The sequence below is a fragment of the Triticum urartu genome, chromosome 7A (assembly GCF_056163025.1).
Source record: "Triticum urartu cultivar PI428250 chromosome 7A, HENAU_Tu73, whole genome shotgun sequence".
Classification (NCBI taxonomy): Eukaryota; Viridiplantae; Streptophyta; class Magnoliopsida; order Poales; family Poaceae; genus Triticum; species Triticum urartu.
The window spans coordinates 340,425,950-340,498,038 of NC_141879.1; the positions used below are offsets into that span (position 1 = coordinate 340,425,950).

At 46.2% G+C, this 72,089-nt stretch overlaps 1 protein-coding gene and 1 long non-coding RNA gene across 8 annotated transcripts; both read left to right on the plus strand.

Moving 5' to 3' along the window:
- Positions 1-24,129: 24,129 nt before the first annotated feature.
- On the plus strand, positions 24,130-31,451 carry LOC125519698 (pre-mRNA-processing factor 39-1-like). 5 transcript variants are annotated; one of them, XR_015609805.1, is made up of 11 exons: positions 24,272-25,112; positions 25,196-25,290; positions 25,735-25,986; positions 26,330-26,413; positions 26,814-26,981; positions 28,085-29,206; positions 29,306-29,652; positions 29,732-29,775; positions 29,854-29,954; positions 30,456-30,529; positions 31,107-31,451. XR_015609805.1 is itself a non-coding variant. In XM_087532299.1 (10 exons), the coding sequence occupies exons 2-5, from the start codon at positions 25,247-25,249 to the stop codon at positions 28,086-28,088; spliced, it is 468 nt and encodes a 155-aa protein (XP_087388425.1). In that variant the 5' UTR covers positions 24,130-25,112; positions 25,196-25,246; the 3' UTR covers positions 28,089-29,206; positions 29,306-29,652; positions 29,732-29,775; positions 29,854-29,954; positions 30,456-30,529; positions 31,107-31,451. The 5 variants fall into 5 exon arrangements, 1 of the variants encoding a protein (XP_087388425.1); XR_015609804.1 differs by having other exon boundaries at positions 26,333-26,413; XR_015609803.1 differs by having other exon boundaries at positions 26,367-26,413.
- A 1,783-nt stretch (positions 31,452-33,234) lies between these two features.
- LOC125520228 (uncharacterized) lies at positions 33,235-35,310 on the plus strand. 3 transcript variants are annotated; one of them, XR_015611913.1, is made up of 4 exons: positions 33,235-33,491; positions 33,733-34,301; positions 34,626-34,684; positions 34,942-35,310. It is a non-coding gene; the product is annotated as an uncharacterized LOC125520228 (long non-coding RNA). The 3 variants fall into 3 exon arrangements; XR_015611912.1 differs by having other exon boundaries at positions 34,201-34,301; XR_015611911.1 differs by having other exon boundaries at positions 33,239-34,301.
- Positions 35,311-72,089: the final 36,779 nt, after the last annotated feature.

The following is a 72,089-nucleotide window of genomic DNA, read 5'->3' on the forward strand; positions in this document are numbered from 1 at the left end:
CGTCCAATATATCGATCTTTATGTCTCGACCATTTCGAGACTCCTCATCAAGTCTGTGATCACATCCGGGACTCCGAACAACCTTCGGTACATCAAAATATATAAACTCATAATGAAACTGTCATCATAACGTTAAGCGTGCGGACCCTACGGCTTTGAGAACAATGTAGACATGACCGAGACACGTCTCCGGTCAGTAACCAATAGCGGAACCTGGATGCTCATATTGACTCCTACATATTCTACGAAGATCTTTATCGGTCATACCGCATAACAACATACGTTTGTTCCCTTTGTCATCGGTATGTTACTTGCCCGAGATTCGATCGTCGGTATCTTAATACCTAGTTCAATCTCGTTACCGGCAAGTCTCTTTACTCGTTCTATAATACATCATCTTGCAACTAACTTATTAGTTGCATTGCTTGCAAGGCTTAAGTAATGTGTATTACCGAGAGGGCCCAGAGATACCTCTCCGACAATCGGAGTGACAAATCCTAATCTCGAAATACGCCAACCCAACATGTACCTTTGGAGACACCTGTAGAGCACCTTTATAATCACCCAGTTACGTTGTGATGTTTGGTAGCACACAAAGTGTTCCTTCGGTAAACGGGAGTTGCATAATCTCATAGTCATAGGAACATGTATAAGTCATGAAGAAAGCAATAGCAACATACTAAACGATCGGGTGCTAAGCTAATGGAATGGGTCATGTCAATCACATCATTCTCCTAATGATGTGATCTCGTTAATCAAATGACAACTCATGTCTATGGTTACGAAACATAACCATCTTCGATTAACAAGCTAGTCAAGTAGAGGCATACTAGTGACACTTTGTTTGTCTATGTATTCACACAAGTATTATGTTTCCGGTTAATACAATTCTAGCATGAATAATAAACATTTATCATGATATAAGGAAATAAATAATAACTTTATTATTGCCTCTAGGGCATATTTCCTTCAGTCTCCCACTTGCACTAGAGTCAATAATCTAGATTACACAGTAATGATTCTAACACCCATGGAGCCTTGGTGCTGATCATGTTTTGCTCGTGGAAGAGGCTTAGTCAATGGGTCTGCTACATTCAGATCTGTATGTATCTTGCAAATCTCTATGTCTCCCACCTGGACTAGATCCCGGATGGAATTGAAGCGTCTCTTGATGTGCTTGGTTCTCTTGTGAAATATGGATTCCTTTGCCAAGGCAATTGCACCAGTATTGTCACAAAAGATTTTCATTGGACCCGATGCACTAGGTATGACACCTAGATCGGATATGAACTCCTTCATCCAGACTCCTTCGTTTGCTGCTTCCGAAGCAGCTATGTACTCCGCTTCACATGTAGATCCCGCCACGACGCTTTGTTTAGAACTACACCAATTGACAGCTCCACCGTTTAATGTAAATACGCATCCGGTTTGCGATTTAGAATCGTCCGGATCGGTGTCAAAGCTTGCATCAACGTAACCATTTACGATGAGCTCTTTGTCACCTCCATATACGAGAAACATATCCTTAGTCCTTTTCAGGTATTTCAGGATGTTCTTGACCGTTGTCCAGTGATCCACTCCTGGATTACTTTGGTACCTCCCTGCTAGACTTATAGCAAGGCACACATCAGGTCTGGTACACAGCATTGCATACATGATAGAGCCTATGGCTGAAGCATAGGGAACATCTTTCATTTTCCCTCTATCTTCTGCAGTGGTCGGGCATTGAGTCTTACTCAACTTCACACCTTGTAACACAGGCAAGAATCCTTTCTTTGCTTGATCCATTTTGAACTTCTTCAAAACTTTGTCAAGGTATGTGCTTTGTGAAAGTCCAATTAAGCGTCTTGATCTATCTCTATAGATCTTAATGCCCAATATGTAAGCAGCTTCACCGAGGTCTTTCATTGAAAAACTCTTATTCAAGTATCCCTTTATGCTATCCAGAAATTCTATATCATTTCCGATTAGTAATATGTCATCCACATATAATATCAGAAATGCTACAGAGCTCCCACTCACTTTCTTGTAAATACAGGCTTCTCCAAAAGTCTGTATAAAACCAAATGCTTTGATCACACTATCAAAGCGTTTATTCCAACTCCGAGATGCTTGCACCAGTCCATAAATGGATCGCTGGAGCTTGCACACTTTGTTAGCTCCCTTTGGATCGACAAAACCTTCCGGCTGCATCATATACAACTCTTCTTCCAGAAATCCATTCAGGAATGCAGTTTTGACATCCATCTACCAAATTTCATAATCATAAAATGCGGCAATTGCTAACATGATTCGGGCAGACTTAGGCATCGCTACGGGTGAGAAGGTCTCATCGTAGTCAATCCCTTGAACTTGTCGAAAACCTTTTGCGACAAGTCGAGCTTTGTAGACAGTAACATTACCGTCAGCGTCAGTCTTCTTCTTGAAGATCCATTTATTCTCAATTGCTTGCCGATCATTGGGCAAGTCAACCAAAGTCCATACTTTGTTCTCATACATGGATCCCATCTCAGATTTCATGGCTTCAAGCCATTTTGTGGAATCTGGGCTCACCATCGCTTCTTCATAGTTCGTAGGTTCATCATGATCTAGTAGCATGACTTCCAAAACAGGATTACCGTACCACTCTGGTGCGGATCTTACTCTAGTTGATCTACGAGGTTCAGTAGTAACTTGTTCTGAAGTTTCATGATCATCATCATTAGCTTCCTCACTAATTGGTGTAGGTGTCACAGAAACCGGTTTCTGTGATGTACTACTTTCCAATAAGGGAGCAGGTACAGTTACCTCATCAAGTTCTACTTTCCTCCCACTCACTTCTTTCGAGAGAAACTCCTTCTATAGAAAGGATCCATTCTTAGCAAAAAATGTCTTGCCTTCGGATCTGTGATAAAAGGTGTACCCAACAGTCTCCTTCGGGTATCCTATGAAGACACATTTCTATGATTTGGGTTCGAGCTTATCAGGTTGAAGCTTTTTCACATAAGCATCGCAGCCCCAAACTTTCAGAAACGACAACTTTGGTTTCTTGCCAAACCATAGTTCATAAGGTGACGTCTCAACGGATTTTGATGGTGCCCTATTTAACGTGAATGCGGCCGTCTCTAAAGCATAACCCCAAAACGATAGCGGTAAATCTGTAAGAGACATCATAGATCGCACCATATCAAGTAAAGTACGATTACGACGTTTGGACACACCATTACGCTGTGGTGTTCCGGGTGGCGTGAGTTGCGAAACTATTCCGCATTGTTTCAAATGTAAACCAAACTCGTAACTCAAATATTCTCCTCCACGATCAGATCGTAGAAACTTTATTTTCTTGTTACGATGATTTTCAACTTCACTCTGAAATTCTTTGAACTTTTCAAATGTTTCAGACTTATGTTTCATTAAGTAGATATACCCATATCTGCTTAAATCATCTGTAAAGGTGAGAAAATAACGATATCCGCCACGAGCTTTAACATTCATTGGACCACATACATCTGCATGTATGATTTCCAACAAATCTGTTGCTCTCTCCATATTACCGGAGAACGGCGTTTTAGTCATCTTGCCCATGAGGCACGGTTCGCAAGTACCAAGTGATTCATGATCAAGTGGTTCCAAAAGTCCATCAGTATGGAGTTTCTTCATGCGCTTTACACCGATATGACCTAAACGGCAGTGCCACAAACAAGTTGCACTATCATTATCAACTCTGCATCTTTTGGCTTCAACATTATGAATATGTGTATCACTACTATCGAGATTCATCAAAAATAGACCACTCTTCAAGGGTGCATGACCATAAAAGATATTACTCATATAAATAGAACAACCATTATTCTCTGATTTAAATGAATAACCGTCTCGCATCAAACAAGATCCAGATATAATGTTCATGCTCAATGCTGGCACCAAATAACAATTATTTAGGTCTAATACTAATCCCGATGGTAGATGTAGAGGTAGCGTGCTGACCACGATCACATCGACATTGGAACCATTTCCCACGCGCATCGTCACCTCGTCCTTCGCCAGTGTTCGCTTAATCCGTAGTCCCTGTTTCAAGTTGCAAATATTAGCAACAGAACTAGTATCAAATACCCAGGTGCTACTGCGAGCTCTAGTAAGGTACACATCAATAACATGTATATCACATATACCTTTGTTCACCTTGCCATCCTTCTTATCCGTCAAATACTTGGGGCAGTTCCGCTTCCAGTGACTAGTCTGCTTGCAGTAGAAGCACTCAGTTTCAGGCTTAGGTCTAGACTTGGGTTTCTTCTCCTGAGCAGCAACTTGCTTGTTGTTCTTCTTGAAGTTCCCCTTCTTCTTCCCCTTGCCCTTTTTCTTGAAACTAGTGGTCTTGTTGACCATCAACACTTGATGCTCCTTCTTGATTTCTACCTCCGCAGCTTTTAGCATTGCGAAGAGCTCGGGAATTGTCTTATTCATCCCTTGCATATTATAGTTCATCACGAAGCTCTTGTAGCTAGGTGGAAGTGATTGGAGAATTCTGTCAATGACGCAATCATCCGGAAGATTAACTCCTAGTTGAATTAAGTGATTATTATACCCAGACATTTTGAGTATATGCTCACTGACAAAACTGTTCTCCTCCATCTTGCAGCTATAGAACTTATTGGAGACTTCATATCTCTCAATCCGGGCATTTGCTTGAAATACTAACTTCAACTCCTGGAACATCTCATATGCTCCATGACGTTCAAAACGTCGTTGAAGTCCCGATTCTAAGCCGTAAAGCATGGCACACTGAACTATCGAGTAGTCATCAGCTTTGCTCTGCCAGACGTTCATAACATCTGGTGTTGCTCCAGCAGCAGGCCTGGCACCCAGCGGTGCTTCCAGGATGTAATTCTTCTGTGCAGCAATGAGGATAATCCTCAAGTTACGGACCCAGTCCGTATAATTGCTACCATCATCTTTCAACTTTGCTTTCTCAAGGAATGCATTAAAATTCAATGGAACAATAGCACGGGCCATCTATCTACAATCAAACATAAACAAGCAAGATACTATCAGGTACTAAGTTCATGATAAATTTAAGTTCAATTAATCATATTACTTAAGAACTCCCACTTAGAAAGACATCCCTCTAATCTTCTAAGTAATCACGTGATCCAAATCAACTAAACCATAACCGATCATCATGTGAAATGGAGTAGTTTTCAATGGTGAACATCACTATGTTGATCATATCTACTATATGATTCACGCTTGACCTTTCAGTCTCAGTGTTCCGAGGCCATATCTGCATATGCTAGGCTCGTCAAGTTTAACCTGAGTATTCTGCGTGTGCAAAACTGGCTTGCACCTGTTGTAGATGGACGTAGAGCTTATCACACCCGATCATCACGTGGTGTCTGGGCACGACGAACTTTGGCAACGGTGCATACTCAGGGAGAACACTTTTATCTTGAAATTTAGTGAGAGATCATCTTATAATGCTACCATCAATCAAAGCAAGATAAGATGTATAAAAGATAAACATCACATGCAATCAATATAAGTGATATGATATGGCCATCATCATCTTGTGCTTGTGATCTCCATCTCCGAAGCATCGTCATGATCACCATCATCACCGGCGTGACACCTTGATCTCCATCGTAGCATCGTTGTCGTCTCGCCAATCTTATGCTTCCACGACTATCGCTACCGCTTAGTGATAAAGTAAAGCATTACAGCGCGATTGCATTGCATACAATAAAGCGACAACCATATGGCTCCTACCAGTTGCCGATAACTCGGTTACAAAACATGATCATCTCATACAATAAAATTTAGCATCATGTCTTGACCATATCACATCACAACATGCCCTGCAAAAACAAGTTAGACGTCCTCTACTTTGTTGTTGCAAGTTTTACGTGGCTGCTACGGGCTTAGCTAGAACCGTTCTTAACTACGCATCAAAACCACAACGATAGTTTGTCAAGTTGGTGATGTTTTAACCTTCGCAAGGACCGGGCATAGCCACACTCGGTTCAACTAAAGTTGGAGAAACTGACACCCGCCAGCCACCTGTGTGCAAAGCACGTCGGTAGAACCAGTCTCGCGCAAGCGTACGCTTAATGTCGGTCCGGGCCGCTTCATCCAACAATACCGCCGAACCAAAGTATGAGATGCTAGTAAGCAGTATGACTTATATCGCCCACAACTCACTTGTGTTCTACTCGTGCACAACATCAACGCATAAAACCTAGGCTCAGATGCCACTATTGGGGAACGTAGTAATTTCAAAAAATCTCCTACGCACACGCAAGATCATGGTGATGCATAGCAATGAGAGGGAAGAATGTTATCTATGTACCCTCGTAGACCGGAAGTGGAAGCGTTAGGACAACGCGGTTGATGTAGTCGTACGTCTTCACGGCCCGACCGATCAAGCACCGAAACTACGGCACCTCCGAGTTCTAGCACACGTTCAGCTCGATGACGATCCCCGGACTCCGATCCAGCAAAGTGTCGGGGATGAGTTCCGTCAGCACGACAGCGTGGTGACGATCTTGATGTTCTACCATCGCAGGGCTTTGCCTAACCACCGCTACAATATTATCGAGGATTATGGTGGAGGGGGGCACCGCACACGGCTAAGAGATCAATGATCAATCGTTGTGTCTATGGGGAGCCCCCTGACCCCGTATATAAAGGAGTGGAGGAGGGGGCCGGCCAAGGAGGGTGGCGCGCCCTAAGGGGGAGTCCAACTCCCACAGGGAGTAGGACTCCCCTTTTTCCTATTAGGAGTAGGAGAGGGAAGGAAGAGGAAGGAGGGAGGAAGGAAAGGGGGGCCGCCCCCCTTCCCAATTCGGATTGGGCTTGGGGGGCGCCCCCTCCCTTGATCCTTTCCCCTCCTTTCCACTAAGGCCCAATAAGGCCCATATACCTCCTGGGGGGTTCCGATAACCTCCCGGTGATCCGCCATTGTCCCAATCTCACCCGGAACCTTTCCGGTGTCCAAATATAGTCGTCCAATATATCGATCTTTATGTCTCGACCATTTCGAGACTCCTCATCAAGTCTGTGATCACATCCGGGACTCCGAACAACCTTCGGTACATCAAAATATATAAACTCATAATGAAACTGTCATCATAACGTTAAGCGTGCGGACCCTACGGCTTTGAGAACAATGTAGACATGACCGAGACACGTCTCCGGTCAGTAACCAATAGCGGAACCTGGATGCTCATATTGACTCCTACATATTCTACGAAGATCTTTATCGGTCATACCGCATAACAACATACGTTTGTTCCCTTTGTCATCGGTATGTTACTTGCCCGAGATTCGATCGTCGGTATCTTAATACCTAGTTCAATCTCGTTACCGGCAAGTCTCTTTACTCGTTCTATAATACATCATCTTGCAACTAACTTATTAGTTGCATTGCTTGCAAGGCTTAAGTAATGTGTATTACCGAGAGGGCCCAGAGATACCTCTCCGACAATCGGAGTGACAAATCCTAATCTCGAAATACGCCAACCCAACATGTACCTTTGGAGACACCTGTAGAGCACCTTTATAATCACCCAGTTACGTTGTGATGTTTGGTAGCACACAAAGTGTTCCTTCGGTAAACGGGAGTTGCATAATCTCATAGTCATAGGAACATGTATAAGTCATGAAGAAAGCAATAGCAACATACTAAACGATCGGGTGCTAAGCTAATGGAATGGGTCATGTCAATCACATCATTCTCCTAATGATGTGATCTCGTTAATCAAATGACAACTCATGTCTATGGTTACGAAACATAACCATCTTCGATTAACAAGCTAGTCAAGTAGAGGCATAATAGTGACACTTTGTTTGTCTATGTATTCACACAAGTATTATGTTTCCGGTTAATACAATTCTAGCATGAATAATAAACATTTATCATGATATAAGGAAATAAATAATAACTTTATTATTGCCTCTAGGGCATATTTCCTTCAGTCTCCCACTTGCACTAGAGTCAATAATCTAGATTACACAGTAATGATTCTAACACCCATGGAGCCTTGGTGCTGATCATGTTTTGCTCGTGGAAGAGGCTTAGTCAATGGGTCTGCTACATTCAGATCTGTATGTATCTTGCAAATCTCTATGTCTCCCACCTGGACTAGATCCCGGATGGAATTGAAGCGTCTCTTGATGTGCTTGGTTCTCTTGTGAAATATGGATTCCTTTGCCAAGGCAATTGCACCAGTATTGTCACAAAAGATTTTCATTGGACCCGATGCACTAGGTATGACACCTAGATCGGATATGAACTCCTTCATCCAGACTCCTTCGTTTGCTGCTTCCGAAGCAGCTATGTACTCCGCTTCACATGTAGATCCCGCCACGACGCTTTGTTTAGAACTACACCAATTGACAGCTCCACCGTTTAATGTAAATACGCATCCGGTTTGCGATTTAGAATCGTCCGGATCGGTGTCAAAGCTTGCATCAACGTAACCATTTACGATGAGCTCTTTGTCACCTCCATATACGAGAAACATATCCTTAGTCCTTTTCAGGTATTTCAGGATGTTCTTCCTTCATGACATGATCTCTGAGAAAGTGATGACGGATCTGAATGTGCTTTGTCTTCGAGTGCTGAACTGGGTTGTTGGCTATCTTGATGGCGCTTTCATTGTCGCAGTAGAGTGGCACTTGATTCAAATGAATGCCATAGTCTTTGAGTGTTTGCTTCATCCATAGAAGCTGAGCGCAGCAAGATCCAGCAGCAATGTATTCGGATTCAGTAGTGGAGAGAGATACATAGTTCTGCTTCTTTGAAGACCAACACACAAGTGATCGTCCCAGAAAGTGACATGTGCCTGATGTAGACTTGCGATCCACCTTGTCACCAGCATAATCAGCATCCGAGAATCCAACTAGATCAAACTCTGAGCCCTTTGGATACCATAATCCTAGTGTTGGGGTGTAAGCCAAATATCGAAGAATTCGCTTCACAGCTAAGTGATGCGATTCCTTTGGTGCCGCTTGGAATCGGGCACACATGCAAACACTAAGCATGATATCTGGCCTAGATGCACATAAATAAAGCAAAGAACCAATCATGGAGCGATATACCTTTTGGTCGAACTCTTTACCATTGGCGTCAGAATCCAGATGACTCTTGGTAGGCATTGGCGTCGTATAACCCTTGCAGTCTTGCATTCCAAACTTCTTCACGCAATCTTTCAGGTATTTCTCTTGAGATATGAAGATGCCGATGCATTGCTGCCGTATTTGAAGACCAAGGAAGAACTTCAGCTCACCCATCATGGACATCTGATATTGCTCTTGCATCATGTATCCAAACTAATCACTGTATTTCTGGTTAGTGCAGCCGAAGATAATGTCATCCACATATATTTGACACACAAACAGTTCACCATCATATGTCTTTGTGAAGAGTGTGGGATCCAGGGAACCAGGTTTGAAGCCTTTGCTCTTCAGGAAGTCTTTGAGTGTGTCATACCAAGCACGAGCTTGTTTGAGGCCATACAGTGCCTTGTTGAGCTTGTAAACCATGTCAGGATGTTTTGGATCTTCAAAGCCAGGCGGTTGTGCAACATACACTTCTTCTTCAATCTTGCCATTGAGAAAGGCGCTCTTCACATCCATTTGATACAGAAGTATGTTATGATGATTTGCATAGGCTAGCATTACGCGTATAGCTTCAAGCCTAGCCATAGGAGCAAATGTTTCATCGAAGTCAATTCCTTCAACTTGAGTGTATCCTTGAGCAACAAGACGAGCCTTGTTTCTGACAACTTGACCATGCTCATCCTGCTTGTTGCGATATATCCATTTAGTGCCTATGATATCGTGTTTACGAGGATCAGGACGCTTGACCAGTTCCCATAAATTATTCAGCTCGAATTCTTGAAGTTCCTCTTGCATAGCTTGAATCCATTCAGGTTCCATGAAGGCTTCATCAACTTTCTTGGGTTCAGATATTGAGACGAATGCAAAGTGCCCACAGAAATTTGCTAGTTGTGTTGCCCTTGAATGAGTGAGTGGACCAGGTGCATCGATGCTATCAATTACCTTCTCAATATGTACTTCATTTGCAACACGAGGATGAACTGGACGAAGATTTTGCTCTTGCTGATCATTTTCATTGTTTGAAGGATTGTCTTCAGGCTGAGCATTGTCTTCAGGTTGATTAGGTGCAGAGATGATAAGTTCCTCTTCAGGCTGTACTTCAGACGGTATGATTTCTCCAGTTCCCATAAGCTTGATGGATTCACTGGGTGGAATTTCATCTAGCACATTTGGCAGGTGCTCTCTTTGCGAGCCGTTAGTCTCATCGAACTGCACATCCATAGTTTCAACCACTTTATAGTGAAAGAGGTTGAAGACTCTGTAGGAGTGTGAATCCTTTCCGCAACCAAGCATAAAACCTTCATGTGCTTTCGGTGCAAATTTTGAAGTGTGATGTGGATCCTTGATCCAGCACCTAGCACCAAATACTCTGAAGTAACTGACATTTGGCTTCTTACTAGTGAGGAGTTCATAGGACGTTTTCTTCAGAAGCTTGTGAAGATAAACACGGTTGATGACATGGCATGCAGTATCAATAGCTTCAGGCCAGAACTTTCTTGGTGTCTTGTATTCATCGAGCATCGTCCGAGCCATCTCAATGAGTGTTCTGTTCTTGCGTTCCACGATGCCATTCTGCTGCGATGTGTACGGAGTTGAGAACTCATGAGTGATGCCCAATGTATCGAGATAGGTGTCGAGGCCGGTGTTCTTGAATGCAGTGCCATTGTTGCTTCTGATGTGCTTGATCTTGACGCCATAGTTGTTCATGGCTCGATTGGTGAAGCATCTGAAGACATCCTGCACTTCAGTCTTGTAGAGGATTATATGCACCCATGTATATCTTGAATAATCATCAACAATGACGAAGCCATAAAGACAAGCAGTAGTAGTAAGAGTAGAGTAGTGAGTAGGGCCGAAGAGGTCCATATGTAGCAGTTCGAAGGGTTGAGTCATTGTCATGATTGTCTTCGAGGGATGCTTGGCCCTCGTCATCTTTCCAGCTTCGCAGGCACCACATAACTGATCCTTCTTGAACTTGACGCCCTCGATGCCTATGACGTGCTTCTTCTTTGCAAGAGTATGCAAGTTCCTCATGCCAGCATGCCCTAGCCTCCGATGCCAGAGCCAGCACTCTGAAGCTTTTGCAAGAAGACATATGGCAAGCTGTGGTCCTGCTGAGAAATCTACCATGTACAAATCATCTTTCCGATACCCTTCAAAGACTAGAGACTTGTCAGATTCCATTAGATTAAGGCAACGATATTTTCCAAATATCACAATCATGTTCAAATCGCAAAGCATTGAGACAGACATTAAATTGAAACCAAGGGATTCAACAAGCATCACTTTATCCATGTGCTGATCCTTTGAGATTGCAACTCTACCTAGACCCAATACCTTGCTTTTACTAGTATCAGCAAATGTGATGTGACTTTTGTCAGATGGACATAAGGTTGAGTCCATGGGAAGACTTTGCTCGCCAGTCATGTGATTAGTACATCCACTATCAATAATCCATTCTGAAGCAGCTGGTGTCATACCCTACAGTGCAGTTAGGGGGATAGGCTTCACGAATAGTATTGTGAAGCATAAACATTTGACGAGCAAGTGGATTATGAAAGCTTAGATCGAGGTTAGGACTGATAGGACAAGTAGCAAGAGGAACAAAATACATAATAAGACCATTTGGGCATTTGATCTTGCACCCTACAAGATGTTTTAGGTCCCCAGCAATAGCTTCAGACGCATTTGATTTTCAGCTAGAGACCTTTCCCTACAAAAGAGAGTTAAGCTTTCTTAGCCACCCACATCTTCAAGGGTGGCTTAGAAGCAATGAGTCTAAGTGCAGCATCTGAGAACTTCGGCTTTGGAGCCCTAGCAAATAGTCTTGCAGGTGGAGAATAGTACTCATAAGAATAAGCAGAGTAGTTCTAGGTCTTATGAACATGGCGGTTTGATGAAACACGCTCATATTCATAGCCCTGAGTATAGTTTCCCTGCAAAACATTTGTGTTAGTGCGACTCAGGTGAGTCCTCTGTATGTATGAAGCCTTTGGACCATATGAAGCCTGTGGTCTGGGGTTTGTCTTCTTCCCTTGTGATGTCATGACGACATTCACATGAAGATTCTCCAGACACCTTTTGGGCACCCAGACTTTCTTCGTAAGTGGCCCATTCCTGCAATTAGTACCAGTATACCTGGCAAACACTTCACCATTCTGATTCTTAAACAGTTTATAGTTTGCATCAAAGGATTCGTCAATGACAATAGGATTAGCACAAGTGAATCCAGATAGGGTAGATGGATCCACTGAAGGTTCCTTTGTAGCAACCCATGTGGTTTTGGGGTACTGCTCAGGCTTCCAGTAAGAGCCATCAGCATTCATTTTCCTTTCGAACCCAACACCCTCTTTCCTAGGGTTTCGGTTCAGAATCTGCCTTTTGAGGACATCACATAGTGTCTGATGCCCCTTGAGACTTTTGTACATCCCTGTTTCAAGCAATGTCTTCAACCTAGCATTTTCATCAGCAATAGTAGTGGCATCCTCAACAGAGGGGTTAGTTACCACATCAATAGTTGAAGATATTGCAACAGTAGCAGCAGTAGAACATCCAACAACAAAAGTAGCATTATCACGCTCAAGGCATTTAAGACATGGTGGTTCAAATCCTTCCTGAGCGGGACTGATCTGTTCGGCGTGAAGTGACTCGTTTTCCTTTTGAAGATCTTCATGAGCCGCTCTCAATTTCTCAAGTTCTTGCTTCCTTTGAAGATAATCATAGGAAAGCTTTTCATGAGTTGTTGAGAGCGTTTCATGACGGCTTTCAAGTTCCTCATACTTAACATGAAGATTTTTTATGTCTTCAATTAAGGACTGAGATCGAGTCATTTCAGCATCCAACAGGTCATCGCTTTTGTCTAACAGTTTTTGAATATGTTCCATAGCTTTCTGTTGTTCAGTTGCAATTTTAGCAAGTATTTTGTAGCTGGGTTTGGAATTACAATCAGAGTCATCTTCACTGGATGTTTGATAGTGAGTATTGTGTGAGTTTATTGGCACCGCGTGCCATGAAGCAATAGGTGGAGCAGAGTTGTCCTTGTCATTAGCATCAGCGTCGGTGACGAAGTCATTGTCTTCAGTGTTGAAGATGGACGTGGCAACGTAGGCTATAGCCAGACTTGCAATGCCAGAATTGGACTCCTCCTCAGACTCCACCTCTGCCTCCTCAGAAGCAGACTCCTCCTCTGAATCCATTTCCTTGCCAACAAACACACGAGCCTTGCCAGATGAGCTCTTCTTGTGTGATGAAGACTTTGAGGAAGACTTGGAAGAAGACTTTGAGTATTTCTTCTTCTTCTTGTCGTCAGAATCATATTCCTTGCTCTTTTTCTTCTTGTTGTTCTCATTGTCCCACTGCGGACACTCAGAGATGTAGTGACTAGGTTTCTTGCACTTGTGGCATGTTCTCTTCTTGTAGTCATGAGCAGAAGCTTCATCATTCCTTGAGCTGGATCATGAAGACTTTCTGAAGCCTTTCTTCTTGGTGAATTTTTGGAACTTCTTCACAAGCATAGCAAGCTCTCTTACAATGTCTTCAGGATCATCAGAACTGCAGTCAGATTCTTCTTCAGATGAGGAAACAACTTTTGCCTTCAAGGCACGAGTTCGGCCATAGTTGGGACCGTAAATATTTCTTTTCTCAGAAAGCTGAAACTCATGTGTGTTGAGCCTTTCAAGTATGTTAGACGGATCGAGTTTCTTGAAGTTAGGGCATTCTTGAATCATCAAGGCTAGGGTGTCAAATGAGCTGTCAAGTGATCTCAGGAGTGTCTTGACGATTTCATGCTTGGTGATATCAGTAGCGCCGAGAGGTTGAAGCTCATTTGTGATGTCAGTAAGGCGATCAAACGTGAGCTGAACATTCTCATTGTCGTTTCTCTTGAAGCGGTTGAAGAGGTTGCGAAGGACACTGATCCTTTGATCTCTCTGGGTTGAGACGCCTTCGTTGACCTCGGAGAGCCAGTCCCAGACTAGCTTAGATGTTTCCAGAGCACTCACACGACCATACTGCCCTTTGGTCAGATGACCACAGATGATGTTCTTGGCAGTGGAGTCCGGTTGAACGAACTTCTTGACATCAGCAGCGGTGACACCTTCACCAGCCTTGGGGACGCCATTCTTGACGACATACCAAAGGTCGACATCAATGGCTTCAAGATGCATGCACATCTTATTCTTCCAGTAGGGATATTCAGTTCCATCGAAGATGGGGCACGCAGCGGAGACTTTGATTATCCCTGCAGTCGACATAGCTAAAACTCCAGGTGGTTAAACCCAATCACACAGAACAAGGGAGTACCTTGCTCTGATACCAATTGAAAGTGCTAGTGATTGACTAGAGGGGGGGTGAATAGGCGATTTTTATGAAAGTCTTCAAAACATGGAAGTTTCGAAGATAATCGATAGAAATGAACCTATTAACATGCAGCGGAAGGTAGACTACACTAGGCAAGCCATAGTCAAGTATTCAATGAAGTGAAAGAACAAAGACTAATAGCAGCTAGGCAGTATGGATCAGGATGGAAGACAGTATGAAGCCAATCAGAACAAGCAGTCACACCATGAAGACAAATAGATAATGCAAATAGGCAATGACTTCACAAGGACGAACTATGAATAAAGAGATGAGAAGGATAGAACCAGTTGCTCGTTGAAGACAAGGATTGTTGGACCAGTTCCAGTTGCTGTGACAACTGTACGTCTGGTTAGGGAGGCTGAGATTTAACTCAGAAGATCGTGTCTTCACCTTATTCCCCTTGAGCTAAGGATACCCAGTCCTCGCCCAATCACTCTGGTAAGTCTTCAAGGGATACTTCCAAACCTTCAGAGACTTCGTTCACCGGCGATCCACAATGACTCTTGGATGCTCAGAACGCGACGCCTAACCAGCTGGAGGATTCATAGTCCTCAAGTGTAACAAGTCTTCAGATCACACAGACAGGAAGACTTCAGTGATGCCTAACACTCTTTGGCTCTGGGTGTTTAGGGCTTTGTCCTCGCAAGGATTTCTCTCTCAAAGGCTTCGAGGTGGGTTGCTCTCAAATGACAAAAGTTGTGCACTAACTCTGAGCAGCTAACCAATTTATGGTGTAGGGGGTGGGCTATTTATAGCCACTAGGCAACCTGACCTGATTTGTCCGAAATGACCCTGGGTCACTAAGGAACTGACACGTGTTCCAACGGTCAGATTTCAAACACACACGGCAACTTTACTTGGGCTATAAGTAAAGCTGACTCATCCAGCTCTGGATAAGATTTGCTCTCATTGTCTTCACTCGAAGACATAGGATTTTGGTTAAGCATCACTTCAATCACTCTGACTTTATTCACTGGGACCCCACTTAACAGTACGGTGGTTCCTATGACTCAACAAAGAAGAGAAGGAAACAATGAAACAACTAAGTCTTCGCGCTCCATAGTCTTCACTCAATGTCTTCTCTTGTCATAGTCTTCAATGTGAATATCTTCACATACCACCTTTGTCTTTAATGTCTTCATACATTTTTAGGGGTCATCTCCGGTAGGAAAACCGAATCATTGAGGGACTACTACATGTGTTACCCTGCAATTCTCACAAACACATTAGTCCCTCAACCAGGTTTGTCGTCAATACTCCAAAACCAACTAGGGGTGGCACTAGATGCACTTACAGCTGGTATTTGATCGCGGCCAACTTGTCACTATCAGATGGCCTGTTCTGGTTCCTCCCACTGCTCCTAGACAACAATATGAATATCATGTGGAGCACATGCCTCAGGTCCAGAAGCCAAAGCCCAGACTGCCAAGGTTTCCCGGTACTGCAACATCGCCAGGATCATTCAGTGTGAACAGCTTCAGGGCACACAACACATTCTTTGACAGTGCCAAGAACCCGTACCCGAAGCCAAAGATCTCATCTGATCGCTTCTGGGGCTTTCAGCAACGCAGCTATTACTCATGTATCTTATACAATCAAGGGTGGATCTTTCCTCACATGCGTCTGGATTGTGAAGCCATTGTTGGACTGCCCTGCTTGGAAGAAGCTCTAGATTGTTTCAGTGATGTTGGCCTTCTATAGTTTTTCACTGACAAAGAGCATTGGAATGAAGAGCTTCTGCTCCAGTTCTATGCTACTCTTCACATTCGTGGCTACAATAGGGATCCAAAGACTTGGGTCCTTGAGTGGATGACAGGTGATGTGCACCATGAAGCCAAAGCTCAAGATATCATCGAGCTTACTTCCCTGCCCACTCCAGGTGAGTTCTATGAACCTGGTTGTCAGCTACACAGGAATGCATTGGAGAGCATATTTCAGAAGCCCGAGCCCAACATGAGTCAGATGCTCAGCATTATGAAGCCACTGCCACAAGATGCTGAATATCCTAAGGAATTCTTTGTCGAAGACCTCGAGTATCTTCCCCGGACCATTTATCACATTGTAAGGCGAACTCTATGGCCCGTCAAAGCACATTCTCCTGCAGCCAAGCTTGAAGGCACGATGAAGACACTGGTGTTCTATATTCTCAATGGCATCAACTTCAATGCTCAAGATTTCTTCATCAGGCAACTTGCTGCATCTGGAATTGATCTATTTGGTCTGAAGTTTTATGCTCCATGGGTGATGCGCTTAATCAAGCTTCACTCTTCTGTCAACTATCAGCCCTTTGCGCGCAACCATCTTATCTTCTTGCCTGAGGTTGATATGTCTGTCGAAGCCATCTACCCTGAGCCTGCCAAGGAGCCAATTTATCTTCCTAATGTTGATCACCAAAGCTTCTCGCAACCAATTGAGGGAGTTCTTGCTGCAACTCGTGTCTATCCTCTGGTTGGCAATACATGTGCACCTCATCGTGCAACTACTGAAGCCACTGAAAGCACCATTGCTCAAAGGCCTCGAAAGCGATCTCGTGTGCTCAATGACCAAGAGCTTCTTGTGGCCTTGCATCAGAAACAAGATAGGCACCATGACTGGCTAAAGCGTCAGATGTGGAGCATCTTGGTGGACGTCAATCACATCAAAAACTTGGCCACCAAGAACTCATTTGTTGCCCATGAAGCCTGTAGGAGGTCCTGGAAGAGTCTCACACTTCTATGCCCTAAAGAAGATCTTCGCGAACATGGCTTCACTAGGGGTTTCAAATTTGACTCCACTCCTCCTCACAATGCAAGCTGGCATCGAACTCCACCCATTGAAGATTCTGAGTATTCATCTTCGGCTGCAATTGTTGTTGCGAGAGTCGTCGAAGAAGAAGACGATGCCACTTCACCAGCCATGGCTTCACTACGTCTCGACACTGCACCAGGCCTCTCTGCACCACCGCACACCAACATCGACCCTGTACCTTCATCTACTCCTGATGGGAATGAGTAGATGCTCTATGTCTTCAAACCTTTTTGGTCCTTACTGACAAAAGGGGGAGAAGCATATGAGTTGATAGTCTTCAAGCGGGTCCATATGGGTGGTTGCTATATTTTTTGCTAAGTGGTTACAACTCTCGTTTTTGATACATTTTGTTCTTTGGGTTGTAACACTTAAACTTGATGGTCGTCTGCTACTTTGTCTGCCACTCTGTGATGCAATGATAAATTCCGCATGAAGTCATTCCGCGGACGTCCATTTTTCATTATGCATGTCATTATCTTCGTTATATCTTTATATGCATAATGAATTGTCTTCATAGGTTGAAGAGGATCTCCACAAGTAAAACCTGCCATGTGCATTTGCATTCAAGAGCAAACTACTTATATGCACATCTTCAGGGGGAGCCTTTTGCTACTTATGAAGACAATGCCTTAAATCTCTAAACTTTCACATACTTTTATCCCCGCTGAAAACTTCAACCAGTTTGTCATCAATCACCAAAAAGGGGGAGATTGTGAGTGCATCTAGTGCCACCCCTAGTTGGTTTTGGAGTATTGACGACAAACTTTGTTGAGGGACTAATGTGTTTGTGAGAATTGCAGGATAACACGGGTAGTAGTCCCCCATATGGTTGACGAGTCTCTGGATATGGTGATTCATGAAACCCATGGTACGGTTTGTAAACAAAGTTCCCCATGGCGAATGGAAGTTGCATAGCACGGTAATCACTGTTGGTTATATGATCGATGATTGGTTGGATGATCGGATAATTGAGCCTGAGGAACATGGAGTGGTTGCCGAGGCTGTAAACCCGCCTCTAGTTGAATACACCTGGCCCAACAGAGCTTGGATCTTTCTCGAACACGAAGCAGTCATAGCCATCACAATCACGAACGCCCAATGCATTGTACTGCATGTGGTTTGATGAAATGGTTTTGTCAATTTGGTACATGCTAATGAGCATCAAATGACCACCATCAGTTGGACGAGCGGTAAACCACCACCCATTGACTTGTATATTTCCAAGTCCTAGTGTGAGTGCATCTAGTGCCACCCCTAGTTGGTTTTGGAGTATTGACGACAAACTTGGTTGAGGGACTAATGTGTTTGTGAGAATTGCAGGATAACACAGGTAGTAGTCCCTCATTGATTCGGTTTACCTACTAGAGATGACCCCTAAAAATGTGTGAAGACATTGAAGACAATGGTGGTCTGTGAAGAGATCCACATTGAAGACCATGACATGAGAAGACATCGCATGAAGACTATGGATTGCGAAGACATAGTTGTTTCGTAGTTTCCTTTTATTCTTTGTTGAGTCATAGGAACCACCGTACTGTTAAGTGGGGTCCAAGTGAACAAAGTCAGTGTGACTGAAGTGATGCTAAACCAAATCCTATGTCTTCGAGTGAAGACAATGAGAGCAAATCTTATCCAGAGCTGGATGAGTCAACTTTACTTGTATCCCAAGTCAAGCTACCGCGTGTGTTTGAAATCTGACCGTTGGACACGTGTCAGTTCCTTAGTGACCCAGGGTCATTTCGGACAAATCAGGTCGGGTTGCCTCCTGGCTATAAATAGCCCACACCCTACACCATAAACTGGCGGCTGCTCAGAGTTAGTGCATGACTTTTGTCGTTTGAGAACAACCCACCTCCGAAGCGTTTGAGAGAGAAATCCTTGCGAGGACAAAGCCCTAAACACCCAGAGCCAAAGAGTGTTAGGCATCACTGAAGTCTTTCTGTCTGCGCGATCTGAAGACTTGTTACACTTGAGGACTGAGAATCCTCCAGCCGGTTAGGTGTCGCGTTTTGAGCATCCAAGAGTCATTGTGGATCGCCGGTGAACGAAGTCTGTGAAGGTTTGGAGGTCTCCCTTGAAGACTTACCAGAGTGATTGGGCAAGGACTGGGTATCCTTAGCTCAAGGGGAATAAGGTGAAGACACGGTCTTCTGAGTTAAATCTCAGCCTCCCTAACCAGACGTACAGTTTTCACAGCAACTGGAACCATGTGATAGCCTAGCTTATTAGGGATGATAGACTACTCATATCAATAAGGAATTCCTTCTTTTCTGAAAGCCCATTCGGACAGAACTCCCAAGTTAAGGGTGCTCAGCTTGGAGTAGTTTCAGTATGGGTGACCGTCCGGGAAGTTTCTCCCGGGTGAGCACGAGTAAGGACAAAGTGCGTAGAAAAGACTAGTATTGATTTGTGGGGCCAGTCTAGATCCCGCTAGGAATAACGACCACCGGCGGGTGTGTCTGGGGGCGTTACAAGTTGGTATCAGAGTCGACCCTCGTGGTTACACGGATGTTTGCAGACAGGTGCGCGGTCATGTTGTTCATGACGTTTGTGACCCGTTGTGGCACACGGCATGACACATGTGCCGGACTGGATGCATAGACGTATGTGCCAAGAGGGAACGTTCCTGTGGCCCAACGAGGACGTCGGTTCCTCCGAGTGGGGGTGTATGTGATAGCCTGGCTTATTAGGGATGATATACTACTCATATCAATAAGTAATTCCTTCTTTTTCGGAAGCCCATTCGGACAGAACTCCCAAGTTAACCATGCTCAGCTTGGAGTAGTTTCAGGATGGGTGACCGATCGGGAAGCTTCTCCCGGGTGCGCATGAGTGAGGACAAAGTGCGCAGAAAAGACTAGTATTGATCTGTGGGGCCAGTCTAGATCCCGCCAGGAATAACGACCACCGGCGGGTGTGTCTGGGGGCGTTAGAAACTGGTCCAACAAATCCTTGTCCTCACCAAGCAACTGGTTCTATCATTTACCTCTCTTTACTTAGAGTTTGTCTTCAAAGCCCCCATGTTTTGAAGACTTTCATAAAAATCGCCTATTCACCCTCCTCTAGTCGATAACTAGCACTTTCACCTGGAATTATGAAGGCCAACGCATTTGCGTCTGCTGCAACAAATCAAATTGGAGACCAGAAGAACAAAAATATACAATCATGTTCAGAGTATGTGTGGAATTGAGATTATTATAACAGTGATATAGATCATAGCCAAAGAATTGCAATGCCGTGGTCATAATCAAACCCCAAGTTAAAAAATTAAGACAATGGCTTTCATATTCTAGCAATATGTCATGGTTCAAACATCATGTAAAAATGAGAGGAAAACAGCTATGCCAGGGCCTACTCATATTCTGCCATAGCAATTACTGTTGTTCTCATATCAACTCTAACAATAACATGCGTGGGTATAAAAATCTTGGAAATGAGAGTAACATATAGCAATCATGAGGTTATACTCATAATATCTATTCTAACAATCATTCGATGACAATTGTTCTCATATCAACTCTAATAATAACATGTGTGGTCATAAAAATCTAGGAAACGAGAGGAACATATAACAATGATGTGGTTATAGACATACTATCTATTCTAAATTTCTAACAATCAACAGGAAGTCGTATTCATAAGGTAAAGATGAGATGAGATAGAACAATTACACGACGATAGATTCCACCAGTATGGGCAGCTAATCTGTGCGTCGACCGCGTAAATGATGCCATCTTGCACTATAGCATCAGACAAAAATGGAGGGTTAAGAGGATTGATGATGAGCCATATCCATGTATGGCGACCGGATTCCAAATAGACTAATCCCCCGTCAAACAAGGCAATGAGATTGTAATCCATGTAGTCTTCCGATGGTGTGGGCACTTCGCAGATTACAACCTTCAGCAAATAGAGGTCATACCAAATGCTCGATGCGTCTCGTGCGTACTAGGCAGGAGTGTCCGGCGGGCCGCGAGGCTCAATGTCGGCGGTATCCAATGATGGAAGGGTGATCTCTCGATGGGTGTACAGGTCCACGAGACGCCATTGACTACCGGATTGTTGGATGAGGACGATCCAGTTGGCCTTCATGCCCGCCCAGTAGTGGCCGCACATGAAGAACATGTGGGCGGGTAGTGGTAGCATGTCGAGGGACACGACGACAACCTCTGTAGGATCGTCAAGTCGGTGTCTGGGCTGCCTGTGAGGATCGGGCATCAGCAAGCATGGTGTCTTGAAAAGAGTTGGACGGTTGTAGACGAGTACACAGTACATAGACACCAAGCATGCGGCCAGACGCACGGTGCTGAGCAGGTCCATACGATTACAGATCTGCTCCAAGAGAATATCAGAGAGGGAATTCTAATCGCGGCTCTGTGTGTCAGTCGGTTCTGCCATAGGGTTTTCTAGGGCGCTGAGTGATTGGGGTTTTCGGTGCCTGCGAGCGAGCGAGGAAGTGGATTCGGGCGAGCGAAGAAGATGGCGTGTGTGGCCGAGCAGTGAGCGGGGGGGATATGGTACGTGCGAGCTACTGAGGAAGATGGCGCGGGCGGGCGAGCAGTGAGCAGGGGGAAATGGTGTGCGGCCAACGATGGGGAAGAGAGGAGAAGAAGAAGAGAGGAGGAAGAAGAGGGAAAGACTGGCAAGAAAGTGCATTAAATCTCAATTCTACTGGTACTATTACCAGTATATACCATCATTTAGAGTGTAAATCGTTAAGCCGATGACACGTGGGTCTACCTCAAGAGGGCCCATATGTTAGTTAATGGAAGGGAGAGGTGTGTAGGCATATTTTCGGAAGCATGCTCCACTGGCAAACATGATGGCGGTACATGGTAAAGTTGATTACTAACACCAACATGTTGGCTCAGGTTATTAATTAAGTGTCCCATCTGCTCAGCGTGTATTGTCACTTCACTGTGAAGACTAGTTGAATAGTTATCTCTGACCGAGATGGGGAATAATGGATCGCCAAGACTTTCTATTGACAATATCCCTATGCCTCTACTCTCATCCTGTCCAACAACAAGAAACATTGGCCAAGGCACCCGGCGCCAATAATGTAGGAGTATTACTAGTATTTTGTGTCATACTTTGACCATGTATTTAACTAATAAAATGTTAATGCATGTCACTAAAAAGCATATCACTGAATTCGTATTTGAACATAGTTTTTAATGGTATAGTTTTTTATGACATGCATTGACACTTTGTTACTTAAATTTACGGTCAAATTTTTTACACTAAGTACGAAGCAGACCAATAAATTAGGATGAAGATTTATATACAGGTCAATAAAAAAATTAGGTAGCTGTAAATGATGAGTGCCTGAAGATTTTTTTCTAAAAGTACTGAATAATTGGCTCATTTTCCTCAAGAAAAATGTGTTTACGAACGTATTAATTGGAATGCTGCGTGAAGAACAAAAGACCTACACACATTGGTGAGTTTTCTATTAATTCTTGCATGCAACATGTTGATGAAGCTTGAAATATGAACATGTCAATGGAAGAGAGTAAAAGCCTCATGCATGCATGCATGCAACACTCACACGTACACATGCACGCACGTAACACTCACGCATCCATGCGGCACACATCACACGATTCAACATACACGCTCACGCTCAAGTGCCCAACCTACTCCCTCCGTCCGTGAGAGACTATACATATAGAGATTTACACATTGGCCAAGAGGAACCGGAACTTCATGGCATAATTAACGCCCAAAAGTAGTAGACTTATGTGTGCATGTGACCAGAGAAGAAGAATAAATGAAGGTTGTTGCATGCTGTCATTAAGGATAGACATGCAGCCTATAGCTAGAGCACAAGTTGGTGCATTAGTCAATAAATGCCGATTAGATTAAATTCTAAGTGCATTGGAAGTGTAGATGTACATTCTTTGTTGGAAAAATTTCTAATGCTAGATGTACAGTTTTTCATGGACCGAGGGAGTACACGTGCATGCACTCGCATACGCAGCCAGGGTGGTTCGCACGCAAGGGTTGGACTCCTGTCGCGTTTGTTTAGAGTTTTGTTTAACTGATTTCTTTGCTCTGCCAAGTGACAGGTGGGACCCAGAAACCAGGTGTCAATTTAACCAGTCAACAAAATGCCACATCGACTATGTGGCCCGGTCAGCAGGGTGCAATACGGTGCTCTACGGCGAGCTAGTGACTGTATAATCACCGCAAAACTATATGGTGACCGTAATGAGCGTATTATTACATACGTTGGCGCAGTGTATTTTTCTCATTTCAAATTAAGCCATATAAACCGGAAAGGACGCGGCATAGACTAGTACTACTTTGATATGTCCTATCAATTCGCAGAACGAGAAGTTTGCTTACTACGCCCTCTCGCTTGCCCACGCGCGGTGGCTCACAAGATGAGAAGAAGCTTGCTTACTATGTATGCCTACGCCCTCTCGCTCGCAGGACCAGGAGAGGGTTTTGACTACAGCACCCTCTCCCTCGCCTTCAACCTTACAGTGGACATACAGAAGTTCATTTGGTGTCAGATTGCCGGAAGCATATTGTATTGTACTATCATCATTGTTGGACCTTTCGAAGAGGCGAAGACCCAAGTGCAAGGTTCATAGGGGTACGAACTGTTGAACCTCCCGAAGTGGCGAAGAGCCAAGTGCAAGGTTTATAGGAGTTGTCGTCATAGTACTACAATAGCGAATGATCGCTATTGTATGATGCCGCCAGATCAGCTATAGCCAAAGTTGTGTCATCTTTTTTCTCACAGAGCGTATTGGATCCCGTGCAACAGGCACACAAATTGCATGTACGCCTAACACATTTACTAGTAATCTTTCCCTGATAATAATAATAATAATATATCCCTAATAATAAAGTACGGATTGACTCCGTGGGTTCATCGTCACAATACGCTTTCTTCTCATGTCATAATACGATTTTACGATTTGTAAAGCCGAAATCATAATATAAACAAGGTGGTACTAATTTGGGGTCCGCACGTCCTTCTGTTGATAGTCACGTGTGTTTCTTCGTGCATTGAACGGCTGGGCCTTCGTCCCGCCTGGCCCTTTTCACGAAAAATATGTGCCCGATCCGGACTTCACGTTTCGTTCGTGGGCTAGGATGACTCACGGTCACGGAGGAAGCAGTTCTTTAAAAAGAAATACAGCAGCACGGGCTCTCCTCCTTGATGCCTACGACACCGGCGCCGGCGCAACCCCGCCGCCCACTCCGGCCTCCACCACACCAGCCCGAACCATTGCTCGTGGGCGCGCGGGTATGGAGAACCCCGACGGCCACGCAGAAGCTGACGTGGGGGAAGGTCTGGGCAGCGACCTCCTCGACGATGCCTACGACACCGGCACCGGCGCAACCACCTCGCGCGCCCGCGCGGCCGGTATTCTTCCCCGGCCGTTTCCCGAGCCACCACGCACCTCCTCCCCTGCCGCTCCGCCGCCATGCCGGGACGGCGTACTGGGCCTTGCTGGACGCCGAGGACCGGCGGGTCAATGCCGCCGCCCACTCCGGCCTCCACCACACCAGCCCGAACCATTGCTCGTGGGCGCGCGGGGATGGAGAACCCCGACGGCCACGCAGAAGCTGACGTGGGGGCAGGTCTGGGCAGCGACCCGTCCAGGCTCCCCCATCGTCGCCCTTGGACGCCGTGGAGGCGGGTCTGGGCAACGACCCGGCCGAGGTTCTCCCACCGCCACCCCCGCATCTCCCGGGGGGCACCCCTTACGACAGGGCGCAGACAGCCAGCGGATCCGCGTACGGGACCTCCGGCGAGGCAGCGGGCTACCAGGCCGCGGGGGCCACGGAGGACGGCGTCGGCGCCGTCGAGATGGCCGATCCCATGGTCCCCTAGCAGTCGTATGAGTATGGTAATGTTGCTGAGGCAGAAGCCTTCTCTATCTGGTTTCGTTGCCTGCCTGCTACTTTGTTGCTAATAGGTTGTTGCTTTCAGTGGAAGAGGCTAGGTTACGGGATGTTGTCACCTTGGATTGCTTAGACGTCGATGCTTGGACCGCACTTATTGAAGAGACGGAGAGGATTGCTGAGGTGAAATTGAAATTGTTGCCTTACCATACAGTGCATTGTTCTCCTTTTTGCAACTTGCTGTATGGATGTGTCATAATTTTCAGCAGCTTATCCTCTTTTTGTGCCCACATGTGTTACATATTCCGGTGGTCATATGCAATCGATCTGTATCTTGTGGACCACAAAGTTATGCCAATCTTTGTTATGCATGGATGGTCACTCGCTCCCTTGTTTTTGTTTAGCACATTTTCTTTCTACATTTCTCTGTCTTGTAGGATCCCAGTATATTTTCTTTTTGACTTCATGGGCCTTGTTCCCTGTAGTAGTTTCATCATTGTCCTACTGTGGTCTTGTCAATCTGTCCTTATTCGTGTTTTAATGGACAACACTAGATATAAATTTGTTTTGTTTGGTTAATAAAATAAAATGGATTTTTAATGATAAACAAATTTATGCTAATGGCAGATTTTTGTGTATTCCTGGTCAGAGCGAGATATTAAAAATACGGAAAGTGTATGATGCATTCCGTGTGGAGTTCCCTCTGTGCTTTGGCTATTGGAAGAAATATGCAGATCATGAAGGCCGTCTAGATGGTGTCAATAAAGTTTTTGAGGTGTATGAACAGGCAGTTCTTGCAGTTACTTATTCAGTGGACATATGGTGTAATTATTGTCAGTTTGCGATCTCAACATACAATGACCCAGATGTCATCAGAAGGTAGCAATTGAATACCCAAACTATTCCGATGAAGTTTTTAACTTCTTTTTATGTCTTGACTTTTGTTAACCAATGCATTTTAGGTTGTATATATATACATGAATACATGACGAGAAGTGATTTTACAATACTTAGTACCTGAATATGAATGCTTGATGAAATGCTTTATAATATAGCACTGTATTTTCGCATTCGTTGTGATAGTGTAGGCCATGGAGATGTTGCATATATTCAAATTTTGGCTTAGGCAGTGTGTTCTTAGACTCCGTGCATGTCTGTTAGTTGTAATGACTAATCTCTCTCCATGAAGTACATAATCTGTTTGACCTTTTTCCTTTTGTAGCAGCTATAATCTATACTCCCTTCATCTGGGTTTGTAGGGCTTGCACAGGCTTTTAGGTCCTCAACATGCTATATGCCACCGAAAGTATGTCTAGAAACTTCATTCGAATACAAATTCGGTGATATGCTTTTGCTGGTATATACATATGTTTCGTTAGTCAAATTGTCGAGTTCTTAAAATATCCGCTCATGCCCTATAAACCTGGATAGAGGGAGTATAAGTATTTTCATATAGCCAATATTAGTCATTTAGCGCATTAACTAAGTGGCCAATTTGGAGATCACATGTTTGTGCTATACAAAATACTAAAGTCTAGATCTTTCAAAAAAATACAATCCTCCTTCGTTGCAAATGTAGCTTTCACTGTTTGACCGTACAAGCCATCATTCATTTAGTGTTCCTGGAACTATCTAATGTTTCTTTTTCTAGGGATTGATTGTTTCATTCTTTCATCAGCAACTAAACCCACTGTTTTTTCCCACAGACTGTTTAATCAGGGTTTAGCATATGTTGGAACAGATTATGGTTCCAATACTTTGTGGGATGAGTACATCAAGAATGAAGAATCACTTCAAGCATGGAGTCATCTAGTTGTGGTATACACAAGAATACTAGAGCACCCTATAAAACAGCTTGATCGGTACTTTAATTGGTGAGTCATTGACATTATTTATGCATTTAAGTACTTAAGTATGTTTTCTTGTCAGTTGCCACTTCTACTTGTATTATGACTTATCTACTATGTCATCCTAAAATAGTACAGTGTGCAGGCATCCCAAAATTTCGCTCCAGATGACTCTTTTATTCCACTGAAAAACACTCGCTCTAAACAACATCACCATGAAATTATTTGATCTGGCAAGTGTTGTGTGTTGCGTCGGCTCTGATTCAGTTGCAATCGAGTTTGTGTTGTTATCGCGGAAGAATATTGTTCTCACTTATGGTGACTATATTATTGAAATTATGATCAATGACTAGCAATTTATGCTAACTGACTGCTTACTTTGGGGAGTGTGGATGACTGTCATTTTTTATGTGCTTACTCTATGTAATCACTATAGAGTTGTTTTGCTTTCAACCAGCACAAGGCTATGTGGAGAAAGTATGTAGAAATTCAGATGGAATTCCTGACACTATGTAAGTTTGGTTTCCCAAGTAATTGAAGAAATGCTCCAAGAATAAGGCCACCATCAATATATTTGTTCTTTTATGGTCAAAAGAGTCTGCACGTGCACTATCACTTTTTATTTGTTGAGAAGTTTCTTACCTTTGTGTTGGTCAATTATTTTTACGTAGATTTTGATAATATATTTTTAGCTAAGATGCATTAGATCATTGTAGTATAGTTGAATGGGATGTTCTAGATGAACATTTGTGTACTATTTGTGGCGAACATATCTCCAATTATATTATTGGAAATTAAGGAAAATTTTGGCGTTTGCTACGTAGCCAAACACTAAAGAGGCATGTGGGGACACGCGCATGACTCACCCTCCCTCCAGAAAACAAGTCCACAACATTACAAGTCAAAAGCGAGCGGGAGTATCGGGACGTTATATGGACTTGATGCATGAGTAGATCGGTGTACAGACTAGGTGCAGGACTAGCTCACAGAGGGCGGCCCTCATATCTAGCTTGACGCGATTATTATTTGAAGTTATAAACATTTCTTTGAGCTTTTTAATGAAAAGCGTGTCATGTGGTGGTTGACCTCATCATATTAGAATTGATTGTGTTCCAACATGCTTTGATTAGGTAAACAACACAAGCATCGTTGTAAGAACTTACTGAAGGATAAGCGGCAACACGGGCGGGCTATCATGTTGACATAGATGTCATGTTAAAAATACAAGACATGGACGAAAGAAGCCTCATTGGGAAAGAGAGAGTTTTCTTTCTCCCGTTGCAACGCACGGACTTTTGTGCTAGTAATTAATAATTAATCTCTTTCTAATAATAAAGTACGGGTTGAGTCTGTCGGGTTCACCGTCGCGTCGCTTTTGAAAAAGAGTCCCTGCGGTATTCGAAATTCAATCTGCGGTTAAAGTGAGAAATCCGGCCCGCCCAGGCCCGAGTGCTGTCGCCGCCGGTACGCCGCCACCACCAGCGCCCGACCCTGAGCTCCTCCTCCCGTGCGCCTCCTCCTCTGCCTCCCTCGCGCGTCGTCCGGCGACCGGCGCCGTCGCCGGCGACCACCCAGGTCACGCCGCCGCTCCCTGCCTTCTCTCTTTCCCCTCTCTCTCTAATCTCCTTTTATCTCCTTGTCTCCAGGAGATCCGTGCCAGGGCCATGGATGCCCAGTCCTCGAGCTCGAGGTTCGAACGCCGCCACGTGACCTCCACTGGCCAGATCCGGCGCCTCCCTACGGGATCTGCGCGCTCTCCACCTCCTCTACCCGATCCGGGGCCGCCCAACCTGCGATGACCTCCAGCATGGAGCTCCTGTAGCTCGTCGCCTGCCTCCTGTTCCTGTGCTCGAGGGAGACGCGCCTCCAGCGCAGCGAGCACAAGGCCCAGCCGTGCCAAGACCTACCCCGACCACCTCTGCGTCCAACCGACATACCCTGCGCGACGCTCGACCCGGTGTCGCGCCAGTCGCCAACCGACGCCAGATCGCAGCACCCTGCACCACCGTTCCACCTCAGCTCCTCTTCTCATCCGTGCCCCCGAGCTCCTCGCTATGCGCCGCCCTGGAGGGCTCGCGCTCGCCAGCCGGTCGTCTTTGCACTCGTAGGCGACCTCGTCGTCCCCTCTGCACTGCCCTCCACCTCAACTAATGATTTAGCTGGTTATATCTTGTGGATGTTCTCTATTGTTTTTTGCACACAAGGTGTTTGTGTGTTTGTCAGAGCCAATGTTCATGAGCTTTATCTTTGCTGTGAGTACTGCATCTTTCTGTCCATCTGATTGTTCCATGTTATACTATCTTTTGAAGAAAATAGATCTGTATTGTTTACCTTGATTTTTCTGATTGTAGATAAATGGCATGGCTGAGAAAGTCCCTTCAATGAAAGGAGGAGTATAGTCTTGGCCATGGCTGGGAAGGAAGGAGAACATGTAAATTGAGGATTTTTCAGAGAGATCGGGACTGCTTGATTTATCAGTGGACTAGTGTGCTGGTTGATTAGGATCTTTCAGAGAGATCAGGGTTGCTTGATTAATCAGAGAGAAACTGGAACAGTACTTGGGAGTTGGGACTGGTGTGCTACGGTTGCTTGATTAATAAGAGAGAAACTTATCATAATTTATGATTTCCTTTTCTTGATTTGGAGCAAGTGTCTTTGCTGGAGTCAGCGTCCTTGTGGTTGATCTCATATACATGAGGTATGGTATTTCTATCCTTAAAAGTATGTAACAAATCCGCAATTCATTTTGAGTTATTCGTGTGTTTTTTTGGGATCAGGATTATCCGGGTCAGCTGCTTGTAGTTGACCTCATATACATGAGGTATGGTATTTCTATCTTTAAAAGTATGTAATAAATCCATAATTCATTTTGAGTTATTAATGTGTTTTTTCGGATCAGGATTATCCGATTATTAAAGCACATACATTGGAGTTGAAATATAGGCGGGTCGTGTACACGGGGTACATGTACGTGATGTAAACAAAACCTATATAACTCAGGTATGTCATACATCTAGCTTAATTTTTGCATGGGCGACAATTTGAAAAGCTTACTGCAGATCTGCCAAAGATAGATTATACACAATATTAAAAATCATCTTGAGAAATCTGGAAAGTTTGTAAAACTTAAAATACACATCTCTCTTTACAGGTTGGCAATTTCGAATTCTATTTGTCATATTGTTTTTCCTAATACAGCGGCATCTCTACTACCCTCCTGTAAAGCGATTGGCCATTGTTAGGATAAAAATAGCAACTACACACATATTTAATCAATCTTTTGGCCTATATCGTTAAGTACTATTATTGCCAATTTGATGGGAAAAAGGCAAAACATGTAAAGCTTTATAAGTTTTATATCCTACCCTAAGCCCAAATCTTTATGTTGTTCTTTATGCAAGACTCCATAACACTCCGGCCTTGATCACAAATGAGTCGCTGGCTGCCATAGCACTATCAGTTCCCTGTGGTGATCGTCGTTTATATTGGTTTGTGGCGCAGGGAATCGGTACTACAAGAGAGCTTCAAGCTGACGGCCAATAGGAATGGAAGACATGACTTGATGGAGAAATCAGGTGCATATGAACAACATATTGTCTTCCAATTTTTTTCATCATTCAGTAGGACAATTTCCTAATTCTGTATGAAAAGGTTATTAGTATGGATATATATATTTATCGAATTTAATTAGCATATATTAGGTTCTTTGTTCGCCCCACCTTTTGCTCATGACTACATAATTATTCGGACTTGTATTCTAGATAGATGCTTTTCTATGAACCTCATAAAAAATGTAATATGCCTTAGATCCTAATTGACTATTTATACATCGGATAATTTCAGCTTGCTGTGTCCCAAGATACCTATTTTTTTTATACCAAAAACAGGTGAAGTCCTAACAATCTATACTCCAGCATTGTATCTGCAAATGTAGATTGCTTCTGTAGGATTCGAACAGATGGTAGTTTGCAGACTGATGAGTTGGTTCCAGTAACATCACATGTCAAGGATACCTCTCTCCACTTACCAATCAATTTTTTTATGATGATGTTCAGAGAAGTGTGTTTAATTTCTGTCGCAGTGGGATGTTGTGATTAGTTCAGTTTTGCTTGATCTATTTCGAGTTAATTCCTTTTTGTGATGTGGTGTTAGGGAACATACATTCTGCTCTCTTGTTCTTCGGCTTGGGGTGTCGGCAGCTACCTATTACTACTAGGGAGTCTTATTTTGGACGGAAAGAAAATACAATATTGGTTTTTATCCATTTGTATGCCTGCGTTAGCCTTATGAAGCACAAAGGATGTCCCAGTGATCAATCACGGATGATACTTGGTGTATTCTTACTAGGCTAATGGGCAAATACTCGAATAACTGAATCACCTGTAATCTTTTTTTATTGTAACGGCGGTGTTATATCTGCAACAACAGTTTGTAAGTTTTTCTGTATAATTGTGAATATACATCTTGGTAGCTATAATTGATCAATCATGGATGATACTTGCGTTTCCTTATACTAGGCTAATGGGAAGACACTCGAATAACTGAACCACCTGTCAACAACAGTTTTTTAAAATTTCTGTATAATTGCGAATATACATCTTGGTAGCTATAAATTATATCCTCTGTTTGGTGTTGGTAAGAACATATGCTTAGCTTGTTTTATGCTCTTGTTCAAGACATCTCGGATCTGTTAAACCATGAAGTCTCTTTCACTGTGAAAAATATGAGCGGTTGAGCGCTTGTGCTTCGTTGCCAATCGGTCGGATGCCTTGAGAAGTGTATTGCGTTGCCAATTGGTCGGATGCCTTGAGAAAGGTCAAATAGCGTGGACGATTGATTTGGAATTTGGTTTTGTTAACGTCAACAGGAGGAGGAATGGAGGAGAAGCCAAACTAAGGAGAGAACGAAGATTTGAGCCTAGGACACTGGGTGTCGATAACGGTAAAATGTGTCATGTGGCGACCAAGCACATTGTGTAGGGATTGATCACGTTCAGTACCGTGGGCACCGTCAACGAGGGCGGGAAGGAGGATAAGTGATGACATGGACATATGTGTGCCGAGGGAGGGATCCTCGAGCCATATTTATTAGGTTGGGCATATGATATATATTTTCTCCCGTTGCAACGCACGGGCATGTTTACTAGTAATTAATCTCTTTCTAATAATAATAAAGCACGGATTGACTTTGTCGGGTTCACCGTCACAATGCGCTTTCTTACATTTCTTCCTGTCCGTTTTTTTCATGATTTTGATATTTTTCTTAATATCTCGCCTAGGCCATGACGTAAAAAAATAAAGAATTTTATGTTGGAGATCGAACTTGAGCCCTATCGATAAATGTTACACGTGTGTACCATCTAAACTACTTACCATCAATTTGTGTTAGCATTAAGTTAAATACATGTAATAATCCAAGGAGAATTATTGGCTCACAAATCGTGGCTCAGCTAAGGTTTCTTGCGCCCTGGCAGTATAAGGCAAAAATAATTGCTGGTCAATACAATCGATCTCAAGACGTCCTGTTGATTACATTATAACACAGCAAACAACCTAGATCTTGTTGTGTGCTCCTATTAACGTTGATACAGATGTCAACTTAGTCCCACCTCGCTATTTTAGACCATATCTAACCAATTTATATACGTCTTTAAATTCCCTCAGTATCACAAAGCCGTCTCACGAATCAAACGGGGCGTTGGCAGAAATAAGAAAGGAAAAGAGAGAGAGGCTAATTTGTGGCCTATACTAAAAAGGAAGGAAATTAAACGAGACGTGGAAGGGACAAGGAAGAAAAATAGAGAGGCAAACTTATGGGCTTACTAATAATAAGGAAGGAAATCAAAGAAATGATGACAAAAATAAGAAAGGAAAGGGAGAGGCTAATATATGGACTAAATTAATAAGGAAGGAAGAGGCTATATATGTTGTGTGTGGTGGGACTCTTAAAATCAAACGGAACCTCACAGAGGCTATATATGTTGTATGATGTTTCTAAACGGCCATCTTATCTTTGAAGTGGGCAAGTATAAAATATGAATTCACATTAAGACAATGAAGAATTTAACGGACTGAGAGATATAGCTCAGTATTTCACCACGACAGATAAATTTCTCAATATCGCGTGAACTTTGAAATTTACTTTATACCCGTTGTAATGCACGGGCTCTTTTGCTAGTATTTGTTTTAATAATAAAGCACGAATTGATTTTGTAGGATTCACTGTCGCGCACTTTTTGGAAAAAGCCCCTGGCCTCTTTAAAATTCAACCCGCAGTCCCCGGTATCGCTATCCGTAAGTCAAACGTATCGTTCCGTTTTCTTCGATGCCCTCGGCAATCCCAAACCCCACCTCCCACCGACGATCCCCAATTTCAGCCGCACGGTCGCCTGTCGCCGGTGTCGTAGACCACATACTCCTTCTGAATCCGAACGCACCGCCAGCGCGCGCCCATGTCTCGCCCGGCTGTCCACCCGCGCGTCTCCTACCTCGGGGTCCGGCGAGCAGGGCCGGCAGCCATGGAGAACTGCCACGAGAGGTGCCAATCCAAGCTCTTCCACCTGATGGCTCTTGGTTGTGTTGTGTGTGCGTGTGCGCGGGGGGGTAGCAGCCCGGCGAGGAGAGCAACATGATGTTTTGCACGTTCTCTTTCCTTGTTCTTCTTGTGGCTTTTTCTTCATCTCATCATTGACCAGTGCATTGTTTATATGTGTATATCTATTCTCTCCTTTTTTTTATTCTCATGAACTAATGTGTGTACAGCTTATTCTTCTCTCTAGAATTCATGGATGAGTTAATGGTCTTGGTTATATGGTTTATTCAATCCACCTAAAGGAACAAAGTTTACACCCTTTGACTGGTTTTATTGGAAAATCTTACACAAAAATATGATGTGATCCCTCTGCTTCCACATGACTGTTGTTGGTCCAGGTACCGTATTGTTTCATGTCCTTTGTTATAGTTTGTAGCTTAGATTTGTAAGACTGGGCACTATAGTGTTGTCTGTTATGGCTGATTGATGTTGTTGGCGACCTTGAGATCAGATTAATTCCTGCAGTCAATAGCTCCAGTGCAGAGTATATGTGCAATGAAGTAATGTAGCGAGCACTGTTTGGTGGAGGAGAATTTCTCTTGAATTTTGTACAACATTCAAATTATCATCCAGAAAATGTGTATGTTGTCTCTCAATAGGTACATATGCAAATTTATCTTTTTGTTGGTTGTTTGTTGCTTCTTGCTTCTTGCAGCATCCCGACTACATATGTGAGGCTATGGGAGTCCTTTTTTCGTGTAATGATGAGAGGAATATGACAAGACAACCAATTGTACCATGTGAACACAATCGCTGGTACGTTTTGAAGTTTTCTTCCCAGAGTGGCATATTAATTATTTGGTCCTGCACACCCTAATTAGGATTGATATTTCATTTTTTGTTCACCTTTTAGAAATACATTTTTGCTTCGCTTGTTATATTTTCTTGAAGTAAACACTTTTTTAGCTCTTTTACAGTTAAAAATGCATGCTTGCAATATATAGTTGCTAATATGATGCTCCAATCTTTAATTTGCTAATCTGATATTCACTTTTTAGCTCTTTCATAGTTAAAAATGCATGCTAGCAATATATAGTGCTCCAATCTTTAATTTGCTAATCTGATATTCAACTCTTTCAGGGACAAGCTGGTCAAGACAGGAAAATCTAAAAGAATGCGACTAAAATCAATATTTGAAGGTACAACCTGTATTATGTTACTGCAGAAATTAATATTGTGGTTTGTTATTGGGAATCATGAGTTTCCTGGCAATGAGACCCATTAGTTAGAATCTATTGTGCTGGGATCTTTGCTTCACATCCCATATGTGCCAAGTTACTGGTAGAACTGTGTATCGAATTTATTGTGCTGGGATCTTTGCTTCGCGTCTCATATGTGCAAGTATGCGAGCGAGACTGGCTTGGCTCTAACCATGATGATTTTCTTTTCTTGGCAGATGTTCAAAATCAAACAGGATGACTACCTGAAGTACGAGCCTCAGAAATCGTAAGAAGCAGAAGTTATTGGTACTTGCTCGCACTCATTACTGATGTTGATGCTCAGGCATAACCTCACAAAGCTTTGGCACACACTCACTTATAATCAGGGCTCGCTTAATTTTATCTTTCTAATTCTTTTGAGAAATACCATATCAATATTATTTGTGATGACTTGTTAGTCATAATTTCCAGTCATGTAATATCCCATTATATTATTAGTATTAGGCGTTAGCCAGATACTAATCTTCGGTTGGTTGTGAATGTAAACTTTGTGTTCTCCTTTGTTTTTATCTGATTATGCTATGAAAAGAAGAGTATTTTTTTTTTTGTGATTGTGAGTTGTTAGTTCTGTATGATTTGAGAGCACATTCTCATGGGTTAGCATGAAGAGAGTAATAACCGTGCCTGCTGAAAATAATTCAGCAAGTGGGTGGTTTCCATCACTATATGAGTTAGAAACTTGCTATACACATGATAGTACACGGACGATTTCTGAAAGATGCTGAAGATTATTCTCATACAAAACTTGAATACTATAAATTGTTTCCACACTAAAAGAATAATGTTCAGAAAAAGGGTAATCATAATTATGACAAACTTTATAAATATAATCATCACTATTTTTTATAACATAAGTGACATCACAATAATCATCATAAGTAGCAACTTTGTTCTCATCATAATCAATTGAAAACTCTTCCAAGATAGTGGAATCATTATTAAATAAAGTCATAACCTTTTCAAATCCATTTTTATTATTAAAATAAGATTTAACACCCTCCAAAATAGTGGGATCACAACTTCCTAAAGTTGGCACTCTTCCAAACCCACTTTCTTAATCATCAAAAATAGGAGGCATGCTATCATCATAACAAATTTGCTCATCAAAACTTGGAGGACTAAAAATATCATCTTCATTAAACATAGCATCCCCAAGCTTGGGCCTTTGCATATCACAAGCATAATCGCTCTCATCGTTAATAATATGAATAGCACCAATATTATAGCAATTATTATCACAACTTTCTAAGTTGGTGCCAAAAAGATTTTCAAGATTATAACAAGTATCATTACTTTCCCAATCATAATCATCATAATGAGTAATAGGCATAACAATAATAGTAGCAACATCATTTGGGAAGGATACCTTTTTACCTTTGCTTCTCCGTCTTTTCTTTTTCTTCTTCACATCATGTGTGGGTTTTATCACCCTTTTGGAGCTCCTTATTAATGAGATTGGTTGAATAAAAAACTCCTCCTCATTACCTGATTCATCATAAGAGAACATAGGGGGATATTAGGAAACCTCTTTTCTTTCATTAGTATTCTCTCACTGGTACAATGACGTGCTAAACAAACGGTTTTTAACCCCTTTCCGCGACGGCATTTGGAACCGTCGCCAAGTGAATGTGTGCGATAGGGCGTCCTTCCCACACGGCCCAGAAATCGTCGGGGATAGGCCCTCCTGGGACCCAGGCTGGGGTCGTGTGCGACCGGGCGAGGCATCGAAACCCAATCATTTTCGTAGGTATGTACATCCCACACGGTAATCCGAGAAAATCATTTCTGTAGGTATGTACATCCCACACGGTGAATCCCAGTAAAACATTTCTGTAGGTATGTATATCACACACAGTCAATCCAAGGAATTCGTTTATGTTCTTATGTACATCCCACACAGTCAATCCAGGGAGAATGTTTCCGTTCGTATGTATATCACACACAGTTCTTTGGGTGGAATCGTTTGTGCAAGGTGGCCTAACGCAAACAGTTCACTGCCGGAAGCAGTGTGTGATTGTTAGTTGATCGAACACACCTACTTTCTAGAAACCGTGCGGGTTGTTTGAGTTCATCGCCCACGGTGCTGTCTGAGTAACCGTCTGTCGGAGTAAATAACCACGGGTAGCCTAGGCGGCTTCCCCTCGTTCTTCAGAAAATTATAGGCCGATTGAGCCTCCAAGTGTCCAAGACGTGGGGCCGCCTTCCCCTAGCTGGCCACCTCTCAGGCCGGCTGCGGAAAGACGGCCCAGCCCTGGAATCCTTGAGAAACAAGACCACGAGAAGGCCGGCTCCGAGAAGCCGGCCATGAGAAGGCCGACTCCAAGGAGCCGGCCCCTCAGCAGGCGGCCAAGATCGTGCCCTCAGAGTCTGCGCCCACATAACGGCGACGAGACGGGGCGTGGCTACAGTGAAGCCGGCCACCCCCGAATCCCGGAGCATGCATGGCCACAGTGCATCGTACGGGGCGGCCATCACCTGTCCGGCGCGGCACTGTTGCCATGTTGATCATGACATCACCCACGACGAGCAGTCAGTATGACCCGTGGGTGGCGGGCCCCCTCAGTTAGGGAGACCCCAAAGGCGGCCAGGCTTCTCGCAGTCGCCCTGGGGTACGGCCGGCTCCCAATAGCCGGCCGGCTCTCTCCCTCGAAGGAGGTGCCTCATTAAGGAGATAAGACGAGGTAAGGCTACAGTGATGAGCCGCCCCGCGACGGCACTGTAGCCATGCTTACCACGATAAAGCCCTCGTCACCAGAGGCAAGGCAACAGTAACCAGCCTCCGACAAGACTCCTGAGCGGTGGGGCCAGCCTGTCGACCAGAAGGCCGGCAGCCGGCGGGGCCTACCAGGCGGCGGGCCCATCGGTTGGCGGAGAAGCCGGCCAGCGTAGACACAGACGGCTGGGGCCCGCGCCCAGCCGGATTACCATTGTACCCCTGGGGGATAGGCCTATATAAACCCCCCAGGGCACCCATGCAGGGGACGGCTCTCTTAGGATAGTTTTAGACATTGCAACGAGAGGAGGAGCAGGAAAGCCTAGCCCTTCTTCATCCTTTCACCAAACAGCTTAAGGAGCCTCTTGTAGCTACTTGTCAATCTAGTGATCATGCGAAGACCCCGCAGAGCAGCAGTAGTGTAGCGACCAGACCTCAAACGGTCTGATCTCTGTGCTCCGGTGTCATCCCTGGATCAGTAATGCTGACACCACACAGTACTCGGAGGATTTATAGCAGAGTAGCAATCACACACTTATTACATCGAATGTCTCAAAAGAGAACTTATTACAATAAATATGGCTTAAGGCCATCTAATAACGTTAACAGCGGAAGGCTTGGAAGATAAGTGAGTCCATCAACTCCAACGGCATCACCGAGTATAGAACCACGACCTAAAAACTCCTTAATCGTCGTCTGAAAAGTCTGCAACATTAACGTTGCAGCCCGAAATGGGTCAGCACATGGAATATGCTGGCAATGTAACACATAGAGTAATGGAATGAAATAGCTATACTATATGCATATTTGGCTGATGGAAAGCTCTATGGTTACAGTTTTGCGTAAAGCCAATTTTTCCCTACTTCAAAGGAATAAATTTATTTAACTATCATGGTAGTTGTTAAACATTGAGAATGATTGACAGCATTCTCAATCCCAATTAAGCATCAACATTAAAACCCAACAATATTAATTAAAGTAACATGTTGAGATTCACATGAAAATCCAGGTACTAGATACTCAAGATGTCCATAACCGGGGACACGACTAACCATGATTAGTTTATTACACTCTGCAGAGGTTTGCGCACTTTTCCCCACAAGACTCGATCGCCTCCGTTTGGTTTCTTGCACTACATGGTGTTTGAGAAGACGGATGACCGAGACATAGTCTTTCAGAAGCGCTAGCACCTTACGATCGGGTAGACCGTACCACCTACATCCCCTACATCTGCTAGTCTACCACTGTAAGAGTTCGCACGACTTAGTCAACTATGCTAGAGCCCATAATAGCTTGTGGCTGCACACGGAAGTTTCTAGTATGAATAGTCTCATGATCCCTTTGAGCCTGGGTGGCGGTCCAAAAGAAAACAGGCAAGTCCTGGAATATCCAGGTGCCTCAATCCACCCAGATGTGTGTTTAAGTTGCCACCTTAGATAAACCATTAATTAACAATCTCACATCTGTCATGGATATCACTCACCCAATCCACGTCTATTAGCATCGCATGGCATAATAAGCAAACGCAGAAGTAACTCCCAAAGGTTTGATAATAACAGGTAATAGGTACTACCTCATCTACTTCCCATCCCACAATTTAATTAGATCCTAATCATGCAATGTGTGAGGATTGATATAATGCAATAAAACTGGGTAGTAGAAAGGTATGATCAAAGTGTTACTTGCCTTGCTGATAATCCGCGAAACCTAACGATTCGAAGTAACAAGCGGCGCACTCCGGGTATTCTATCGCAGACAAACAAACAAGCATACAATAAGTACTCATCTAATGCACAAGTAAAACTCAAATAAGAGATCTAACCAGAAGGTTCAACTTAAGAACTCCGGTTGGCAAAAAGAATCAAATCGAACGAAGCAACGAAAGTCAAACGGCGAAAGAAAACAACTTCGTTCTAGTAATCTGGATCTAAGGAAAATTTTACAGTAGCAAAATTTTGTTTAAGTTGGTTAAACGGGTAGAGGGTTTCGAGACAAAACTCTAGGCGCTTGAATCGCCTGATTCCGATAAACGAGTGAAAAGTTATACTAAAACGAAAATCGGATCAGGAATCGCGATCAGAAAAATCGCGGATTTAATCCAAGAAAAAGAAAAACGACGAACGCTCGCTAGAATGAACGAACGGACGAACGCTCGCTATTTAAATAAACCTTAAAAACCGATCTATTTAAAAAAAATGAATCTAAAAAAAACCCGACAAAAACCGATTTTTTTTTCAAAAAAACGTTGGCATGGAAGTCGAGGCACGGCGAACCTCGGCGGCGGCGGTGGCGTCCGGCGACGGCGGCGCGGTGGCAGGCGGCGGCGGCGGCGGCTTGGGGCTGGGGCAGCTAGGGTTTCCCTGGGGCTGGGCCTCGGCTTATAAAGGCCCCCTCGGGCCGGAGTCCTAGTCGGACACGGCCCGTAGGTCGGTTCATTTTTTTATTCCGATCGGAAGAAAAATAAAAAGAAATACTAAACGGACTCCAAAAATTTTGAAATAAATTTTCACGGGCTTCTAAAATCAAGCCGCACAAGGTGAACATTTATTTGGGACCTAAATGCAATTTTGAAAAACGCACATTTTTCCTAAATTCAAATAAAACACCAAAAAACTCAGAAATAAAATCTTATTTGATTTTATTATTAAATCCTCAATATTTCTTTATTTTGGGAAAGTCATTTTATTCCCTCTCTCATATTTTTGTAGTAGAAATAATTGATGATAAAATAAATAAAATCAATGATCCTATCCTCAAAATTTGAGAAAACTCAAATATAAAAATAACGAAATCCCCAACTCTCTCCGTGGGTCATTGAGTTGCGTAGAATTTCTAGGATCAACCAAAATGCAAAAAAAAAATATGATATGCATTGATGATCTAATGTATAACATTCCAAATTGGAAATTTGGGATGTTACAAACCTACCCCCCTTAAGATGAATCTCGCCCTCGAGATTCGGGTTGGCTAGAAAATAGGTGAGGGTGGTCCTTGAGTAAATTTTCCTCTCGTTCCCAGGTGGGTTCATCCTCCGTGTGGTGGCTCCACTGAACTTTGCAAAACTTGATAACCTTGCTGCGGGTAACTCGGCTGGCAAACTCAAGAATCTTAACTGGTTTCTCGTCGTAGGTCAAATCGTTATCCAACTGAATAGTTTCCAAGGGCACTGTGTCTCTCAACGGTATGTCAGCCATCTCCGCGTGACATTTCTTTAACTGAGAAACGTGGAACACATCATGAACTCCTGACAATCCTTCGGGCAATTCCAACTTGTAGGCCACTTCTCCCATACACTCCAAAAGTCGATATGGTCCTACAAATCGTGGCGCTAACTTCCCTTTAACTCCAAAATGCTTTGTTCCCCGAAGTGGAGATACTCGAAGATAAGCTCTATCTCCGACTTCGTAAACTGTCTCCTTGCGTTTAGAATCTGCATAACTTTTCTTCCTGGACTGGGCTATCCTGAGCCTATCGCGAATCAACTTCACCTTTTGTTCAGACTCTTTAATCAAGTCAGGACCAAACAACTGGCGGTCTCCAACTTCGTCCCATGACAACGGTGTCCTGCACCTCCTTCCGTACAAAGCTTCGAAAGGGGCCATCTTCAAACTGGTTTGGTAACTGTTGTTGTAAGAGAACTCTGCATATGGCAAATTATCGTCCCAACTAGATCCGTAATCTAGCGCACAAGCTCTCAGCATATCCTCCAAAATCTGATTGACTCTCTCGGTCTGTCCATCAGTCTGTGGATGAAAAGCTGTACTGAATTCTAGCCTGGTTCCCAAAGTTTCGTGCAACTGTTTCCAGAACTTTGAGGTAAACTGGGTTCCTCTATCTGATACGATACTCATTGGAACTCCATGCAAACATACGATCCTGGTCATGTATATCTTTGCCAACTTAGCACTGGTGTAAGTGGTCTTTACTGGGATGAAATGAGCTACTTTCGTCAATCGATCGACTACAACCCAAATCGAGTCATAGCCTGAACGATTCCTAGGTAATCCCGTGATAAAATCCATGCCTAGCTTATCCCACTTCCATTCGGGTATCGGAAATGGTTGTAACAATCCTGCTGGCTTCTGATGCTCTACCTTTACTCTCTGACATACATCACAAACTGCTACATACTTCGCAATATCCTTCTTCATTCCGGTCCACTAGAAAATATCCTTCAAATCCAAATACATCTTGGTATTTCCTGGGTGAATTGAATATGGTGAATCGTGTGCCTCTTGCAAAATCAACTTCCTGATGTCCGGGTCATTGGGCACGTAAACACGGTCCTCAAACCATAGGGTGTCGTGCTCATCCTCACGAAATCCTTTAGCTTTTCCTTTGCTCAGTTTCTCCTTTATAGCGGCAATCTCTTTGTCAGTCTTCTGAGCTTCTCTGATTCTATCCATCAAGGTTGACTGAATCTCCAATGCTGCTATATAGCCTCTCGGAACTATTTCCAAACATAGTTCACGAAGATTTTCTGCTAACTCCTTGGGTATTTCTCCCATCATTAACGTATTGACATGGCTCTTACGGCTTAATGCGTCAGCTACTACATTAGCCTTTCCGGGGTGATAATACAATTTCATATCATAATCCTTGATAAGATCCAACCATATCCTTTGTCTGAGATTCAACTCTTTTTGGGTGAAAATGTACTTCAAACTCTTATGATCCGTGTACACCTCACAATGGTTTCCAATGAGAAAATGTCTCCATGTTTTCAAAGCATGCACTACGGCTGCTAACTCCAAATCATGCGTAGCATAATTCAACTCATGAGGCTTCAGTTGTCTTGAGGCATATGAAACAACTCTCCCTTCCTGCATAAGCACTGCTCCAAGTCCTCGACATGAAGCGTCGCAATACACCTCATAATCTTTGGTCTGGTCTGGCAAAATCAATACTGGTGAGGTAACTAAGTGTTTCTTCAACTCCTGGAAACTAGCCTCACATTCCTCTGTCCATATGAACTTGGTATCATTCTTTAACAACTCAGTCATAGGCTTTGCAATCTTTGAGAAATTCTAAATAAATCTCCGGTAGTATCCTGCGAGTCCAAGAAAACTCCGGATCTCTCCAACTGTTGCTGGGGCTTCCCACTTGGTCACGGTTTCAACTTTAGTGGGATCAACTGCTATACCTTCTCCAGATATAACGTGTCCGAGGAATCCTACTTCTTTCAACCAAAACTCACATTTGCTGAACTTGGCATATAATTGATGTTCTCTGAGCTTTCCAAGTACCAAACACAAATGTCCCTTATGCTCCTCTTCATTTTTCGAATAAACCAGAATATCATCAATGAACACTACGACGAACTTATCCAAAAACTCCATAAACACTTTGTTCATCATGTTCATAAAATAGGCAGGTGCGTTAGTCAGACCAAATGACATAACGGTATACTCGTACAACCCATACCTGGTGGTAAAAGCTGTCTTCGGAATATCCTGTTCTCGAATCTTCAACTGGTGGTATCCTGATCGCAGATCGATCTTGGAAAATACCTTAGCTCCTTGCAATCGATCAAACAAATCGTTGATCATTGCTAGTGGGTACTTGTTCTTGATCGTTACTTCATTCAATCCTCGATAATCAACAACCATCCTTAACGATCCATCCTTCTTCTCCACTAGAAGTACTGGCGATCCCCAAGGCGAAGAACTTGGGTGAATATATCCCTTATCCAGTAACTCCTTAATCTGCTTCTTAATTTCTACCAAATCCTTTGCTGGCATCCTATATGGTCTCTTTGATATTGGCCCTGTGCCTGGCAATAGCTCAATCAAAAAATCAATATCTCTATCCGGTGGCATGCCTGACAAATCCTCTAGAAATACATCAGGGAAATCCCTTACCACTAGTACTTCCTCCTGCATAACTCCTGTTAGGCAATTTACTTGAGTCCTCTTTGGCACATGCCGGAATACATACTTGATCCTTCTCCCTTCTGGGGTGGTAAGCAAAATTGACTTACTAGCACAGTCTATATTCCCTTCATACTCTGATAACCAATCCATGCCTAATATCACATCCAATCCTTGAGATTCCAATACTATTAGGTCCGAGGGAAAAACATAGTTACCAATCCTTAATGGTAACCGATCACACCATAGACTAGCCACATACTCTGCTTCGGGCGAGGTTACTAACATGGGTGACCTAAGGGCCTGGGTTGGTAGGTTATACTTATCCACAAATTCCCTTGAGATGTATGAATGCGATGCACCAGTATCAAAAAGAACGAGTGTAGTAAATGACTTAACCAAAAACTTACCTATTACTACATTGGGCTGAGCTTCAACCTCCTCCATGCTAACGTGGTTCACCTGTCCCCTGTTGAAAGGGTTCGGCTTCTTCCCAGAACTTCCATTGCCATTTTGGCCTTCAGGACATTCATTGGCATAATGTCCGGTCTTCTGGCACTTAAAACAAGTGACTTGGCTCAGGTCCTTCTTGGCCGGGGTTGAGGGGTTGGTGCGGTTCTGGCCGTTGCTTCCTCCATTGCCATTACCATTCTTGGTGCCATTGTGATTGTGCGAGCTACCTCCTCAAGGGGTATGCTGAAAATGTCCTCCCGGTCTAGGGGTAAAACGTGGCTTCTGCTGAGCTCCTGAATTGTACTTTCCTTGTCCATACTTCCTCTTGTGGTTCTCAATCTGCTGTTGCTTCCCTTCAATCATAAGAGCACGATCTACCAACTCCTGGTAGTTGTTGAAGGTTGCTACCATCAACTACATGCTCAACTCATCATTCAGTCCTTCCAGAAACTTCTCCTGCTTAGCTGCATCCGTAGCGACGTCATCTGGGGCATAACGTGCTAGCTTACTAAATTCTTCCACATACTGGCCAACTGTCCGTCCTCCTTGGCGCAAGTTGCGAAACTCACGCTTCTTCATGGCCATAGCTCCTGCTGAAACATGTGCAGTACGAAAAGCCTACTGAAACTGGTCCCATGTGACAGTGTCGACAGGGAAAGTGGCTGTGAAATTCTCCCACCATGATGCTGTGGGTCCTTCTAGCTGATGTGCGGCAAACTTCACCTTCTCCGCATCTGTGCATCCTGCTGTGGCCAACTCCCTAGCTGTCTTGTGGAGCCAATCATTTGCTACTATCGGCTCGGTGCTACTGGAAAACACCGACGGATTCAGCCTAAGAAAACGGGCTAAGTGGTCAACAGGTGGTGGTGGTGGTGGTGGGTTGGAAGACGTCGACCCTCACGAGCCCCCAGGCCCAGGAGTCTCGGGAGGCTCCGGGGGCACAGGTGGGTTTCCGAGGGCCATCTCCATCTCCGCCAGGACCGCACAATGCCTGACCTCCCGAGCCTCCAGAATGCTCCTCAGCAGGCGCTGATGAGCGGCGACCACATTCGGCAGGCCGAAAGGCATGCGAATGTAGCTGTGAGGTGGACCCTCGCAACGCCCCACGCGCGAAGGCCATAGGTGCTCCTGAGACGCGGCTCGGTTGAGCCCTGGCACGTCGATGCAGACGGCAGCCCACCATCCTCGCCTGGATGTGGGGCTACGACGGGCAAGCGGCGGCTGCCACGCATGACTTTCGACTCCTATAGCTCCTGGGTGTTTCTTGCGATGAACTCCTGAGGGTTTGGTCTTCCTTGCCTTGTACCTTCTTGAGGGAAATGTGCCTGGAAGTACCCCTCCAAGTGGTGCCCGAACGCCTCCCTCGCGACCTTGGCAAAGTCGGTGGCTCTCCAAGAAAGAGCCCCTGAGCCCTGCCTGAGGAGGGCGCCGGGCGCGCCTTCCTATGCGATAGAGGGTGGCGCTCCCTGATTGGGCGCACATCCTGACGCAACACCTCTGGAGGTGCCTACCTCCTTATGGCTTGGGCCAGGCGAAACCTTCTTCTTCTTAAGGGTCGCCTCGGGAAGCCTTTGGTTTCTGTGGTCCGGGTCTTCGATTGCTGCGGCTTGGAACGCGCGCTCAAGTGAACACACTGCGTCCCTTTCTTCACAGGGTACAGTGATGACTCCACCGTTTCCTGGCATCTTGAGGACATTGTATCCATGGTGAGTCACTGCCATGAACTTGGCCAGGGCTGGGTACCCGAGGATGGCGTTGTATGGCAAACAAATGTGGGCGACGTCGAAGTCGATGAGCTCGGTGCGGTAGTTGTTGCGCTGCCCGAAGGTGACTGGAAGGCGAACCTGCCCTATTGGAACAGTGGAACCGTCAGTGACTCCTGAGAAGGGCTTGGTCGGCTGAAGCTGATCGTACGGCACTTGGAGATTGTCGAACGTCTCGACGGATAGGACGTTGAGTCCTGCTCCGCCGTCAATGAGGGTCCTGGTGACCTGCACGTTGCTGATGACTGGAGAGCAAAGCATCGGGAGGACTCCGGCCGTTGCCGCGCACTTGAGCTGATCCGCTGAGCTGAACGTGATAGCGCACGCAGACCACCTGAGAGGGCGCATGGCCTCAAGCTTGGGGAGGACTGCATTCACCTCGCAAGCAAACTGCTTGAAGATGCGCTGTGAGGCTGGGGCCTGCGCTCCACCCAAGATGCAAGCGATTGCGTGCGGCTCCTGGAAGCCCCCAGCCCCCTCGTCTTGATGTTGGTCTTCGTTCCTCCTTGGCGGTGGTGGCAGAGGAGGAAGGCCTGCGCTGCCATGCGAGCGATCCTCACGAGGCTAATCTCTCCAGCCTCCCTCGCGAGGCTGGTCCTGCCAGCGATCCTCGCGAGGTCGGTCACGCCACCCTTGGCGAGGGCCACGTTCTTCCCATCGGCCGCCACCTCTTCCTCCTCCTCGGCCATAGCCCCTGTCGTTGCGCTCGGGGCGTCGGCCGACACGTCCATCTCTCACGGCCCTGAGCTCTTGACATTCGTTGGTGTTGTGGGTGTGGAGGTCGTGGTACACGCAGTACCGGCTGCCCTTGGATGACTCAGGCTGATCCCTGCCTCGCTTGGTGTCTGGTTCCGCTGCTAGCACGGCAGCCCCCTTGCGCTTCATGTCCTTGGCCTTGGGCTTCTTCTCTTCTGGGTCGGCAGCCGGGAGTTCGAGGAGGGAAAGGCGCCCTTCCTCAGCCCTGGCGCACTTGGTCGCCAAGTTGAACAGCTCCAGGGATGTGCATAGGTCTTCATGGATTGCTAGCTCCTCCTTCATCTTGATGTCGCGTACGCCATCAGAGAAGGCCAAGATGATGGCTTCTTCAGTCACCTTGGGGATCTTGAGGAGAGCGTTGTTGAAGCGCTGGATTTATTTCTGCAGGGTTTCCCCATGCTGCTGCTTGATGCGGCGCAGATCGCTCATGGCCGGGGCCGGTCGCGAGTGCCCTGGAAGTTGGCGATGAAGCGAGTGTGCATCTCGTCCTAGGAGGAGATCGTGCCAGGAGCCAGGTTAAGGAGCCAGGTGCGGGCCCCGTCCTTGAGCGCCATGGGAAACCAGTTCGCCATGACCCTTTCGTCTCCGTTGGCGGCTTCGATGCATAGCTCGTAGAGCTGTAGGAACTCTGCGGGGTCCGCCGTGCCATCGTAGCGAGGGGGCAGGTCAGGCTTGAACTTGCCTGGCCATGCGACGCTGCGGAGCTCGGGGGTGAGGGCACGGCAGCCTGCCATGGCGACCGACGCCTTTTGCTGGTGTTGGGCTTGTTCCTGGGGATTACCGCGCGCCGCCGCTTGGAGCAGCGCAGGGTCTTGGCGTGGAGGTGCAGGGACGCGATCTTGGTGCGCCGGCGCTGGGAGCGCGCGAGCACCTTCTTGGGGACGAGGGATCTCTTGGCAGCTCCTTTCTTGCTGTGCAGGCGCCGGACACGGAGGGTCTCTCCCTGGGGCTGCGCGCCTTGGAGCCAGGGTGCCTCCTTGGGGAGGAGGTGGTGGAGGCACCTCCTGATCCTCGCCTCCTGCGCGGAATGGAGGGCAAGGCGACGAGAGGGACGGCAAGGGGGAGCCCCTTGCGGCGCTGACGAGCTCGGTGATGCGGGCGAGCTAGTCCTCGTAGAGGTCATCGACGGGGCGGTTGTGCAAGAGCTCTCTCGCCAGGAGCAGCGCGGTGTGCACGTCCGTGGGGGCACGACGGGCGTGGGACGATGAAGCGGCTGGAGTCAGCGACGGTGTGGCGGTGCAGCCCTCCCGCCATACCGAAGGATGCTGGGACGAGGCCTGCTGCTCGTTCCCTGCCGGGCCGGTGGCGGCATTGGCGGCAGGCGACGGGGAACGACGAGGGCCCGACGAGCGTCAGCCATGGACACGACGGAAGATCACACGCGAACAACGGAAGAAAGATTCCGGCGCACCCCTACCTGGCGCGCCAAATGTTGGATTTTGGGTTCCGGCAGACCCTTGAGGTTTGAACACTGGGGTGCGCGCGGAGATCTCTCCCCTACCGATCTACGTCCAATCTCCTCACGTGATCTAAGCTGGAAACAATGAACAACACAAGGGACACAAGGTTTATACTGGTTCTGGCCACCTTTGTGGTGTAATACCCTACTCCAGTATGTGGTGTGGTGGATTGCCTCAGGGGCTGATGATGAACAGTACAAGGGAAGAACAGCCTCGCGAGAGGTGTTCTTGAGCTGGTGCGATGAACTGCTTTGGTGAGTTCAGTCGCCTCTCTCTCTCTCTCTCTGCTAGGGCTCTACCAGATTTCTAGATGTCTAGGTGTGTCGATCTCTCCTCTCTTCTGTCCGATCTCTAGATCGATCCTCTACTCTGTGGTGGCTAGCTCTATTTATAGAGGCCCTGGGCCTCTCCCCAAATAATGAGCGGGAAGGGCGCCAACAATTGGCCATTTTGAAGGGGAACATCTAGTACAAGTTATCCTGACCAAAGGTGGTCTTCGGCTGCCAAAAGCACTGGTGATGACGCCGTCTTGGGCTCCACGGTGACCTCCGTCCTGCCACTCTGCTACTCTTGGTCTCGTTTCACCAGAATAATCTTTGCCCGATGCCTTGGCCTGTGCTTGCCCCCTTTGCACCAAAGGGGAAACAAGGACACTGCGCAGGCCGGCGCCCGCCTGGTCTCGATCGTCATGGCTTGTGTCACGGGCTCCTCGCGAGGTACCCCTGCCTTGATCTCTCCGCCTCCTCGTGAGCCTGCCTGATGAGGCTGCCTCTGAGGGAGCTTTCTGTCGTCCGCCCCGCGAGGCTTGGCCCCTCGTGAGGGTCTTGAGCTTTAGCTGATGAAGATGGGCCGCGCTGGGCCCCCACTTGAGCCACGCCGCAGGCCGCAGGCAGGCAAGTCTGGGGACCCCCATTCCCAGAACACCGACAGCGTGAGTTGCGAAACTATTCCGCATTGTTTCAAATGAAGACCAAACTTGTAACTCAAATATTCTCCTCCACGATGAGATCATAGAAACTTTATTTTCTTGTTACGATGATTTTCCACTTCACTCTGAAATTATTTGAATTTTTCAAATGTTCCAGATTTATGTTTCATCAAGAAGATATACCCATATCTTACTCAAATCATCTGTGAAGGTCAAAAAATAACGATACCTGCCGTGAGCCTCAGCACTCATCGGAATGCATACATCAGTATGTATTATTTCCAACAAGTTTGTTGCTCGCTCCATTGTTCCAGAGAACGTAGTCTTAGTCATCTTGCCCATGAGGCATGGTTCGCAAGCATCAACTGATTCATAATCAAGTGATTCCAAAAGCCCATCAGCATGGATTTTCTTCATGCACTTTACACCAATATGACCTAAACGGTAGTGCCACAAATAGGTTGCACTATCATTATTAACTTTGCATCTTTTGGCATCAATATTATGAATATGTGTATCACTACGATCGAGATTCAATAAACCATTCACCTTGGGTGTATGACCATTGAAGGTTTTATTCATGTAAACAGAACAACAATTATTCTCTGACTTTAAATGAATAACCGTATTGCAATAAACATGATCAAATCATATTCATGCTTAACACAAACACCAAATAACATTTATTTAGGTTCAACACTAATCCCAAAAGTATATGGAGTGTGCGATGATGATCATATCAATCTTGGAACCACTTCCAACACACATCATCACTTCACTGTTAACTAGTTTGTTCATTCCGCAACTCCTGTTTCGAGTTACTACTCTTAGCAACTGAACCAGTATTAAATACCGAGGGGTTTTCTATAAACACTAGTAAAGTACACATCAATAACATGTATATCAAATATACCTTTGTTCACTTTGCCATCCTTCTTATCCGCCAAGTATCTAGGGCAGTTCCACTTCCAGTGACCATTTCCTTTGTAGTAGAAGCACTCAGTCCCAGGCTTGGGTCTAGCTTTGGGCTTCTTCACGGGAGTGAAAACTTTCTTGTCATTCTTATTGAAGTTCCCTTTCTACCCCTTTTCCCTTTTCTTGAAACTAGTGGTCTTGTCAACCATCAACACTTGATGCTTTTCTTGATTTTTACCTTCGTCGATTTCAGCATCACGAAGAGCTTGGTAATCGTTTCTGTTATCCCTTGCATATTATAGTTCATCATGAAGTTCTAGTAACTTGGTGATAGTGACTAGAGAACTCTGTCAATCACTATCTTATCTGGAAGATTAACTCCCACTTGATTCAAGTGATTGTAGTACTCAGACATTCTGAGAACATGCTCACTAGCTGAGCTATTCTCCTCCATCTTGTAGGTAAAGTGCTTGTCAAAGGTCTCATACCTTTTGACATGGCTATGAGTCTGAAATACTAATTTCAACTCTTGGAACATCTCATATGCTCCGTGGCATTCAAAACGTCTTTGAAGCCCCGATTCTAAGCCATAAAGCATGGTGCACTAAACTATCAAGTAGTCATCATATCGAGCTTGCCAAACGTTCATAACGTATGCATCAGCTCCTGCAATCGGTTTGTCACCTACCGGTGCATCAAGGACATAATTGTTCTGTGCAGCAATGAGTATAATCCTCAGATCACGGATCCAATCCGCATCATTGCTACTAACATCTTTCAACTTAGTTTTTCTTTAGGAACATACCAAAATAAAACAGGGAGCTACATCGCGAGCAATTGATCTACAACATAGGTATGCAAATACTATCAGGACTAACTTCATGATAAATTAAAGTTCAATTAATCATATTACTTAAGAACTCCCACTTAGATAGAAATCCCTCTAGTCATCTAAATGATCACGTGATCCAAATCAACTAAACCATGTCCGATCATCACGTGAGATGGAGTAGTTTTCAATGGTGAACATAACTATGTTGATCATATCTACTATATGGTTCACGCCCGACCTTTTGGTCTTCAGTGTTCCGAGGCCATATCTGCATATGCTAGGCTCGTCAACTTTAACCCGAGTATTTCTGTGTGTGCAAAACTGTCTTGCACCTGTTGTATATGAACGTAGAGCTTATCACACCCGATCATCACGTGATGTCTCGGCACGACGAAGTTTGGCAACGGTGCATACTCAGGGAGAACACTTGTACCTTGAAATTTAGTGAGAGATCATCTTATAATGCTACCGTCGAACTAAGCAAAATAAGATGCATAAAGGATAAACATCACATGCAATCAAAATATGTGACATGATATGGCCACGATCATCTTGCGCTTTTGACCTCTATCTCCAAAGTACCGTCATGATCTCTATCGTCACCGGCATGACACCATGATCTCCATCATCTTGATCTCTATCAACGTGTCATCACATGGTCGTCTCGCCAACTGTTGCTCTTGCAACTATTGCTATCGTATAGCAATAAAGTAAAGCAATTATATGGCGCTTGCATCTTATGCAATAAAGAGACAACCATAAGGCTCCTGCCAGTTGCCGATAACTTTAACAAAACATGATCATCTCATACAGTAAAATTTAGCATCATGTCTTGACCATATCACATCACATAATGCCCTGCAAAAACAAGTTAGACGTCCTCTAATTTGTTGTTGCAAGTTTTACGTGGCTGCTACGGGCTGAGCAAGAACCGTTCTTACCTACGCATCAAAAACCACAATGCAGTATAGTGATTGCTTTCTGATCTTCAGAAAGAACCCTGTTCATTGAATTCGATTCAACTAAAGCTGGGGAAACAGACACCCACTAGCCACCTATGTGTGAAGCACATCGGTAGAACGAGTCTCGCGTAAGCGTACGCGTAATGTTGGTCTGGGCCTATAAGTGTCACAAACATCCCTAGAGTTCGTACTAAAATAACACCTTAAGATACATATCAACCAAAATCCTAATGTCACCTAGATACTCCAATGTCACCACAAGTATGCGCGGGTTTAATTATACGATATGCATCACATAATCTTGGATTCATCTATTCAAACCAACACAAAGAACTTCTGAGAGTTCCCCAAAGTTTCTACCAAAGAGTCAAGATGAAAATGTGTGCCAACCCCTATGCATAAGTTCACAAGGTCACAGAACCCGCAAGTTGATCACCAAAACATACATCAAGTAGATCATGTGAATATCCCATTGTCACCACAGATAAACACATGCAAGACATACATCAAGTGTTCCTCAAATCCTTAAAGACTCAATCCTATAAGATAACTTCAAAGGGAAAACTCAATCCATTACAAGAAGCTAGAGGGGGAGAAACATCATAAGATCTAACTATAATAGCAAAGCTCACGGTACATCAAGATCGTGCCAAATCAAGAACACGAGCGAGCGAGAGAGAGAGAGATCAAACACATAGCTACAGGTACATACCCTCAGCCTCGAGGGTGAACTACTCCCTCCTCATCATGGAGACCGCCGGGTTGATGAAGATGGCCACCGGTGATGATTCCCCCCTCCGGTAGGGTGCCGGAATAGGGCCCCAATTGGTTTTTGGTGGCTACAGAGGCTTGCGGCGGCGGAATTCCCGATATAGGTTTATTTCTGGGGGTTTCTATATTTAGAGGAATTTTTGGCATCGAGAACAAGTCAGGGTGGTCCACGAGTCAACCACAAGGTTGGAGGCACGCCCGGGGGGTAGGGCGTGCCGTCCACCTTTGTGGAGGCCTCATGGCTCGTCTAGTCCAACTCTTTTGCTTCGGGGGCTTCTTCTGGTCCATAAAAAATCACTGCAAATTTTCACCTCATTTGGACTCCGTTTGATATTCCTTTTTTGTGAAACTCAAAAACGAGGAAAAAAAATTGGCACTGGGCTCTAGGTTAATAGGTTTGTCGGATCACGGGTTCCGGCAAACCCTTGAGGTTCGAACGCTGGGGTGCGCGCGAAGGCTTTCTCCCTATCGATCCATGCCCTAGCTCTCTAAGATCTCGCAGATGAACTCGACGAACTCACAACACAGAAAGACACAAGATTTATACTGGTTCGAGCCACCGTCGTGGTGTAATACCCTACTCCAGTGTGGTGGTGGTGGATTGCCTCTTGGGCTGATGAAGAACAATTACAAGGGGAAGAATAGCCTCCTGAGGTTGAGGTGTTCTTGTGCTTGGTGGATTTGTGATCAGGTCGATCCTCACTTATCTCTCGTCCCCTTGTGCTCCCTCTTTCCTCTCTTTCTCTCCTCTCTGTTTTCCCGTTTCCTTTTCCGTCCCCCTTCACTGTGGTGGCTAGTTCTACTTATATAGGCCCTGGTCCTGTCCCCAAATATTGAGCGGGAAGGGAGCAACAACGGCCAATTTGAAAGGGGACAACTAGTACAAGTTATCCCGACAAAAGGTGGTCTTCGCCTACCAAAGGCTCTGGTGGTGACGCCGTCTTGGGCTCCATGGTGACCTCCATCCTGCCGTCCTTCTAGTCTTGGTCTCGTTGCACCAATATGGAAACCTTTGCCTGATGCCTCGGTACTCCGCGCCTGCGCTTGCCCCCTTGGCACCAAAGAGTAAACAAGGACACTGCGCGCTGGCACCCGCCTGGTCTCGATCGTCATGGCTCACATCACGAGGACCTCGTGAGGTTTGCCTTGCCTTGAGCTCTCCGCCCCTCACGCACCTTCTTGGCGAGGCCGCTCCTGAGGAGGTCTTGCGTCGTCCACCTCGCGAGGCTTGGCCCCTCGCGAGGATCTTGAATGCCTTGTCGATGACGATGGGCCGTACAAGCCTGCCAGCCCAGCCACGCCGTGGGCCGCATGCAGGCAAGTCTGGGGACCCCCGTTCCCAGGACGCCGACAGTAGCCCTCGGGCCCAAGGTGTGCTCGGGCTTGGCTTCAAGGCGAAGCCAAAGGGTCAAGCGCGGAGCACCGCAGGCCCCCAAAGCCCGCGGCCTCGGTTGACGCATGGCGGTTGATTAGATGTGGGCGTCTCTGCTTCCCCACGCTGCCTCGGCAACTGCCCGACTTGACAAGTCCCTGCGGCATGCCAGGGAAGCCATCATTACCTGTGATCGTGGGGATGCTGGTTGGCCTTCTCCTGCTATAAATGGGGAGGGGGGCAGAGCCCCCGTCGCCCATCTCTTCCCATTCCACTCGCTTCTTCTTCTTCTTCTTCTTCTTCTTCTTCTTCTTCTTCTTCTTCTTCTTCTTCTTCTTCTTCTTCTTCTTCTTCTTCTTCTTCTTCTTCTTCTTCTTCTTCTTCTTCTTCTTCTTCTTCTTCTTCTTCTTCTTCTTCTTCTTCTTCTTCTTCTTCTTCTTCTTCTGCTCCACCACCGACTCCAATGGCGCCGTCGAAGAGGTTCTCCGTCACGGAGAAAGGAAAGGCCCATCGTGAAGGTCCCGGCTCTCCGACGCCTAAACGGGGACGTGGTCGCCCCCGCAAGGATGCCTCGACTCCCGCCGTAGCCCCCTGCTCCCGGGGTGGCGCCGCTGCGCGTGGCGGGGGTCGATCCAGTCGTGGTAGCCCCGTCGATGAGGGGAGACACGCCGTGGTCGCACGGCCTCCTCGGCCACGCTTCCACTCGGCAGAGGTGATGCCAGAGTTCGTTGTCTGGTCGGTGGATCCGGCCGGCAACTGGCTCCAGCTTCCGCGCTTCTTCCTCAACGATCTGCCGGCCCCCGGTCCAGGCGGGCTCTGGCTGCAGGCGGACGGTTGATGTAGTATTGCCTCCTGGGTCGCGGTTGAAGTCTCCGCTGTGGGAAACATTGCTCTGGCTCGCGGTGGGCAGACATTCGCCCGCGCGCGCGGCCTAGGTAAGCGGTGCACCCTCCACTTCAGGTATGACGGTGACGCGACCCTCTACATGAGGGCGTTTGGGGAAGATGGTCGCCGCGCCGGGTGCTGCCCCGAGATGAACGATGGTGAGGAGGTGCTCGGTCTCGGCGATGGCCGCGACGAGGGTGAGCCCACCGGCCGCGCCTCATCCAGCTACGGTGGCTCTTCTTTTGGTGAAAGCTCCAGCAGTGGCGGCTATGACCAGCTACCCCGCCGCCACGCCCGCTTCGAAGGCGGTAGCGGGTCGTTTCGTCGCCGTGCCTCTGTGAAGCGTGAGGAGGGGTCCGGCTGAGCTCGGGACATCGCCGGAGGCCTGCCCCGTGGTTCTTTGCAACTTCGCTTTTGCTTTGTTCCTCTTTTCTTTCCCGCCTCAAAATGAAACCAGTATGGGCCCGGAGGGGCGTGTATTGAACTGTGATTCCTCAGTTATTACGCTATGCCTGTTATTTCTATGCTGTGTCGTTATTTCGTGCGGAGATATCTTAGCTTGGCGCGTTCGGGGCAGCCTCTTCTTCGCGAGGCACTTGTCTCTTTCGTACCCGTCTTGGCTTAGTGGTTGCTCAAGCACTGCAAAAAACTTGTTAGGAAGCTCGTTAGGAGACTTATTGTTCACCCGAGCCTTAACCCAGCGCTTCACATCACGGTGCCCGGGGGGCACGAATTAGGAGATGTGTCGGTGGCGGGTTCGAACAAGGGTGCCTCGCGAGAAGGCAGACCAAAGGCAGAGAGAAGGGCCAACTCAGGAAGAAGAAACCCTCACGAAGGCACCGACCTAGCCCCTTCGCGAGGTATGCGAGAGAGAGAGCACAAGCGAACTAAATTCATAAAAGGCGGCAAAAGGTGGTGAAACCAAATCATCAAGGGGCACCAGAAGCGAACTTCGATTAAGAGAAGGCGAGCCAACTACGGAAAGCAAATGAAAAGCCGCGTCCGGCACCTAGTCTAGTCTTCGACGTCTTCTCACCAGCGCGGAGCTAAGTGATGCCTCTAGGCGTGGGAGGGAGCCCCCGAGGCCCGAGGGTGGCTCTCAGGAGACTCCGGGGCATGTACAGCCCCACTCATTATTACGTGAGAGTGTCATGGGCGGCGATTCTTCACACGCACCGGGCCTTGTTCACAGGCACTGGGCCTTGCTTCACAGGCACTAGGCCTTGCTTCACAGGCACTGGGCCTTGCTTTATGGGTAGAATTTTCGGAGTTGCTGGATGTTCCAGGCGTTCTGGACGGGCACCCCGTCCTGCATCTCCAGGCGCACGGCGCCAGGCCTGGAGACATGGACGACCCTGAACGGTCCCTCCCACATGGGTGAGAGCTTGTGCAACCCTTCCCTGGAGAGGACCTGCCTCAGGACGAGGTCGCCTACCTTGAGAGTCCTGGAGTGGATGTTGCGTCAGTGGTACCGCCGCAGTGCCTACTGGTACCTTGCCGCCCTCAGTGCTGCTTCGCGGCGTCGTTCCTCCGCCAGTACGAGGTCCACCCCCCGTGTGGCATCCTGCTGCATTTCATCAAACGCCAGGACCCGTGCAGAGCGATGCTTGACCTCGTGAGGAAGGACCACTTCGGCTCCGTAGACAAGGAATAATGGAGTCTCGCCCGTCGGCTTCGTGGCGGTGGTGCGGATGGACCACATCACGGACTGGAGCTCGTCGTGCCAGCCCCTGCCGTAGGCCTCGAGTTTCTTCTTGAAGGTCCTGGTCTTGAGGCCTCTCAGGACCTCCGCGTTGGCGTGTTCAGCCTGGCCATTGCTCCTGGGGTGCGTCACCGAAGCGTAGCAGATCTGCGTTCCAAGGTTAGCACAATATGTTTTGAAGAGGTTACTGGTGAACTACGAGCCGTTGTCGGTGATAATGCGGTTGGGGACCCTAAAATGGCTCACGAGGCCCTTGATGAATTTAACCGCGGAACCGGCTGGGATGGTGTGGACGGCTTCCACTTCCGCCCACTTGGTGAACTTGTAATGGTGACGTAGAGGTAGCGGTAGCCCCCTGGCGCTCGAGGGAATGGGCCCAAGATATCCAGCCCCCAGACCGCGAACGGCCACGTGAGCGGTATAGTTTGGAGGTCTTGAGTGGGCTGATGGATTTGCTTGGCATGGAACTGGCAGGCTTCGCAGGACCTCACCAGCTCAGCTGCATCATTGAGCGCCGTGGGCCAGTAGAATCCACTGCGGAACACCTTGCCGACAAGAGTCCGTGACGATGAGTGATGTTCGCAGTCCCCGCCGTGTATGTGAATCAGCAACTCCTTCCCCTGGTCCCTGGAAATGCAATGCAATGAAACATCATTTGGTCGCTTCCAGTACAACTCACCGTCCTGGATGCAGTATGTCGTGGCTTGCCGGGCCACGCGCTCTGCGTCTTCCTCCTTCTCCAGTAGCGCCCCTTGCATCAGATATTTCTTGAATTCCTTGGTCCAATATCCCTCTTGAGGCTCGAGCGCCAAGAGAAAGCGAGCCCCTGAGGTTGGGCCACAAGCTGGGGCTCCCGTGGCTGGCGGTTGTGGGAGCTCCTCCCGAGGCCGTGTCGTGCTTGAAAGCAGTGGCGTCGCCGACGGCTTGAAGAGCCACTCCTCGAAGACGCCAGGCTCTTGGGGCTGCCGCTTGGATGCCATCCTGGCAATGTCGTCGGCTTCTTGTTGGTGCCACGGGGCACATGCTGCACCTCCATGCCTAGGAACTGCTTTTCCATCTTACATACTTCCGCGAGGTACGCCTCCATGTGCTTGTCCTCTGGCTCGTACACTTTGTTAGAGAAGTTGACGAGGAGCTGTGAGTCGCCCCTAACTGTGAGGCGCTTCACCCCTAGAGCTGCAGCGGCCTTCAGGCCAGCTATGAGGCCTTCATATTCCACGATGTTGTTGGAGACCTTCTCACCCTGCTGAAAGCATATCTGCACAGCGTAATAGAGCTTATCCTGCATGGGTGAGATGAGCACTGCTCCAGCCCCCGCGCCCTGGTGCGCGAAGGCATCGGCGAAATACATGACCCATCCGTCTGGCGCCTCACTTCCTAGCGAGGTGGACCGGTCCTCGCCCGCTTCCAGCGTCGGGGCATCCGTCCATTCCTCCATGAAGTCAGCGAGTGCGGCTCCCTTAATGACCCTGGTGGTGCTGAACTCCAACTAGAATGCCTGTAGCTCGATGTTCCACTCGGCGACCCTTCCAACAGAGTTGGGGCTCCTGAGCACCCTCTCCAATGGGTAGGCTGAGATGACCTTGATGGGGTGGCCTTGGAAGTAGTGTCGTAGCTTGCGTGAGGCCACCAAGAGCGCGAGCAGGAGCTTCTGAGGCATGGGATAACGTGCCCTTGCGTCCCGTAGCACGGTGCTGACGAAGTACACCGGGTGCTCGACGAGAACCGAGGTGTTGGTGAGGCTCGCATCTTGCGCAAGCTGGGATGCCTCCTGAGGTGGTGGGACCTCTGGCGCCTGGTTGCTTGCGGGGGTCTCTACGGTGTCATCCGGCCGTTCTTGGTCTTCAGTTGCCGCCGCTGCGGCTCTTGCTGCGCCTTCCTGATCTTGCGTCATCTCAGCTGGCGACGTAGCTTGGCACGACGCACTCTTGGCCTGGTGTTCCTCCCGAACCGCCACTAGCGCAGCGCTGGCGGAGTATGGGTTGGCGGCAAGATAGAGCACTAGGGGCTTGAGAGGCCGTGGCGCCACCAATACCGGTGGGCTGGTCATGTATTTCTTGAGCTCTTGGAAGGCCCGGTCGGCCTCCAGAGTCCACTCGAACGGGCCCTTCTTCTTCATCATCTTGAAAAAGGGTAAGGCGCACTCTCCCAGCTTGGAGATGAAGCTCCCTAATGCGGTCACCTGTCCAGCCAGCTTCTGCATTTCCTTGAGGGTCTGCGGCGGGCTTATGCCTTCAATGGCCTTGATCTTCTCCGGGTTCGCCTCTATCCCTCTGAGTGACACAAGGAACCCCAGCAGCTTGCCGAAAGGAACATCGAACACACATTTCTCCAGGTTAAGCCGCAGGTTCACCTGGCGCAGGCTCTCGAAGGTCTCCTACAGGTCTTGGATCAAGGTTCTCGCCTCCCGAGATTTCACCACAATGTCATCGACGTAGGCCTCCGTGTTCCCCCCGAGCTGTTGCCCTAAAGCGATGTGCATCAGCCACTGAGAGGTCGCTCCCGCGTTGCGCAGTCCGAAGGGCATGCAGGTGTAGCAGTACACCCCACGTGGGGTCAGGAAGGCTGTCTTCTCTACATCTTCCACCGCCATGTTGATTTGGTGATACCCTGAGAACGCATCCAGGAAGCACAGTAGGTCGCACTCAGCGGTGGAGTCGACGATCTGGTCGATGCGTGGGAGAGGGAACGGATCCTGAGGGAACGCCTTATTGAGGTTGGTGAAGTCGAGACATATCCGCTCCTTCCCGCCTTTCTTCGACACCACAACTGGGTTCACTAGCCATTCAGGGTACCTGACCTCACGAATGGCACCCGCCGCCTCCAACTTGCGGGTCTCTTGGACGATGAAGGCCTGCTTCTCCGTGGACTCCCGCCTTGCTCGCTGCTTCACAGGGCGCGCATTGGAGCACACCCTCAGGTGGTGCTGAATCACCTCCCTCGGGACCCCCACCAGTTGATTGGGCTCCCATGTGAATATGTCCTTGTTCGCGCGCAAGAACTTCACCAACGCTTCCTCTTGGTTGGGGTTAAGGCCGGCACCTATGGTGAAGGTGGCTCCTGAAGAGCCGTCCTCGTCGACCGGCACCTGCTTTGCCTCTGCCTTGTCTTGGGTGAACAGCTGCTTCTTCTTAGTCGGCGCGGCCTCCTTAGCCTCGGGGGTACCGGTGCCGACGGGCTGCGCCGCCGCAGTGGTCCTGAAGGCAAGTTTGAGCGCTGTCACGGCCTCCTTAGTGTCCCCTTTGATGGTGAGGACACCCTTGCTCACTGGCATTTTCATGAGATTGTAGGCCGGATGAGTCGCCGCCATGAACTGTGCCAGGGCTGGGTACCCGAGGATGGCATTGTACGGGAGGCCGATACAGGCGATGTCGAAGTCGACCAGCTCGGTGCGGTAGTTGTCGCACGTGCCAAAGGTGACGGGAAGGCGGATCTGCCCCAGGGAGCGGGCAGCGCCACCACCAACTCCTGAGAAAGACTTGCTAAGGCTGAGTCATTCGAGCGGCACGTGAAGCAGGCTGAAGGCCTCCATGGAGAGCAAGTTGAGGCCTGTGCCACCGTCGATGAGGGTCTTGGTGACGGCCACGTAGCAGATGGTGGGCGTGCAGAGCATTGGAAGCATGCCCGAGCCGGTGGTGGTGACGGGGTGGTCTTATGAGCTGAAGGTGAGGTCGGCCTCGGGCGCGGCCCTGCCCGGCAGAGCCCCCGAGCGCGTGGAACCGGTGCCGATCTGGCGGAGGAACGGCTTGATGTGGCGCTCTGAGGGCAGCGCTTGCGAGCTGCGATCGTGTGGTGCGCTGATGCAGCGTAGCGTGCAGTGAAGAGGCCGCGGAGGTTGAGCAGCCAGGCGCGCGGCTCCCCGGCGAGGGCCATGGGAAGCCAGTTGGCCGTGACCTTGTCGTCTCCCCCGGCTTCGATGACTGCCTCCTCGTATGCTAGAAGGAATGCTGACAGGTCCGCCGCGCCATCGTAGCACGGCAGTATTTCCGGCTTGAATTTGGGCCGCCACTGCACCCGCCGCAGGGCGGGGGCTAGGGCTCGGAGCCCCCTGGCCCCGTCGTCACTACTGGTCGTCAGAGTCAGCGGCAGGGTGCCTGCCATGCGGGCGGAGTGCGGTGTCATCGGAGCGTAGATCGACAAAAGAGAAGCTACGTCGCACCCACTACCTGGCGCGCCAAATGTCGGATCACGGGTTCTGGCAAACCCTTGAGGTTCGAACACTGGGGTGCGTGCAAAGGCTTTCTCCCTATCGATCCATGCCCTAGCTCTCTAATAACTCGCAGATGAACTCGACGAACTCACAACACAGAAAGACACAAAATTTATACTGGTTCGGGCCACCGTCGTGGTGTAATACCCTACTCCAGTGTGGTGGTGGTGGATTGCCTCTTAGGCTGATGAAGAACAGTTACAAGGGGAAGAACAACCTCCTGAGGTTGAGGTGTTCTTGTGCTTGGTGGACTTGTGATCAGGTCGATCCTCACTTATCTCTCGTCCCCTTGTGCTCCCTCTTTCCTCTCTTTCTCTCTTCTCTGTTTTCCTGTTTACTTTTCCACCCCCCTTCACTGTGGTGGCTAGTTATACTTATATAGGCCTTGGTCCTCTCCCCAAATATTGAGCAGGAAGGGAGCCAACAATGGCCAATTCGAAAGGGGACAACTAGTACAAGTTATCCTGACAAAAGGTGGTCTTCGCCTACCAAAGGCTCTGGTGGTGATGCCGTCCTGGGCTCCATGGTGACCCCCGTCCTGCCGTCCTTCGGGTCTTGGTCTCATTGCACCAATATGGAAACCTTTGCCTGATGCCTCGGTACTCCGCACCCGCGCTTGCCCCCTTGGCACCAAAGAGGAAACAACGACACTACGCGCGTTGGCGCCCGCCTGGTCTCGATCGTCATGGCTCACGTCATGAGGACCTCATGAGGTTTGCTTTGCCTTGATCTCTCCGCCCCTCGCGAGCCTGCCTGGCAAGGCCGCTCCTGAGGAGGTCTTGCGTCGTCCGCCTTGCGAGGCTTGGCCCCTCACGAGGGTCTTGAATGCCTTGTCAATGAAGATGGGCCGTACAAACCTGCCAGCCCAGCCACGCCGTGGGCCGCAGGCAGGCAAGTCCGGGACCCCCGTTCCCAGGACGCCGACAAGGTTAGTCCCAAAAAATCATATAAAATAGCATATAAATGCATATAAAACATCCAAGATTGATAATATAATAGCATGGAACAATAAAAAATTATAGATACATTGGGGCGTATTAAGCATCCCCAAGCTTAATTCCTACTCGTCCTCGAGTAGGTAAATGATAAAAACAGAATTTTTGATGTGGAATACTACCTAACATATTCATCCATTTAATTTTTTCTTTATTGTGGCATGAATTTTCAGATCCATAGGATTCAAAACAAAAGTTCAATATTGACATAAAAACAATAATACTTCAAGCATATTAATAAGGCAACTATGTCTTCTCAAAATAACATGGCCAAAGAAAGCTTATCCCTACAAAATCATATAGTCTGGCTATGCTCCATCTTCATCGCACAAAATATTCAAATCATGCACAACCCTGATGACAAGCCAAGCAATTGTTTCATACTTTTGATGTTCTCAAACCTTTTCAACTTTTCACGCAGTACATGAGCGTGAGCCATGGACATAGCACTATAGGTGGAATAGAATATGGTGGTTGTGGAGAAGACAAAAAGGAGATAGTCTCACATCAACCAGGCGTATCAACGGGCTATGGAGATGCCCATCAATAGATATTAATGTGAGTGAGTAGGGATTGCCATGCAACAGATGCACTAGAGCTACAAGTTTATGAAAGCTCAAAAGAAAACTAGGTGGGTGTGCATCCAACTTGCTTGTTGATGAAGAACTAGGGCAATTTGAGGAAGCCCATCGTTGGAATATACAAGACAAGTTCTATAATGAAAAATTCCCACTAGTATATGAAAGTGACAACATAGGAGACTCTCTATCATGAAGATCATGGTGCTACTTTGAAGAACAAGTGTGGTAAAAGGATAGTAGCATTGCCCCTTCTCTTTTTTCTCTCACTTTTTGTTTTTTGGGCCTTGTCTCTTTTTTTGGCCTTTTTTCTGCTGGAGTCTCATCCCAACTTGTGGAGAAATCATAATCTCCATCATCCTTTCCTCACCCTACGCTTGGAGCTCGCGCCCATGGCCGTCCCGAGGCCGGAGCTCACACCCCCACGACTGCCCTGAGGCCGGAGATCGTGCCTCCGCGCCTGAAACTTGCGCCCATGGCCGCCCCGAGGCCCAAGCTCGGGTGCCCACGACCACTCCTGCGCCTAGAGCTTGCGCCCATGGCCACCCCGAGACCAGAGCTCGCGCCCTCACGGCCGCCTCGAGGTCGGAGCTCGTGCCCATGGACAGTCCGAGGCCAGAGATCATGCCCCCGTGCCCGGAGGTCATGCCTGCGGCCGGAGCTCATGCGCCCCACCCGGAACATTCACCCACGGCCGCTTCGAGGCTGGTGGTCGCGCCCATAGCTGCTCCGAGGTCAGAGCTCGTGTGCCCGCGCCCGGAGGTCATGCCCACGACCAATCGGAGGTTAGAGCTTGCACCCATGAGCAAGCCGACCACAATCTGGCCAAGACTGCTCACGCCCGTGGCATGTGTGCATGCTCTGGTCATGTCGCATCTAACATGTTCGAGGAAATGCTTCAATATGAGGGGCTCAATTTGAGATGCGTGGATGTGAACGCGGGCATATGAGGGCTCAAAGTGGACGCGCCTGAACACTGACTGGGCGCGTCCGTGGGCGTTTAGGGGTTCATATTTGATGATTGCTACTGTAGACACTCTAACTTAAGGTGTCGTCACTTCTTGACCATCTGTGTCCATGATCCAGACAACCACCAGTAGCAAAGCATGGGCACATTTACTATATAAATATATGTATACATATACAACACCCTTATAACGTATGAAGTCTTTGCTCAAATAAGCTACTTAGCAACTCAGCTTTGCGCTTGGCCGACATCGCCGCTGGCACCAAAGACAATGAGCCATCATAACGTCTCCTTCGCTAGAATCAGCACTGACTGCAAAGACAACCAGCCATCGGATGAGTTCATCATTTTCTCCTTCCACCTGCCATGTATAAACTAAAAAAATAATACATTGATTTCTAAAAAATAAATAAAATAATAAATACTCATTGTAACCTTAATTCAGACGTTTGCAAAAATTGAATTAAAAAATGTTGCATAATGACACGTGGAGCATATTATATTTCATTTTTCGCCCGGTGCAACGCATGGACATTTGTACTAGTAAATTATAAAGGACAAATGTCAGTATGCCACACAAGGTCATCTCCACTTCATGTGATAAATTTGTGCACGACTACTCTACATATATTTACAGCGCTACCATTCACAATTTACCACACTCCACTTACACGTTATAGATGGGTCCATGTCCTCCTCCAGGTTCCAGTCCCAGGTGTTCTTCATAGATGGCACGATCCGTAGTGGTGGGCAACGGGAATCATTGTCGCAGCTTTCTAATCTGGTTCCACACGATGGAGACTCATCCAAGCTGAAGCGGCATAAATCAGGGATAGCGTGTCCCAGCATGTCGTTCATCCGGTGGTGCACACTGAAGACACAACCATGCTTCATGAACGGCAGGCCTTCGGTGTCATGCACAGAAGGTGGCATCTACTTCACAATGGGGTAGCTGTCCCCAATGAAAAGCGATTACTCTCCAATAGTATTCCTCGGCACCCACATAGCATCACGGGGGTCGAACTCGGCATCGTTCATCTGGTACACGCAACATCTCAGATCTGGACACATGGTGACGTACATGGTCAAGGTCCATGAATGATAATGTTGTGCTCAAATATGGCGGTCAATAATATTGTATAGCAAGTAGTACTACTCCAGTATAGAGTAAGTAAAATAACCGGCCTATTATTTATAGCCACTCTTGGCTACATGGATGAGATAGTAAGACATGGAAAACAAAAATGGTGGGAGCTAGTGGGTTCAAGTCTTCAAGGGCCTAGCTAGCTATACGCGTCCTCCAAGGTAAAAAGTACTAGTACTAGTAAGTAGTACTCCTTACTACTACAATGAAAGAGAAGGCGCAAGGGTTAAAACAATCTAATACTAAATTGTAGTACTAGTACAGTAAACATGTCCCAGTCAAGAAAAGAAAAGAATTAACAAGTACTACTACTCTAACACAGAGCAATGAGAAAATGGAATACCTGGTAGATGGTGACAGTCCAATCATGGTAGATCATGTGACCATGTTGCACATCAGTGGTACCATGGGTAACGACTGCTAAGATAGTTGATCCCAATATGCCAAAGTCAGCTACAAGGTTTCAGGTTAGACTGTATCATAGATGCAATTGCACATCCAGGATCGGCGATCTTATTTTGATCGGGGGATGACTGGTCCTTGCAAAATAATGGAGTACCATTAGGGATGCAAATGATGGTTTGTGCATTCTGTTTGTAATCTCCCGTACCGTAGGATGGCAACCAGATGAAATAAGTCCCCTGGCTTGTCACTGCGAAGATGCGGCCTACATGGCACACGGCATCTTCGAACTTGTAGGCGTACAAATCTGCCGTGGCCAACATGTACCAGCCTCTACCGTTACGGCCTTTTGCATTGATGGCAATCCTTATGTCAAACACCGCGATGAGATAATAATCGTCGTAGCTGCATAGCTTTGTCGATGGGTCTGCAATTGCTATCTTCTTCAATCTCTTGTAGGCATCATCATATGTATTCAAGCCCAGCCAGTCCGGAAGGCTGATCCCAATGGCGGAGAAGGGGTCTATGGGAATGGACACACTGATGTGGATGTTGTGCAAAATAATGGTGGTATCCGGCTAGAGGTATGCAAGCCAATCTCTGCTGGCACCAACCCAGACATACATATAAGATGGTGGGCAGCGGAGAAATTACGAGATGGAATAACTAAGTACTATATTTAGACTATACACTACATGATCAAACTCCATGACTGACTTGCTCATCGGACAAAATCCGACTACCTCTCAACATTGGCAACTCTAGTGGAGTCAACATGCAACCACGGCCAGGTAGCAGTGGACTGCTCAACGGATTGTCCCATAGAATAAATGAGGAATGAAGTATGTCTACCAGAGGGGGGTGAATGGGAGTTTTAAATTTTCTTCGAAAAACTTAAATCTCTTAGAACCCAGCAGTGGAATAAAATATCAACAAACTATGAAGAACTAAAATAGAATACTGAAGGAAAACTAAAACATGCATCGAAGAAACTCATACAAATGAAATGCATCAAACATAAACATAAGTGACAGAGGTAACCGTAGAAGCTCGATGGCGACAAGGTATTTGTTCGACCAGTTCGTCCTTCTGCACAAGGACTATGTCTGGTTGTAGGGGTTGTGACTTAACACAGAAGAGAAACTCTCTTCACCCTATTCTCCTTGATAATTGATTCGTCAACCGATGCCAATCACTCGTGGTAGATACTTGAAGGCGATCTCCAAACCTTTACAGACTTCTTCGAGAACCACAATCACTCTTGGTCTCTGAAGAAATTGGGACCTAACCATCTAGAGAGTTTGCAGCCCTCAAGAGTAATAGGCGGAGCGTACTAAACTTAGATTCCAGTGATGCTGGACCACTATCTAATTATTGGCTCTAGGGTTTTTCTCACGATGGATTTTAAAGTCAAATCTCTCAGAGAGGGGGTTGCTCAACAATCTTCTCAGGAATCAAAACGGAGCAGGCACTGGACAAAGCCGACGCGGGGTTGCTATTTATATCCGTAGTCTTCCCAGATGGGAAATGACCATTTTGGACACGAGGTCCAGCCAATGGCCAACAAACACGTTCACAACGGTCGGATTTTGGAGCAACGGTAACATTAATTGAGGAACAAGTAATGCTAACTCGTCGGTTCGAGTCAAATCTCTTGCAGCGAAGAAGATCACAGTCTCTTGCTGGTAAGTATTTACTCGGAGCACCAAGAGATTTCTCTCACATCTTTCATAGGATTTGGGTTTAGCATCAGAGAATCAAAGCTTCAAATTCTACACCCCTCTTAATAGTACGGTGGTCCTATGACTCAATGAAAGAAGAAGAACAATGACATAAATGCTACGTCTTCACTTCGTCTTCATTCTTCCTTAAGCGCAGTCATTTGCTTCGAACATGCACCGAACCAATTGCTTAGACTTCGGCAATTTTTAGGGGTCACTCTTGTTAGCTTTATCTTCCGTGATAACCTTCGCTACCATGCAGGGAGATTATCTTTGTCGTTTGCATCACACTCCTCGATACTTCAAGGACCTGGTACTTTGTGTGCACTAAAAAACACATAAGTCCCATACTATTTATGTCAACAAACTCCAAAACATAAGGGGCCTATCATTGCACCAACAATCTCCCCCTTTTTGGACGGTTGTTGACAAAACAAATAACCATCAAAGTGAAGATAGATAAGTAAAATGTAAATCGAACAAGAGTGAACTTGCATTACTTGACTCGATGATGAAATATACTCCCCCTAGATGTATGCAGGGTCAACTGATATATAATGAAGTTCCTTGCAATTTATTTGAGTGTGTGGAGGATTTTCAATCATACGAGGGAATGATTCGCACTGATGATAGATAATCCAATGAGAATATAGTGCAATCATTCATGACTTCTGTTAATAATTCCACCTGCAAAACAATAAGCTTCGAGAGATAATAGTGTAGCAGGCGGGGTTATTAATATTACCACCCATAATAGAAGTTTTACATCTGAGCACATAACATGGTATAAATGTCTCAAGATATAGAGCGAGAAAACACAAACCAAAACCAACAGAGCAAATCTATCAAGACTCTCGATGTTATTCTCCCCCCTTTTGTCAACTAGTGTCAAAAAGGTGATGAAAGACACGAGTGCTAGAAATAGGTGAATATGATTAACTCTGAGGCATCATCTAAGGAACTTCCTGAAGAAGTTTTTGATTCGGAGGTGTTAGGTATATCTTCATCTTCAGCAGCATTAGATCCTTCAAGACTGGCTTGGGGCTGAGAAGAGGAAGACACATTAGGATCAGCCTCGTCAGTCTCGCGAGACAAAGGATCTTCTTCAACAGGTTTTATAGTTTGTGATGTGGCTTCTAATTCGTTGAGTAATTTACGCAGCTGATTCTGAAGTAAATTCGTTGTTGGTTCACGAGCTGATTCCGAAGTAAATTCTTGAAAATCTTCAGTAGTAAAACCTTGATCAATGAACTCATAGAGTTCTTGGAGGTGAGAGTGACTTAGTTGCTTATTTGAGAAGAATTTATGAAGCAATTTTCATAAACGCTTCTTGTTTACGGCTATGATCATGTGCACAACTTTTGTTCAGTTGTGAATAGCATTAAGTTCGATAGCAAGGTGCTGTTTCTATTGGCAATATTCGGCCATATGCTTTAGCAAGAGTTGTTGAGTGTGCATGCTTACTTCCATATGTGAAGGGGGCTGAGTGTTCGATTGACGATCATGCTTGGGTAACTTGGGTCCATTGAAGGTGTTATGATAATTGGGAGTACTGGACACTGGTGCTTTTCCCGAAGAAAAATCTTCCATTAGTTTCAGTATGTCACGCACAGGAGGAATGAAGCTTTTGTGACTGACTTTAGCAAGATATTCGGTCTTCATAGCATAGTCAACCACTTCCTGAATCAGGGTGCATGTACCTTAATAGTCTTGCGGCACTGAGCTGAATCCATCAGTATGCGGAGGAACGTATCCTCAACATGGAAGATAAATCCTTGAGAGATAGCATGGATGGTGTTTCGAAGAACATCAGAAATGCCATTGTCCGTATTCATCCCAGCCAATGGACAGAGAGTATAAGTAAGAATGTGATACAATGTTTGATTGTCGAATGTTAAGTGCTCGGGCAGAGGAGGACCATTGTAGTCAAAAATTTGTCTTCATCCATTGTGCATCGAAAATCTTCATCAGAGATAGCATCAATGTTATAAACCCGAATTTTAGTCTTGTCGTGTTCAAAACGAGGGAAATGAAAGTGGGATAAAAAATCTATGCTAGAGCATTTTATTGTTTTTCCTTTAGTCATTCATTCCATGATCCACTTTGTAGTGTCAGATTCATCACCAGAGATGTATAGTGTTGCATAAAATTGAAGGACAATCTCCCGGTTCCATGGATGCTGATATGCAAAGACATGCGAGAGCCCAAAGTCTTTGATATCTTGCAGTACTTGAGAGAAGCAGCCGAGGCTTTTCATCATAGCAAAGTCCGAAAACTCATGAGCGAAAATCTTCAGGCTATCATAAGGAATTCGTGAATAGTATGTTTCCTGCTCTGAGTCCAGAAACGAGGAGAATTAGATGTGTGGGGCTTGCTGTTGAAAGAAAACTAGATGAGTGTTTCTATTGAACAGAGGCCGCTTGACGCCAAATCCAGTTGAAAACAATGGTAGGAGCTCGCAAGGATAAGGATATGTAAGCTTATCTTCAATGGATATAACTTCATCACCATAGATAACAGAGTCTGGGTGATGAGCCAAAGTTGATTTTTCTGCAGAAGGATCAGAGGTTCTTCGTGCAGTGTTGAGTGAGATTCTCATAGGATAGGGATTTGCCACTTGTTCAGGAGCCGAGTCAGGCATCGAATCTTTATCAATTGCTTGTTGGGGAATTGCTTCAATAGTTGGAGGAGCAGAGGGAGGAACTAGATTATTTGGTTCGACGAGGACAAGAGAAGCTTGTCGTTTCGGCTGAGGAATTTCACCTTCTTCGGACACTTGGTGCTATGAAGGATTTGCTTCAGGAGCTGGAGAGGCCACGGGCACTCACTGGTACACGTCGGTGCTTGATACGTCCATCTTGCATCATGTTCTCCTACTATTATTTATGATGTTTTATGCATAATAATGGTTTTTGGAGTAATTCTAATGCCTTTTCTCTCATAATTTGCAAGGTACACACAAAGAGGGAGAATTCCGGCAGCTGGAAATCTGGACCTGGAAAAGCTGTGCCAGGCTACCTATTATGCACGACTCCAAACAAGATGAAACTTTACAGAGAATTTTTATGGAATTTGTGAAGAATATTGGAGCAAATAAGTACCAGAGGGGGCCCACCAGGTGGGCACAACCCACCTGGGCACGCCAGGGAGCACAACCCGATTTCCCTCCCCAAGATGGGAGAGTTATTGGTGATGATGATGACGATGATTTCCCCCTCCGGGGGAAGTTCCCCCGGTGCAATCGCTCCGCCGGAGGTTAAAAGTGCTCCTGCCCAAGTTCCGCCTCGAGACGGCAGTGCTCCGTCCTGAAAGTCGTCTCCTTATTTTTTTTTCTTGGTCAAAATGACTTATATACCAAAAGATGGGCACTGGAGGTGGCCCAGGGAGGCGTGCCCTGGTGGGTTGTGCTCACCCAGGGCCACCTCCAATGCCCATCTTTTGGTATATAAGTCATTTTGACCAAGAAAAAAAAATTAAGGAGACGACTTTCAGGACGGAGCACTGCCGTCTCGAGGCGGAACTTGGGCAGGAGCACTTTTAACCTCCGGCGGAGCGATTGCGCCGGGGGAACTTCCCCCGGAGGGGGAAATCATCGTCATCATCATCACCAATAACTCTCCCATCTTGGGGAGGGAAATCTCCATCAACATCTTCAACATCACCATCATCTCAAACCCTAGTTCATCTCTTGTGTTCAATCTTGTTACCGGAACTTAGATTGGTGCTTGTGGGTGACTAGTAGTGTTGATTACATCTTGTAGTTGATTACTATATGGTTTATTTGGTGGAAGATTATATGTTCAGATCCATTATGCTATTTAATACCCCCTGATCTTGAGCATGTTTATCACTTGTGAGTAGTTAGTTTTGTTCTTGAGGTCACGGGAGAAATCATGTTGCAAGTAATCATGTGAACTTGATACGTGTTTGATATTTTGATAGTCTGTATGTTGTGATTCCCTTAGTGGTGTCATGTGAACGTTGACTACATGAAACTTCACCATATTTGGGCCTAAGGGAATGCATTGTGTAGTAGTTATTAGATGATGGGGTGCGAGAGTGACAGAAGCTTAAACCCTAGTTTATGCGCTATTCCATAAGGGACCGATTGGATCCAAAAGTTTAATGCTATGGTTAGGATTTATCCTTAATACTTTTCTCAAGTTGCAGATGCTTGCGAGGGGGTTAATCATAAATAGGAGGCTTGTTCAAGTAAGAACAACACCTAAGCACCGATCCACCCACATATCAAATTATCAAAGTAGCGAACATGAATCGAATCAACATGATGAAAGTGACTAGATGAAATTCCCGTGTACCCTCAAGAACGCTTTGCTTACTATAAGAGACCGTTTTGTCATGTCCTTTGACTCAAAAGGATTGGGCTACCTTGCTGCACTTTTGTTACTATTATCATTACTTGCTCGTTACAAAATATCTTGCTATCAAACTACTCTGTTACTTACAATTTCAGCACTTGCAGACATTACCTTGCTGAAAACCACGTGTCATTTCCTTCTGCTCCTCGTTGGGTTCGACACTCTTACTTGTTGAAAAGAGCTACAATTGATCCCCTATACTTGTGTGTCATCAAGGCTATTTTATGGCGCCGTTGCCGGGGAGTGAAGTGCCTTTGGTTAGTGGAATTTGGTAAGGAAACATTTATATAGTGTGCTGAAATTTACTGTCACTTGTTAGTGTGGAAGACAATCCTTTGAGGGGTTTGTTCGAGGTATCTTCACCTCGACCGGAGCCACAATTAGCTACCCCTCAATCTATTGCACCTACTGAAAATATTGAATATGAAATTCCTTCGGGTATGATAGAACAACTTCTAGCTAATCCTTATGCAGGAGATGGAACCGAACATCCTGATATGCACTTGATATGTGGAACAAATTTGTGGATTGTTTAAGCTTGCATGTTTACCTGGAGATGAAGTTAAAAAGAAGGTTTTCCCTTTATCTTTGAAGGGAAAAGCATTGGCATGGTATAGGCTATGCGATGATATTGGATCTTGGAATTGGAATCGATTAAATTAGAGTTCCACCAAAAAAATTATCCCATGCATCTAGTTCATCGTGATCGGAATTACATATATAATTTTTGGCCTCGTGAAGGAGAAAGTACTGCTCTAGCTTGGGGGAGGCTTAAGTCAATGTTATATTCATGCCCCAATCATGAGCTCTCAAGAGAAATTTATTCAAAAATTTTATGCTCGGCTTTCTTGTGATGATCAATCCATGCTAGATACTTCTTGTACTGGTTCTTTTATGAAGAAGGCTATTGAATTCTGGTGGGATCTTTTGGAAAGAATTAAACGCAAATCTGAAGATTGGGAACTCGGTGAAGTTAAAGAGTCAGGTATTAAGCTTAAGTATGGTTGTGTTAAATCTTTTACAAATACCGATGCTTTTCAAAAGTTTAGCACTAAATATGGACTTGACTCTGAGATAGTAGCCTCCTTTTGTGAATCATTTGCTACTCACGTTGATCTCCCTAAAGAGAAGTGGTTTAATTAAATATCACCCACCTATTAAAGATGAAATTAAAGAACCGGAATTAGCTAAGGAAGAAACTATACTTTATAATGTTGATCTAGTTGTTCCTACTGCTTATATTGAGAAACTAGCTTTCCCTGTTCGGATAAAGGAACATGCTAAAGTTTCAACTGTGGTCAACAAAAGTTATATTGGAACACCTAAACCTGATGAACAAATTAAAGTATAACCTAGTGTTGCTATGGTTAATGATCTCCTGGAAGAAAATATAGATGGGCATGTTATTTACTTCTGTGAAGAAGCTGCTAGAGTTGCCAAACCTGATAAAAAGGATAAACATCGACCTGTTGTTGGCATGCGCGTTGTCTCAGTTAAAATAGGAGATCACTGTTATCATGGTTTATGTGACTTAAGTGCTAGCATG

What these genes read in the sequence shown, in the direction of transcription:
- LOC125519698 (XM_087532299.1), top strand. Translation starts at nt 25,247, where the DNA reads ATGCTTGGACCGCACTTATTGAAGAGACGGAGAGGATTGCTGAG. An exon ending in AGACGGAGAGGATTGCTGAG is followed by an intron (nt 25,291 to 25,734) that starts GTGAAATTGAAA and finishes TGCTAATGGCAG; the next exon opens with ATTTTTGTGTATTCCTGGTC. An exon ending in GACCCAGATGTCATCAGAAG is followed by an intron (nt 25,987 to 26,813) that starts GTAGCAATTGAA and finishes TTTTTCCCACAG; the next exon opens with ACTGTTTAATCAGGGTTTAG.